This window comes from Pinus tabuliformis, chromosome 6, assembly GCF_031772625.1.
Source record: "Pinus tabuliformis cultivar Carrire ecotype Pingquan chromosome 6, CPIR1, whole genome shotgun sequence".
NCBI lineage: Eukaryota > Viridiplantae > Streptophyta > Pinopsida > Pinales > Pinaceae > Pinus > Pinus tabuliformis.
In genome coordinates, this window is record NC_142292.1 from 1045222216 (window position 1) to 1045294304 (window position 72089).

A 72089-nucleotide genomic window follows, 5' to 3' on the forward strand; every position below is an offset into this window, starting at 1 on the left:
ACACCCCCCCACTTGGTGTGAGTCGAGTCCTTCTAAATGGCATCAATAAGCCATAAATTCCCTTGGTAGCGAACTCTAGCCCTCTACCCTACCCTCCCACCTGTCAAGTTTGGTAATAAAATTCCAAGAGACATGGCCTCCCAGAAGTTTATTCACATGGTTGTTTTTCTCGAGGCTTCCTCTTCTTCCTCTGACTCCCACTGCACTTCCTCTAACTTATGACATCTTTCCATAAATCATGACAAAGGTTAGGGGTGACATCCTAATAGAGGTATAGGTCATGGAAATCCCCCCACCACCTTCAATGAAACCTCTATCGCTTCTCTTTTTCACTATGGTGTTCCAATTCACATCAGGTGTAAGGTTCTCTCTCTTCAGGAGGAAGAGACTCACAGAGGTTGACCAATGCTCTGGCCCTCTGTAACCTCCTTTCTTACTATCTCAAGGAGAGTGAGCAGGATAAATTGAAGGCCACATGGTGGATTTTTTATCTCTCTTCCTTTCATTCCACTCTTCCACCTCCCTTAAATGCCTAGCTAGGGATCTAAAAATTGACTTTCCCCCTAACGTTTCATGCCCCTCCTCTCATGTTCTTTCACCCTCTCTCTCCCATCATATTGACTCGTCTCTACCTCCTATCATCAAAGCTCTGATGGCCTCTTCTCCTCCTTCATAGCCCATCCCCTCTAGTTGTTGACACTCCCCCTCTTCACCTCCCCGTCCCAGTCCCTATGGGTGTTACATTCTTGATGAAATTTTGGTGGACCCTGGCAACATGCATTGTCACGACAGTGCTCAGGTGCATGGCATCTCTAACATGGCTTCAATGCAGCTCCAATGTGTCCCCTCCACTAGAAAGCATTAACCTCTTGGGCACCATGGCATGCTATAGGTCAGTAAATATTGGATTGTTTTGGTTTACAGACAATTGGAACAAAGCTGCAATTTTGGTTTGGTTCATAGGCATTATGTACAGAGTCACTAGGATCAAAATTTCATTTTTGTATCACTTTCAAATCTGGTTCATAGGTAAGTGGCATGGAGCCACTAAGCTCACCGACTTAAATTAATATCATTTTTAACTCATTTTCAAATGTAAATTGTCTCAAAGACTTGGGCTCTGGTTTCCCCTTCTCGGGGTAGATATTTTTTGGTTTTTCTCTTTGGTTTCCTCACACAGAGGTAGAGGCTACTATCAAGGTTGTAAACTATGTATTCTTGTCATGTTAATATAATGTAAATATGATTGCTGACAACAACAAAAAATGATCGCACTAATGCATTAAAATAATAACCACACCAGTTTCGGTGATTTAAAAATATATATATATAGATATATATATATATATATATATATATATATATATATATATATATAGAGAGAGAGAGAGAGAGAGAGAGAGAGAGAGAGAGAGATATCGGTGCGTTAAAAAAAATAGTTGTAACACCCTCCTCCCACATTTACCCAACTTAACCAGTCCACTGGGGTAAACATGTGATGATAGTCTACTATGATCTAATTCAACTACCCATTTACATTTAAGGAAGTGGAACCGACAAAACACAACCAATTTGACTTTCTACACATGTTACAGAACATTCAGGAGCCAACCAACCCTTTCAGGTGACCAACCCCTGAGGTAACTTGAAATTTTTAATGACATAGAGCCTCATTCACTCCCATGAAATGGGCATGCATGTGACTAGAACCCTCCAGTCGCTACCACAGCAAGGGCATGACAGCGCCTGGGGGCTTTTTCAACTAGTTCTAAGCCTGCGACCCCAGATTCTGTGCCACTTTTTCAGGGTCGTGACTTAGGTCACTGCCCAGAACTTCATGAAACTTCCAGAAATTAAAAATAACATCAAAATAATGATACTAATGCAAATAATTGACTAGAACCCTACTATCCATGACAAATATTTCGTCAAAGATGTCACAAATACACATTCTACAAGTCATAACAACATATATGAGCATAGGGGTCTCATACTTATCTAAGAATCACTAAGAAGCATTGATGCCTTATCAAATTAGTTGAATTATCATCTATTAGGTCATATATTCATTGTTCATTCATTTACAAATCAAAACATGATGAGAGCCATACATCATCATTGTCATAAAACATACTCATAACCATCATATAAGCAACAGAAATAACAAGTATACAATAGCCATAAAGTCCACATATAAACCAGTGCATTTACTCATGAAATACTAAGGAGAAGGAACTCTTATTAATTAATGCATAAGCCAACTAGGTATGGTACTTCCACGAACCACCTAACCGTAGAATGGTTGAACCAAATATTTCTTTCAACCAATCACCCTCGTGCCATATTCCAAGCATGAATATGGGACTCATAACCCAAATCAACCAATATTTCCTGAGTCTAAACCACCTCACCCTCATCAATAGAACCAGGATTTACCAAAATCCCCATCAGAATACTAGGCCCTAAACAAGCATGGATGCCACCATATTTCTACACCTACATTGTGAGGAATTTTCATGTCTCCTAATCTCTAGGATTTACCGCAATCCCCACCAAATCACTAGGCCCTAATTGAGACTCCACCCTCTAGGATTTACTTTATATCCTTCCATTCACTGGACAAGGATTCCTAGGCCTAATTGAGGGCACCCACCTCTAGGCTTTACCATATATCCCATAATTCACCAGTCGAGGAGTTCTATGCCCACCAAGGTAACACAAATCTATATTTACCACAACCCGCAGTCTGGTTCAGGGGCTACTAGGCAAAGGATTTACTGTACTTCATTGTCTGATTCAAGGATCACTAGGCCATGTGTTCTTTCTTTCAGAGACCACATCACTCAGTTTCGAATCCATCCGACAATCCAGCTCAACCGAAACATGAGAACCCCATCACACCATCACACCATCGTTATCTAAAGAACATTGTCACACTTGGGAAAACCCATGCCAATGACAACAAGAGAACCAAGAACAAAAATCCATTCCAAAACTAGCAAGGAAATCATACATGCAACTCAATACCTGCAAATAATCTCATTGTAGCCACTTTATATTTCTCTTCCTTACTTGATCTTCGCTTCCTCTTACCTTCTTTGATTTTCTTGATCCAATGTTGAAGTTCCCCAAGAAAACTCTAAGTGTCCAAGAGTGAGAGAGAGAGAGAATAGAGAGAGAGGTCAAAAATTCAACTAACTAAAGGTACCAACTGATCCTCATAAGCATTTTTATTAATGAGGTCTCTATTTTCTTCAATTTTCCATTATTTTCCTTCATTTTCCTCCTTACATGCAACCTGTGACCTTTCACCTTTGTTTTCTCCTAATTTCCTTTATTTTCATAAATAAATTGCCAAAAAACTATTTTGTCTTTCCCAAGCCCTTTCCATTACCTTTGCCAATTTCCTTAGCCATAATAAACCAAATGAAAACCCACACTAGGATGTTTTTGCCCAACATTCAGCTTGGAATAAGTGTCTCATAATTGTGGTTATTATTTTGCTTTTATTAACTTTATTACATCGAATTTTCCCCAGGATTGTTACATTAGCACATCGATAAGTTGTCTTAATCTGTGTGCATTACTCGTAAATGAACCGGTGTAGTTTGGGAATTTCTTTCAAATCATAATACCTATGCATAAAATGATGGATTTTTTTGTTCCTTAGCCTATCATTGACAAAAACCTCTTTTACTTTTGTAAAATTCTTGTCCATTTGGTCAGAAACATATTTTTAAGAAAAATGTCCCTATGACGAATAATGAGATGAGGTAGTGTACTGCAGAAATGTCTTATTTGAAATAAAACATTACTTTTACCTTTATTTTTCTTTCCCTAAGCCGCTAACTCCCTTTACCCACTGAGTTACATGATGGACATGTTTTTTTTTACATATGGTATCATGACGACACATGGAGGGAAACCCTAGACCATGACCTAAAATGAGGAATTTAACCATTTCATGACCCAAGACACTTAAATGAAGATATGATACCTCGAAGAAGGCAATGACCATGATGAGTGATGAAGACCATGAGTAAGTGAAGGGAGTAGCAATGACCTAGACATAACAACCAATGACCAAATTTCTATTTGAAGATTCACTGAAATGACAAAAATTTGACTTGACACCCTAACAACACCTTGTAAGAGCATATTTGATCACTAGTGACAAGCTGAACTAGCTGACACTAACATTGGCTCCATCTGGGGATGGCAGCTCCTTGGAGGTGTCAAGAACACCGTAGACCTAGTAGCCTTGTTCATTGGGCATGGAGTCAAAATGTAAAAGAACAAACTCAAACTGAAAACTAACTAACTAACTAAACTGACTTGGCTATAAAAAACATATTGATTGAACTTACGTATGGCAGCAAACCATCGAGATTTGAGGGCTTCATATCTTCATTTAAGTGTCTTGGGTCATGAAATGGTTAAATTCCTCATTTTAGGTCATGGTCTAGGGTTTTGCTCCATGTGTCGTCATGATACCATATGTCAAAAAAAAACATGTCCATCATGTAATTAAGTGGGTAAAGGTAGTTAGCAGCTTAGGGAAAGAAAAATAAAGGTAAAGGTAATGTTTTATTTCAAATAAGACAATGTTGTAGTACACTACATCATCTCAGCATTCCTAATAGGGACATGTTTTCTTAAAAATATGTTTCTGACCAAATGGAAAAGAATTTTACAAAAGTGAAAGAGGGTTTTGTCAATGATAGGCCAAGGAAGAAAAAACTCCTTTATTTTATGCACAGGTATTATGATTTGAAATAAATGTGCAAACTACACTTGTTGCGGGAGAATTGCTACACTTATGGACAACTTGACTTCAAAGCAGTTTTTCAGGCATTTGGAGTAGGTGTTGGTAGTGCTTAAGGACTCTATTGTGTATCCGACATCCTAAGATTTCCAATGGTACCTTCAGATCATGATTTGGATTAGTGGAAGGCATCCAAAATCGCTCTACAAGTTGGTGCTATGCTTTTGTCAGAGACAACCTGGGTTTTTGGAGTGACCTTGGGACAATCAATTTTTCTCCCTGATGGAGTCTCCAAATTACATGCTTGAGGTGTCCATCTTATAGTAGAATTCAAGAGCCTTCTAATGAGATATCAAGTTCTCAATTTGGAGCATTCTAAGGCCTCCAAAAGTGGTTTGTAATATGGCATTGCGCTCAAAGACACTACGTTGTGCTTGGGAGGCCAGCGTTGCACTGAGGAACACTGCGTTGTGCTCAGGAACACTACGCTGCGCTTGGGCCAGAGTATCTCAAATTTGCCCAAAACTCGCCCAAATTGAATTTTTAAGATTTCTCACATGTTTTCTTGCAATCCTAAGCTCATCCACAAGTAAGTGCACCATCTTACTCACATTTTTTATTTTGCAAGATGAATTCAAGCCAAAGATTTCTTCATTTAGGGTTTTTAGTGATTTGCCATGAAATGATGATAGGTTGATTATGGCTAGTCTAGTTTTCATATGTTAAACATGTAAAGTCTCCTCCTACACCTCTAAACATGTTTAATACGATATATGAACCACTAAACCAACCTCAAAACATTAGGTTACTTCACTAAAAGTGAAACCCTAGCTCATTACTAAAGAATTTGGACAGTTTTCCTAAAAACTTTGTTTTTTATTTTTAACAAATACTCCTTTCCTTCATTCCACCTCATTTCATTTTCATAAGTTTCTCACTGTCCATATCCACCTCTTAGAATTTCCCTTGCCATTTTTTCCACTCCACCTACCCATCATTTCATTTTTCACTCATCCCTCATTGTTTTTCCCCTTTCCTATCATCTAGGGTTTCAAAAATAAAATGAGATTACTTCACCAAGCCATCACCAAGACACATCAGCATAGCCTATGGAAGTAGGGTTATCAAAAAAATCAGAGGAGGTTCCTAAAGCACCTAAACCTGAGGTGACCAAGATGTACAAGAGAGGAAAGAGGCTTGTGTTTTCTTCTCATGGTGAGAAAGGGGCCAAGCCTTCTACATCAGCAAAACAGGGACCATCAGTGCAGGATAAGGACATGGTTGAGCATGATTTTGAGTTGGTTGACTTGGAGGCAGAGAATGAGACTTCAAGCATGTAGTAGATGATTAGAGACAAAGATTATCAGATCAAGGAACTCACAGTCAACATGGTAAGAGCAAGGTTCATCATCTCATTCCTAAAACAAGAAAATAGTCAACTGAAGGAAAAATAATTGATCATGGGGAAAGAGCAAACCAAACTATTGCAGCAAGCCAGCAAGGGAAAATCATTCATGGAGACAAATGAGCTTGAATTAACACAAGGAAAAGATAAGATAAAAAGGCCAAGAACTAAAGGGCTTAAGAAGGCATTACAAGAAGAAGTAAAACACATCTTACTAAATGAGGAGCTAGACCTAGAGGACAGAATTGCTTTGGAGGTCAGTCAAGACAAAGAGTACTGGCTAAATAGGTTCCATGACCACTTGGAGAAGCTTCTAGAGAAAGGAAATATAGACAATCAACTGCTAAGGCACATCGCACACCATTAACAAGACAATAACATGATTTGTAATGTCAAGGTCAAGCAGTTGGAGAACAAGCTCAAAGAAGCCCAAAAGGACCAAAAAGATGAAGGAAACTTGGAGATGCTTGCTGAAGCATCTACGAGGGCTTAACATGCATCATTTTATAGCTCTTGGCCAATTTTTAGGAAATTCTTATCAGTTTTGGTTTTTTGCAAATTTTGAGGCCTAATTCAAAAAATCAGCAATTCCAGGAGCGCAGCGCTGCACTTTTTCCTTAGGCACCCATTTCAAGAAAAACTTTGCATTTTTGGAAAGCCCTTAGCATCCTATAAAAACCCATTTCTTTAGATTTTCCAGAGGAGGCTTAGATTTTGAGAAAAATGGAAAAAAAGTAGCCAAAAATCAGCTTTCTGGACCCTTTTTGACAGGCACTGCGTTCCGGGAGCGACCTTGGAAGAATGGACTTTTGAAGGCTTTGCCATGGGTCATTTTCAAAAATTCAAGGTGTTATGGAAACTATACTTGAACATATAGTTGACCATTCTCTTAGATATTCATTTGGGCCTCAGGAAGGCAACTAAACGTGGGCGCAAATTCGGCGTTGTGCTTCTGCAATTTCCTGTGTTTTTTTAGTAAATTTCACTATGTAAATTTTCTAGCTTTAAGTTTGACTTGGTCAAAGTCAAAAATCTTAATGTATGGCACTTTTTTCAAGTCTAGGTGATGTATGCATGAATAAATGTACATGATAGGTTGTTTTTTATGTTTAACAGACCTCATTAATGAAGCAAACTCCTAAACAAACTCTCCAAGAAGTGTTTGAGTTTCACCTTCTCACTCTCACCTGTTGGTTGAGAGAATCTTGGAGTCAGTTCCACCACCTAGGAATTCAACTCCTGAAGGTGAGAAAGTGGTTTAACTGAGTCTATATGTATCATTTGTCTTTAAGAAATAAGGGTTGGGCATTTGTGGAGGAGGCTTGCATGTAATGATATTCTCAGCTAATACAAAGACAGTTGCAGCTATTTTTAAGGAACTCTAGTCCAGTGAGTTCATGGTGTTTGTTCTTCTCTCTATCTATTTTCTAATGGTTAAATCATCTTTATCCACATTTTTTGTCTTCTTTCTATGGATACCTTGTAGTTAAATAGACAGGATCCTTGATTTCAAGCTCTGTTTATATGGTTTTCATAGTTTTGTTTATGTCTTCTAAAAGCTAATGAACTCATATTTTATTATGCTCATTAGTATCTTATAAAATTTATATTCTATACTACATTGATAATATTCCACGTACACCATGGCCTCCTATTACCTAGCTCCTTTCTATATTTTCTTTTGCACTCCTAAAGCCTAGACCTAATCATTATCTCCAAACCCTAGTCCAGCAAACCCTAAAATCTAAAATTCACCAACACACAAACAATCATACATATCTAACCTAAAAATTATTTTTTTAAAGTCATTTCTCTGATAAAAAACTTTAAGAGATCCCTCTCTTGCTCAGTAGGGCTAGTTACTGAGCTGAAATGGTTTGAGGTTACCCTTCTCGATCTCCTCCTCAACCTAGGAAATTGTAAGGGACTAACATTTTGGCACCATTGTCGGGGAACAAAAGATCATTTCTTCCCTTGGAAACAACGACAAGGATCAGATTTTATTGCTGATGGTGAACAGTGATCAGACACAAGAAAGGTTGTGCATATTTCACCTGACGACTCCAGTGTCGAAGAATCCAAAGGTTCAGAAATTTCATGGTGACTCCACTGATCAAAAACCAGTAGTTTGAATAACTTCTTGGTGTCTTAATTGTTTTCAAGATGGATTCAACTACTTGAAGGTATGCTCCTATGAATCAAGCTCATATTCCTAGTTTTCCGAATTGAATTCCTTGTATAGATTGGCAAACAAGGCTGCCAAAGTTTAAAGGTCGGGATGGAGAAAATGCTAGTGTTCATTTGGTAAAATTTTATTTTCATATTCACATATTAAGGGCTAAGTTTCCTGAAGATTTTCTGATGAATATTTTCATGGCTACCTTGGAGGAAATGGTATGAGAGTCTACCATCTTCTAGTTTATATTCTCTAAAGGATTTTCATTCAGTTTTCTTTCAACATTATCAAAGCTGCAATTTTTCCTTATCAATGATGGATAGATGTTGTGAGATTTCTAAAAAATTTATTCAATTTCTTGAAAATTCGTATGGGGATGAAGAATGTATGGAAGACAATATACTAGAATCCCTTTATGATTTTTCCTCCCAATAAGAATCAGCAATTTCCTCCTTGGATGAAACAGACTGGGATCAAAATAGAGAAAGGCCTACTCCTGATCTTGAAAATGAAAATCACCAAGACAATGTTGATCTCTATAAAAATCAATGTTCTCCTCTATCTAAAGATGAAATAGATCAGCTCTTGAAAAACCATGTTACAGCCCAAGTTAAGGTAGGTTTGCAGGGCTCACAAAGTATAGATTATGTGAGTGAAATTTCTTCCATTATTGAAAATCAAAATCTATGTTTAAATGATGACACTCATGAGATTGATGAAACTATACATTAAATTGTTTTGAGAAAGCAAATTTGTGATGTACATTTCCTGCAAGGAGATCAACTAACAAAGATTGTTTTCTTTCATGAAAAGGGTAGGGTTGACCTATTTAATAATCTTGAAGAATGTGTTTTGTTCAAGGATGATTTAGACTATGAAATAGAAGAGTATGGGTCTGAGATAGACAGTATGCCAGAGATAGAATCAGAGTTTCTCATTCTTGAGAAATTTACAACCAACACTTAGGTGGCAGAAAGTTATATTTCCCTATGCCTTCATGTGGATCAACAACCAAGTATTCTTTCAGATGAAAATGAAAGGAGTACTTCTATTTTTGTTGGATTTCAAGACAAGGTAACATTTCAGATTTTCAAGGATTCTTGCACTGATTTGTTGCAGCCATCTGGAAAGATGAATTTTCTTGTATTTATGAGTCATGAGTACATATTCAGTGGACACTCGAAGTTGCCTAGCTTTTATTTTTTCTGCTTGCTCGAGGAAAGTACAAGCAAAATTCAAGTAGGTAGCCATCTGCTGGATTGGTTACACTAGAGGGATCATTGCACATGATTGTATATACATCTTCAGCAGGTGGGCGGTTATCATCACGATTTGAAGCCCTCAAATCTCGATGGTTTGCTTCCATAAGTAGTTCCAATGAGTTCATGGTGTTTGTTCTTCTTTCTATCTATTTTCTAATGGTTGAATCATCTTTATCCACATGTTTTGTCTTCTTTCTATGGGTACCTTGCAGTTAAATAGACAGGATTCTTGATTTCAAGCTCTGTTTATATGGTTTTCATAGTTGTGTTTATGTCTTTTAAAAGCTAATGAACTCATATTTGCTTATCCTCATTAGTCTCTTCTAAAATTTCTATTCTATACTACATTGACAATAGTCGAAGCACACCATGGCCTTCTGTTACCTAGCTCTTTTCTATATTTTCTTTTGCACTCCTAAAGCCTAGACCTAATCACTGGCTCCAAACCCTAGTCCAGCGATACCTAAAATCCCAAATTCATCAACACATAAACAAATATGTATATCTAGCCTAACAACTTGGTTCTTTAAAGCTATTCATTGACAAAAAACTTTGAGAGATCCCTCTCTCACTCAATAGGGCTGGCTACTAAGCTAAAAGTGGTTTGAGGTTACCCTTCTCAATCTCCTCCTCAGCCTAGGAAATTGTAAGGGACTAACAAGACAGATTTGAAAAAGAGACATATTGGGAACACTGTGGAGTAGTAGAGTACTTTGGAATAGCAGAACTATTCAGAAGATCGTAACTTGAAAGGTGTGATGATTCACTCAAAACACTGCATAATAAAAATTTTAAATTGTACTATTGATTTTACCAATAAAAAATTTTACAACTTCTTTTAGATTTAATTAAAAGAGATATTTTCCGAGAGACATACTAGGAGAACTTTGGAGCAACATAATACTTTGTAACAATAGAACTATTAAAAAGATCAGAATTTGAAAGGTATGGTGATTCACTCAAAACCCTGCATAGTTAAAATTTTAAATTTCACTGTTGATTTCACTAATAAAATGTTTTACAATTTCTAATAGATTTATTTAAAATTTAGAAAAAAAATAAAAACCATGCATAGTAAAAAATTTACTATTGATTTCACTAATAAAAAATTTTACAATCTATTATCACTGGGCTAGAATGGGTTGGGCTTTGTCAACCTCAAACCAAGTGTAACTTCTTAAAACCAACTTTTGATTGGAAGTTAGCCCTTCAACTATGAGACATATCTCTCAAAACATTATATCAAATTTCACTTTAATCAGCTCAAAACTACATATAGATAACTCTATTTTTTCTTGTATTTTATGCAAGTGAAAGGGAGTGAGTATTACAAGTCTACAACCATTGGGCATGCAGTTAATTACAAGAAACTCAATTACTTACATAACTATTTTCTGAGGAAACTGAGGCATCCTTTGGCTTAGAAATGAAGGGAATAAAACCCTTTAACATTAGATAAAACATATGAAGTAAGTTGAAGCAGAGCTTAATACTGAATTCCAAGTGATCATAATGCTTTAAAAACTGATATCAATGTAAAAGAAAGAACAAGTAAACATATAAATGAAAATCTGTATCTCAGGTAATGAAAACAGAGTATGCCAATAAATGTATATTAACTGAGAAAATTTACATATGGTAGCTTCTTCACATCCTCGATCAACCTTTCCCAAAGTCAAAAAACTATCTATTGATAGAGAAAAGATCTATTTACATCAACCTGCCACCTAGGCCATATTCGATCCACTATATAAGAGGATTATTCCTATTTTTCTTCTAACTAACAGAGTTCTCGTAGGGATTTTCTATTTTACATGGTTTGAATTCAACTAGGACTCTACTAGCTTTTAAGACTTTAACTATTTTATGTTGATAAAGATAACCGAGCCCAACTATTTGATGAATGTACTGGAGCTGATGATGTGTCTCATGCCACGTGGATGTGGACTTGGTTTACTTGCTAACCTGGATCTCCACCAAGTCGAATTTCAAAATTTTTGGCTAGGAAAAATTCTGTAAAATAAGCCTCAAAGTTAAGTGCATATCTTCCAAACCCTGATGTCTGTGTAAAAACTAAGAGAGGCTTTTGTAGAAACACTCATGCTGAAAAAAAATTCCTTCAGATTTCCAAAATTCCTTTTCATTTCTTCAGAAAGTGAGCCCAAAGTTGACTACTAAAATAGACATTTCCATTATTTCGGTAGCAAATTTTGGCAGAAAATTTCAAAAAACACCTATTTTCTAGCTATTTTCCCTTTCTAACGGTGCTGAAGTATTCATTTATGTTTATTAGCTAAAAACATTCCATTAGAACTCCCTTGGTTGAGATTTTTACTTGCATTCTCCCCCATGAAAAGCTATAGTAGTTTCGTAGCAAATTTCCTACTTCATTATGGGGAGTTGCTACAAAATTTCTAAGTTTTCTGTGTATTGACTTATTCCTCATTTTGATGTTTTCTTATCACCTCTAGAATTCTACTCCATCATGTATAATGCTGAAAAATGTTAGTTAAGAGATATAATAGGAAAAAATGTGGATTTGATCAGCTTTGACCATTTTCAATGAGTGTCCTCCTCTACAACTATAATCTTGAGGTTCTTCCTTAAAAGCTCAGCTTTGATCTTCTCAATCAGTTCTTCCAATAATTTGACCCTATTCTGCAACTTTCTCCTATCTTCTTGCAGCCAAGTATTCCTCCTGTAGGTGTGCTTTAGCATCCTGTGCAGAGGTAAAGATCTCTTCACCATTTTCCTAGACTTTTCTGTCACTTCATCATAAAAGTCTATTTGTTGTGCCATCTCTTTCTTGAAGTCTTCAACTTGTAGTTTGTTCTCAATGAGTTCTTCCCTTGCCTCTCTTAGTTGTTCTTGTAAGACTTCTTCTTAACTTTTCTTCTGAATGGGCTCATAACGCACCACAACACCTCCTTTATACTGTTTTCTGGATGTCATGCTAGCAACACGTCAGGAGTTACTTGTGAGTTGCTTCCTCTTCACCTGCAAATCAACTTAAGAACACCTAGACCACACTTAGACCACAGCTAGACTCATTTTGACAGCGTAAAACCCTATTACAATGACAGCACTTGTGAACTTTGGTAGCAGCAAATGGTATAAAGTGGAAAAAGGAAAGGTAAGAATGAATGGAAAGAATTGGATGGCATGGGGATAAAGGTGTTTATGACTCAGCACAACTCTGACTCACTAATGTTGTGTAAAATAATACCATTACATAGAAACAGAATTTCATAGCGAGACAAGTGTTAGGATGGATCGTTTTGCTACGGAACTGTTAGAAATTTTCATAGCAAACTCTCGGTTTGCTGAACTAGAGTTGTTGTGAAAGTTTGTAAAACTGTCAAATGACTCAATTATGAAATGATGACCTCTATACAGATGGAATTATGACCTTTACCCTTTTATTATGACCCTACCAAACACTAAATGTTCCATATGACAAATTCTACATGAACCTAAACATAAAAACACTATCTAAAATGACTAACCAAACTGAAAATTATTTCTAGGGGTTATCATGGATAACACAATCTATGTTCCTATTTAGATTTAATTAAAAAAAAAAAACAAAAAAAACAATACTTACCTTAAACCCTTGCTTCTTCTTTCTTATGTGATTGCAAAATTTCATCTTAGGGTTTAACTCCCTCTACCACTTCAAATTAGGGTTTTTCATTTCAGATATTTTATATTTAATGGGTTTTTGTTACTATATATAAGGCGTTTGACCTGTAAATCATGGGGACCAGTTGTTGAATCGAATCTGAACCCTATCGGCCCTGTCTATTTTTTCTTGAGACAACTTATGTTTATCAGTGCACCTATGACAAATAACATCATTAAGTCAAAAAAATTGTGCAAATTAATTTTTTATGTTTTCATTTTTTACTGTGATGGTGGTGCTTTTATCATTACATATCACACCGTCATATTTTAAAGTTATTTAAAAATAATAATTTTCATTGTCGGTGCTCAACAATTAAATGCCCAGTGTGTTTATGCACATAAGTGCACCAGTTACCACACCTCTTTTTGGCTGAAAATTATGTGATTTATTTATAAAAGATATTTAATGGATTTTGTATTGAGTGGCAAAGTTGTATATTGATAAAAAAATTGTTTGAGAAGTGGTCAAGTAGCAAAAATATTGATCGACACAATGATAGCACATCCAAAAAATTAGAAAATGAAAGTTCTTTGTAAATTCTTTAAAAAATTAATATGTTTGAACAATATGTAAGTTTAACTAATATGTATTGGTTAGTGTGTGTCATGTAAAGCCACAAAATGAGGAAGCTTGATAAGATTATTTTTTATCTAAGTGCAGAAGAGCGTAAAAGCCTATTGGAAAAATTGTAGAAGGATGAACGAGGTGAATGAAAAAATACTATTCAATATGAGTTTTTTCTATTGAAATTTCATTGATAATATATCTAAGAATATTAGATAACATGTTTCAAACAACCTATTAATTCACATATGGTTGATATTATACATGAACCAACAACGAAGGACAAGAATGTAGTTCTAAGAAAAACAAATTATAGAACATCTAAATGACGTTGAATTGGTCCTTAGCTCATCTAGAGTGTTGTTGGAGGTTAATGGAAGTGGAGGGGGAGGTTTACAAAATTATGAGGGATATAGTGGAATGAACGTATAGACATACTTTTCGCTTACAATACATAAATCAATCCAATGATTTTAATAACAAAGTTATATTAAAACTATAGGAAGTGATTCCATGGCAATGGTCAATGAGACCTGTTAGACTTGGAATAGAAAAAACATACAACAACAAAAAAGAATCATTCAAAAAGTAATATTCCTAATTAAAATGCTTTTCTAGGATTATATGTATATATTACTACAAATCATTCATTTATTAATATCAATTTTTTTATATTTAGTTTTCATATATCAATATAAAAATTGATTATCTCTTATACGAAGATAACCTTTTCCTCCCCTCGGGCAGTGCCTCTCAACAAGATTGATCCATTTGGATCTTAGTTCATGATGGTATTTTCATTGATTTCGACGATTGGATTTCCCCATAAATGGAAGAAGGTTGCTTCAAATCGGAGTAACCACCAATGATAAGGAAACAATATTGGGGTTGTTAAAGAAAATGTAACTAGGTTCGGTATTTACAAATGTAATTTTGATCTTTGTACTTGTCAAGAAAAAAATATTATTTTTGAATTATAAGAATGAGTTTCTTTCTCATTTAATAGGTCTAGGAAAGTCAAAGAGTCAAAGAGCTCTTCTTGAGCATATATGTAATGTATATAATTATACCTAGTTACTAGAGTAGCCCTCCAAGACCAACACAATCCTCATGAAGAAGGCAGCAAGCAAAATGATGAGTACAATCATGTCGGCCTCAAACAAAAAAAAAAAAGATATATATATATATATATATATATATATATATATATATATATATATATATATATATATATATATATATATATATATATATATATATAACTATCATGTTGGTTCAACAAACACACACAATGTTTCACATTGTATGTTGACTCATTTATGGAGACGTGACAACTATAAATACCCCGCTTGGGTCACAACAGGAAACACAAAACTTAACATAAGCCTCTCAAACTTCAGATATCTCTGATAATTTCAGATAAGTTACAGGAAGTACAGTAGCTCAAGAATTTCAGATAAGTGCAAAAGTTCAGGTTTTTGGATGGAAGTATCTCTATGGTTTTCGGTGATGCCTCGGCCTCCTTACAGTCTCAATAAAGTATTGTCCATGCATGCTGAAACATTGTCCCAGTCATAACATATGTGTGGTGAAATAAATTCTCGGCATACCTATGTCTCAAGCATATTATCTCGGCATTTTTGTGAAGAAGAGGATCACCCTCAGTCTCGGCATACACTTAAGATGCAATTATATCTTGATCATAGAAGTAATCCTAAAGACACAATCACAAGCATGATGAAGATCTTGGTATATATATCTTAGCATAAATATCTCTATGTTATCTAAATGAAGGAGAAACAATGATCTCATTGAAGCAGCAACGATGATCTAGTTGTTATGAAGAAGACCTTGGTGAGGGTGCAGCAATGATGATGATATCAGTAGTGTCAAAGAAGAGGATTGGTGTCTTGGTCTTGGAGTGGCCTAGTAGGTCAAGGGTGAAGGTCTTGGTATTCGTCAAATGGAATCTCTATAAGAAGAATTGTGTGCGGGTTTTCCTCTCCAAGAGGGAGAGGTTTTGGCCCTGGCAGAAAGCCAAGCATCTTGTGTTCTTGTCTCTTTGTTTTTGGTATCTATTTGATGAAATAAGAAACACACACTCTAATAATGTCAAAGAGAAGATTGTGCTAATAAGAAAATTAAAATGCCTCACAAATAGTTATCAAGTTAAGAAGAATCACATTAATCCTACTTGCCCTAGATTCTTCAACATGGTATCAGAGCTAAGGTGTTAAAGTCAAAGGAAGGGCACCAAAAGAGACATACAAGGACCAGTCTTCAAGAAGGTCATCAAAGCAAGAGATTTGTCAAGATTAAATGATTAGTCCACAACAGCAGTCTACAACACCAAAGGCTTTTGTCAAAGAATTAATTTTCAATCACAAGTACTCAAAACTCAGGTTCATGGCAGCAGTTTCGATGCCTCTCACAGTATTAGTCCATTTCATACCACAAGGATCTCAATATAGAATGAAGTTGTTCGTTGATGGATCCCAATACCATAAAATGATCATCATGGCAAGCAACATCAAGACTCTATGGTTCTACACAATGTTTCATACTACAAGGTTTCATAATCCACTTATGTGATAGCAAGACAATGATATCTCAAGTTCATCAACAGTTTTCTAATCATAAGAATCAGATGTATAAGTCAAAGAAACAAGAAGACGAGAAGGCAAGCTTCATACAATTACATCAAGGATCTCACCCGGAGGAAGCATCAATGCATCTACTTCAACCATCATCAAAGCAATCAAGGTGAATATTTCATCTTCACATGAAAAGTAAGTATCTTTTCAATATATATATTTGGTTAAATGACTTCATGATTGCAAGGGCATCTATAGTTTAGATGGGTCATCAAGATTCCTTGCATGAAGAAGGAGGATAAACATAGTCCTTTAAGTATCTGAAGTCATTAAACATATCAATAGGTCTCCTCTGAATTTATGGAAAGGGATGCTTATGAAAGATCCCCTCACATAGAAATATTGGAGACATCAAAGTGTTGTAGGTGATAAACTCATTCTCTAAATATGCAATGAAGATGGTCACATGGAATCTATTCTTCATGAGAGTAAAAATGGTATCAAGGGATGTAGGATATCTTCATAAGATCACATCTACAAGATCTAGGAAGGAAGATAATCATCATCATTCAAACTGATAGGAAAGGTAAAAAATGTCCATGAACAAGAAGGTTACCTCATTCAACAACTTGTGGTCTCTATGATAGATAGAGAAAGACAAGTTGATGGCAAAAATATTAAAGGTTAAAAGAACTCAACCATGTGCAGAAAGGAAATGCAAGGTTGGTCCTCAAGTAAGACGAAATAAGTATAGTTAAGATTCAATGTTATAGAAATATTTTGGAAGCTCATATAACTAAAAGATGGAGGAAGCTGAAGAAAATGGCCAAGGAAAGAGGGAGTAAAAAATCTCTCCTATGAGTAGGATAGTATCCCTCACAAAAGGGTCTTATCATAATCTCCTAAATCTTGTGTTATAAGATATGACAATGATAATAAGGTGCATCATGGCATCATTTAAGCATTAGAAATAAGAGCTCATAACATCACCATAGGGATCATGAAGGACAAAATCCATGGCAGACAACATGTAGGATATATAGATCTTGGGAACCTCAGTGGACACTGAAGGAAAGAAAGGAGTCATCAGAGGCTCATCATACATCAAGTCAAAAAGGAAACATTTTCCAGTTGGGGATTTACAAGATCCTCAAAATTCTTTGATGGAATCCTCATCGCAGGGTTCACTAATCTAGAGAGGAAGCAAGTGTTTCAACAAGAAATCCAACTTATGGAAACCATGAGATGATGATATGATGACATGAATCAAATCAAGGGATTGAAGATCGTTTCAATCAAAGAAGTTGTTGGAAGAAAAATCAATGACCTGAAGGTAAAATAAGGTATGTATGATTGTGTTTAATATTATAATGTCATGTCATATGGTTGCAAGTAACATGGATCATTGATTTTATCTTAAGAAGCATGATCAAGATAAAAAGGATCTCCTCCTCTGAAAGGGTGCAGGAAAGCATAAGTCACACTATATGAAATCAACATAATATGAGGTGATTGACTACAATGAAGAAACTCTGATTAAAAGATATTGGGAATGGAATGTGTGAGGAAGGAATAGATCATGAGATATGAAACCATGATGAAGGCAATCAACATCCAAAAGACCAAGAAATTTTGAATAGAAAATCTCCCGGAAATATATGAAGACTCTGATGAAAGTCTAAAAAAGATGAAGACCCTTGACAATGGATATCTTTGGTAGATATGCCAATAAGTGTGCAGGATGTTGATACCTTCAAAAATATGTCATGATGAAGAGACACCTAGTAACGTACGATTTGATTTAATGATATATTTGATTTCTTGAATAATATATGGGTAAGTTCATGCAGGGCTACTTACAAGTACAACTAGCATTCATGTGATGAATGGAAGAAGCATGATGAGAAAGAAGTAGTCATATGACAAAGGTTCCAAATATGAAAAAGGCCACTTTCCATGAAGAAAGGAATGACATGATGAAATAATGAGTAAAGTGATCGATGATTGTTTCCCTACAAGAAAGAAGCTCAACTAACTTTCATGACATCAAGGAGAGAGTTTGATCAAGCAGTTGAAGGACCCATGAAGAAGAAATTATTGATGTATAGAAGAGTCCCTAGCTAAGAGGAAACTCTAACAAGTCCCTGATCAAGAGGGAGCTTGAATTAGATCACCCCTAATTACAAAGGAGTGACAGTTGTGTTTTTCTATTTCATATGTCATGCACTAGACCAGGACTGACAATTGTAAGTCTAGGTGAAGGCCATGAATGAAAATGTAGACACATGATAGACACAACATTCTTGTCTTCACCTGCGAAGAAATAATGGAGGATTGGGTAATCATCTGTCATCTGATGCTCTTTGAGGATGTGTAGATCATCCAAGATAAGGGTAGGCAATAGGACTGATATTCTTTGAGGGTTGGGAACCCAAGATTAGAATATTCCTAGAAGATCATACTCAATGAACACTTGAGTGGGTATGTACCTTGACAGACAATGATTAAGGTGTTTATAATCATTAGTCTCACCAACATTTTTCTCTGATATAATGAGAGATAGAGTTGTCAGTCAAGGCCTTGCTGTGGAAACAATGTTGGTTACTATGATGTTATACATATGGGTTACTAATCTGATTCTTCTTATGAGAAATTCTTTAGACTGAGAATGACCAAGTACCATTATAAATACCTCCCTAGTTAGGAGGGAGAATTGAAGTGTAACTAGGTTCGGTATTCACAAATGTAAATTTGATCTTTGTACTTTTCAATAAAAAGAAATATTATTTTTGAATTATAAGAATGAGTTTCTTGCTCATTCCATAGGTCTAGGAAATTCAAAGAGTCAAAGATATCTTCTTGAGCATATATGTAATGTATATAAGTCTACCTAGTGACTAGATTAGCCCTCCAAGACTAGCACAATCCTTATGAAGAAGACAGCAAGAAAAACGATAAGGAGTCCAGTCATGTTGGCCTCAAAATATATATATAACTATCATGTTGGTTCAAAAAATAGACACAACGTTTCACACTGTATGTCGGCTCATTTATGGAGACATGACAACTATAAATACCTCGTTGGGGTCACCACAGGAAACATAGAACTTCGCATAAGCCTCTGCAACTTCGGATATCTCTAATAATTTTGGATAAGTTATAGGAAGTACAGTAGCTCAAGAATTTCGGATAAGTGCAGAAGTTCAGGTTTTTGGATGGAAGGATCTCTGTGGTTTTTGGTGATGCCTCAGCCTCCTTACAGTCTCAATAAATCACTATCCAGGCATGCTGAAACATTGTCCCAATCATAGCATATGTGTGGTGAAATACACTCTCAGCATACCTCTATCTCAAGCATATTGTCTCAGCATTTTTGTGAAGAAGAGGATCACCCTCAGTCTCAGCATACACTTAAGATGCAATTATATCTTGATCATAGAAGTAATCCTAAAGACACAGTCACAAGCATGATGAAGATCTCGGTATATATATCTTAGCATAAATATCTCTGTGTTATCTGAATGAAGGAGCAACAATGATCTCATTGAAGCAGCAATGATGATCTCATTGTTATGAAGAAGACCTCGGTGAGGGTGCAGCAATAATGTTGCAGCAGTAATGAAGATTTCGATGATGCAATAGTGATGGCCTCAATGGTGTAGCAATGACGATGATCTCAGTAGTGTCAAAGAAGAGGATTGATGTCTTGGTCTTAGAGTGGCCTAGTAGGTCAAGGGTCAAGGTCTTGTTATTCATCAAATGGAATCTCTATAAGAAGAATTGTGTGCGGGTTTTCCTCTCCAAGAGGGAGAGGTTTCCGCCCTAGAGAAAAGCCAAACATCTTGCGTTCTTGTCTCTTTGCTTTTGGTATCTATTTGATGAAATAAGAAACACACACTCTAATCATGTCAAAGAGAATATTGTGCTAATAATAAAAATAAAATTCCTCACAAATAGTTATCAAGTTAAGAAGAATCACATTAATCCTACTTGCCCTAGATTCTTCAACAGGGGTCAGCTACACGGGAATAATGGCACGTCGGAATGAAAAAGGAAGAAGTAAAAGTATCATTTTTGGATTAGTTGTATTGATATTTATTGATATCCTTTGCAAGCGACATGGTGGGTACGAAATTTAAAAAGAACCTTTACTACTAGATATTGCCTTACTTAGACTTACAACATCGAACATATGAAAAGGAATGAAGGAAGGGCTTCACATAGAGCATAGGTAGATGGGTGGGATAGACATATAGACAATATTCACTGGCCTCGAGTCACACTTTCTTGAATATGGATGCTTCTTTTAACTGTGGATGATGGAATAAATCCTTAAGCCCTAGTTCCTCAGAAACAAGCCTAAAAAGAGACAAGCTTATTAGTCCAATTAGTCTCACCTAGATATCAACACTTGCTTTAGTATTAAACAGTAGTTGTAGAGCTCCCTATTGGATTGAAAACCTGGTTCCCCCTATGGATGGATAGAACGCTTTTAGCGCAAGAGTTCAGGGATTATTTTTTCAGAAACATTATGAAAATCTCAAAGGATCAACAACATGGTATCCAAAACATGCCAGTAGGAATGTCCAAGAAAGTGTACAAGGAGGTGGTTAAAGAAATAGACATAATTGCATCACAAGAGGAGCCATCTCAACAACAAAATGCTTCAAATGTATGCAATCATTGGATTTTTCTATTAGGTACATATAAACAAATAATTTAGCTTTAAATAATAATTTTCAAGTATTTTTTTGAAGAAGAGAAAACAAAACGGAACCCATTCAGCACATAAAACAGGACGACAATGAAGAAAATGGTTGATATCAATGTTTGTGAGTAAGTGTTAATATTTCCTTATAACAACTTAAGATTTCATGTTTGTATATTTTAATTTGTTTTATAGCAACCATCCTTTAACATCTTCAAATAGGTGTTAACATACAAAGAAGAGCCATCAGAAGAATTGATTGGAATTGTGTTAAATATGGTTTGTGAGTATATTTTGGCATATCAATAATTAATTGTGGAATTTGTAAGTATGTATGTTGTTTTACTTATCTGATTTTATATTTTTTAGAAAAAAAATCATTTATACTAAATCTATGATTTATTATGTTGTATAAAAATTGTAGGAAACAAAGTATGGAACTGCACCAATGGAAGAGTTGTTGAAACAAGGCATGGGATGTGGTTTTGAAGGAATGTGTACAATTCAGGACTCAGTTATTGTTATGGTATATTTCTATTTGATTTACATTTATATATATTATTTAATTTAATTTTCATTATTCTCGCCAATGTGGATACACTCTTTACACTTTATTTTTATGATTGCAAATGGAACTTGAAGAAGACAAAAACGATCGATGCAATCAAAAAAACATTCATCCAAATAACCCAAGTGATGGAAGTAGCTCAAGCACTGACAGTAGTTCCAGCAAAGAATGATGATCTATTTGGATATTAATGCAAGTTGTATTTTTTGAAATAATTGTCTGTGAAAATCAGACATTTTGTTTAATATAATGGACATAATGTCCCAATTGAAAGACAAGGTATTACCAATAACTATCCCATTTTGTATGACAAAGAGCCCCTTATTCATATATAGTAAAAAAAACATTTTAATTTATTATATCGTGTTTTCCAATGTCGCAATGAAATGTTACACCACTGATTAAATATATGGATGATTAAATATTATAATGAAGAGATGTGAAATCTGATGATATAACAAATTAATCCAAACATCATATACAAATGCACTAATCAAAATTTAATTTATATGAATATTGTTATAAGATATATGTCGATTTTTCGATGAATAACAGATTTTAAAAATCACAATAATTTCACTTTCACAGGTTGATGTTTCTAAAAAAGAGAAAATGGATATCAGAACATCGTATATTAATGTGCACCGCTCTAAATATGAGTTTTTCAACAATGATATTTATAATAATAACAAATGGTATCCCATACAAAATCCTGGTGTGTCTATAAAATAAATACGCATCATTTTGTTATAGTACTTAAAACCACTAGTACGACAAGATTGTTTTGCATGGCCTAGTGCTTTTACTGAAAAGTACAACACCAATGCGTTATACTTTTCAATCACTTGTATTTTTTTCATTTAAGGCCCTGGTGCATGGTATCATAGATTGTATGTCCTAGTGCATTGTAATTCTTAAAGCATCATTGCTTTCATAGAACCAATGCCCCGGTGCATTATTCAAATTAACAACACCGATTCTTTTATATTAGTAGTGCAACGAAGATTTTGTACAACTCATAAGCATTAGTGTTGTAAGTTTAAATAAAAGCGCCAGGTATGAAAGATTTTTTTGCCTACCCTAGTGTCGTTCCTGAAAAGTACAGCTTGGGTGTTTGTCGAAGGCATAAGCATTGGGACGGTATACTTTTCAAGCACCAATGTTGTGTGCATTCAATGCCTTGGTATATGGTATCGTAGATTTTTAAGCCGGTACATTTTTATTATTAAAGCATCGGTGCTTTTATAAGTATAACAAACCAATGCTTTAAAAGTATATTTTCATTCCCAGTGCTTTTATTTAAATCTACAACATCAGTGATTTTATAGTTATAGCACACTAGTGCTATTTTTCCATTAAGCGCATCACTAAAAAAATAACCACTAAAACCTCCGGCCACCCAAATTTTTTTACTTATGACAAAGTTCTATTATCATCTCTACTAAAACATCTTCTACTGTAAACAAATGTTGTAGCGGAGGTTTTTTAAACAATTTTTGCAAATTTTATAACACTAAAAACCTTTGTTATAACCTTTGCTAGAAGGTATTTTCCTTGTAGTGACATATGTTGAATATCAACTTCAAACACATAGAAAAATAAAATGACTACAATCTACTAATAGTAGCCTAACAAAGAACATAATATCAATGACTCCTAACTTTGTTGACCAACCTCATAATTGGGAAAGTGAAGTCTTCTTATTAGTCTTAAGTAGCTCCTCATTCATCATCATCTTGATTCTCATCTAGTTCGACTGTTCTCCATGTCAACTAACAGCCTAGATATTTTTTGACATCCCTTTTCCAGCTGTCCCATGCTCTCCAAATGATGGATGGTTCTGGCTAGAATATCTTCTAAAAAGTATTCCCCCACTCTGCAAACCTATCTCCTTCTGCAAATATCTCCTGATTATTTCACCATGGTGACCTCCCTCACCTTCGCTATATGTCTCCAAATCCTAACCGCCAAGATTTTCTTTGCATGCATCCTTGTCTACTTGGCACTATGACAATCTACACGCGGTACCTTGATGTGTCCCATATCTCTGTCCCATGCCATCATCTCCACTCTGCATTGGTTCTCTCCTTTTGAGCCATTCTCCTATTCGTGCAGTCTCCCACACTTACCAAAAAAGAAACGGCCTCCAACAGGCCCCCAACACAAAATTGTGGCTCGTCTTGAGCCAATCAATGCTTCTCCTATCTCCATGGGTTCATGAATAATAATCTTCAATGAGGTTAACCTCATCTGCTTGCTAGAACAGATTTGAGAGGCAATCAGATGTGGTTACCACAAACTCCCTCTCCACCTAAGAGGGGAGTGCCACGCTCCTCTTCCTACAATTCATCATGAGGAATAAAGAGTGTGATCTTCCATTGTTGCTCTCAAATGGAATTGGACAACTACCACATTTGCCTTCTTCAAGTTTCTCCTACTTCTCTTTCCTCGGCAATCTTTGTAATAGATTGGAAAAAACGCAACTTTATATGTAGCCAATTAATACCTAGAGGGTGTGTACGTGGTTTTCCAACTGGGTTTTCTTCGCTTAGTACACAACTCCTCTGGGTGGTCTCAATCTATGCCATTTCTTGTCTAACTTCCAAGGCAAGGGTTCTTTCTCAAGACTTCTCATGCCACCCCCGTATGCCTGAGGAAGCCTCATTTTGACGTTTTAGCCCCCATTACAGGGACCATCCAAACATGATTCTGTCGAATATGTTTATAGTTCCCTCCCATAAATAGTGTTGGGATAACTAAACTGGTGTATTTTTTATCTACATTTTTTAAAAAACTCTTTGAGTGGAAGGGTCCCTCCCTTTTCTGGGCCACCTAGTGCAATTGGGGTGTCACCCATAGACTAATTTCTCTATCTTCTCTCTTCCATATTTTTTCCTCAATGTTTCCTAAAATTCCATCAATGTTTGGCATTATATCGACACGAGATGCGATCTCTTGCTTGTAGTGTCCCCTTGGCCTCTTATCTTCACTCTCCCATACTAGCGTAGTTCCATTTTTCCCCTATTCCATTCTCACTCTACACGTCCTCTCACAATCTCTAACCTCTCCAAATCTCTACACAATTGCATATCCTTAGACTTCCTCTATCTCTCTACTGCTACCACCGCTCCCCTAGCTAGTGTTTTATAACCATCTTGTTGGTTAGCTGCTCTCTCGCGCCATCATATCACTAACCACTTTTATCACTATCTACATATCTAAATCACTCCACCCCTAAGCTAAAATCGTGTGATATCTCAACGCTCCAGATTGAAGGGATAACAAGCACATGCCCATTCTTAGGATAACACCAATTCATTTAAAATCTATCTGATCCACCTCATCGTTAACCCCTTCAAACTTGTCATCCTAATACCCAAGGACTTGAAAGGACAATTCTTTTGTTCTCCTTCTGTTGTTGTGGCTAAAACCACCCTCTAAAATTTTTCCTTAGCCTCGTTTTGTAGCCTCACTTCCAACCTTCACAACATCTTTCCTTGCTTCATCAAGTTCACAAGCTTCAGTTTCTTTCTTGCACAAAGGCAGCCTGTCGGTCACAGTTGATCCATATCCCTCACAATCTACTCACCCGAACTTGGTCCAGCTACAAGCTGAGCAGCTTCCCCTTGAAAATTGCGCATTTCTGGAGGGCAAATAGCCTTCCCTCCAAGAATTGAGTGATGCCTACATCGAATCAATCGCTTTGTCATGGTAGAGAGAAAAAATAGTGCACAACAATCCTCTCTGACAGCCTGCTGGGCTCCAAGATTGTGCAATCCTACCAGCCAACCCTCCCAGCAGGATTTGTCCAAATTTTCCCAGCAGCAGGCTATTCAGCCTAATATTTGCACAAATCTGGGCAGCATTCAGCTGCTCTACCCAGAAATTATGCCAATCTCCTGGGAAGCCAACCCATCTCCAAGCCATCAATGTGCATTTTTCTCCAGTAGTCGAGCAATCTCTTGCATGTGCAGCTGAGTTGATTTGTTCCCTTTAGGACTGAGAAAAACAAACTTGCATGGATGGGTTGCTTCTCCCAAGATAGCATGCAAAGGCATCCCTTGTTTTAGGGATCTATGTTTAGAAGTTGGAGGTTACATGCAAGGAGCAATTCTGAAACCTCCCACCAAGTGTCGCTTCCCCTAGATTCGTGGCATGGACGTCACATCCTCGATGTTATCAAATCTCATCAACCGAATGATACACAGCTCATTCCCCACATCAACGTTGTAGCTCTGACATCCCACATCACATATAGGAGCAGTCGACACATTTAGCTCATTTGTTTTGGGGTGACGTCACTTCCCATGCCTTGTGCTACATTTATGTCACTTTTTGTGTTTTCACTTGTAGGAGTATTGTTTGCTTGATTTGTTTGAATGCTTGTTGTCGTTTACATATATACTAGCTTGTCCTAGCTCTGTTTCAGTTTCCATTGCTATCTCACTCTTGTCACATGCATGAAACTGTTTTGCATGGACGTTCGCCCAACCGGCGAACTTCCTCGCCCACATGCATGTTGATCTGTTTGTTGAATCTTCCATTCATGTTTTGCATGCACTGTCAAACACTTCTACTATCACTTAGTGTTGCCATTCACTCATTGACTTGCTTTTAGTCACCCGTTGGCAAGTCAGGCCAACCTTGGCCCGAGCTCTGCCTTCACCAAGGTTACATTGTGCAATCTAGGAAAGGAAGGCTCACCTTCCTCTTTAGATTTCTGCATTCCTACCCGGCACTGGCCTCCAGGATTGTTTTGCACATTTCTCGAAGACAGTGGCTACTTGGCCCAAGAAATTGCGCAGATCTGCCCCTATGCCAACAGTCTTTCCCAACTGGAATTGTGCCTTGCACAATCCCAGTAGTCAACAGCCAAACTAAACTGTGCATTACGTAGTTCCAGCAGTCAGCCAGTCTCCCAGCAGCCCAAATTGTGCCTTGAGCAGTCTTGGCAATCAGTCTCCCAACCTCTCGGTCGAAATTCTGCAACCTTCATGATCATTCACCCAAGTATGTTGCAAGTCACTTCTCATGTTCATTTTGGTTTTCGACTGACAGATTGATTGCTATGAGGGTTTCCATGTCTCCAAGTATCGCAGGTGTTCATTTGCTTCTCAACAGTACATGTACAATGGTTTCAAGGAGATCAGAGACGAGGACATCGTTCAGAGCACACTTGGGGATGCAGTCGATCAAGTGTCTATGATCTTGCCTACTCATGAAGACATCAAGTTGTTCATAGAAAAGGACATCAAGCAGAAGCATCACAGCGAGCAGCATCATGAACAAAAACTGAAGATAGCATACCAACTGTAATGAATGCAAGAGGAGGGTTGTTGAAAACACGGAGGCAGAACAAGGTTGCAAGCTCAAGCAGGTCCATTGATGGTGAAAGTAACTTTGGAGACTCTAGCTATGGAGTGATAGCGCAACATGAAGATCGCGTGAAGGCAGAAGATGTAACAAAGAAGGATTTGTATGTGCTGAAGTAGCAACTTAGGAATAAATTGAAGCTGCGCAGACAGATGAATGAGTTGCAGCAAGATCAAGAACAGTAGTGGGTGCAACGTGCACTCACGGATGAAACTGTTCCCGAACAAGTTAAAGATCCATCCCAATACCTAACACGGAGCAGACATGGTGAGCAGTGTGGTTTATCACATGTAAGGGATTCGGTATCATGCATGTCATTGTGTGCACGTATGCAATCCAACCCATTCAGCACACTCACCAAGGCAAAGACAAGAAGCAAGTCCAATTGCAGCCAAACAAGTACTTCGGCAAGTTGATGCACATGACCACCAGCACACACTTGAAGATCAGCATGGACACTATGCCTTAGTGTGATTTTGATTCAGCTAGACCCAAGAAATCCATACACATGTTAGCAGATGAGTTAGATGAAGGGGTCGAACCAATGTACCGATTGCAACGAAAGCAAGAGTTTGCTTCAACAAGATGTCACCATGAGGTGCATACACACCATCACGGACGACCAAACTTGGCATCAAAGTGGCGGAATAACTATTAGAAGATATTCTAGCCAGAACCATCCATCATTTGGAGAGAAAACCTATCTCCTTCTATAGATATATCCTGATATTTCACCATGGTGACCTCCCTCACCTTTGCCATATGTCTCAAAATCCTAACCGCCAAGATTTTCTTTGCATGCATCCTTATCTACTTGGCACTATGACAATCTACACGTGGTACCTTCATGCGTCGAACCTCTCTATCCTATGGCAGCATCTCTACTATGCATTGGTTTCTCTCCTCATGATCCATTCTCTAATTCATGCGGTCTCCCACACTTACCAAAAAAACGCCCTCCAACAGGCCCCCAACACAAAATTGTGGCTCGTCCTGAGCCAATCAATGCTTCTCCTATCTCCATGGGTTCAGGAATAATAATCTTTAATGAGGTTAACCTCATCTACTTGTTGGAAAAGATTTGAGAGGCAATCAGATGTTCTGGTTACCACAAACTCCCTCTCCATGTTAGAGGGGAGTGCCACGCTCCTGTTCCTACAGTTCATCATGAGGAATAAAGAGTGTGATCTTCCAATGTTTCTCTCAGATGGAGTTGGACGGCTACCTCTAACCTTTTCCTTCTTCATGTTTCTCCTACTTCTCTTTCCTCGACAATCTTTCTAATAGATTGGCAGAAACTACAACTTTATATGTAGCCAATTAATACCTAGGGGGTGTGTACGTGGTTGTCCAACTGGGTTTTCTTCGCTTAGTACACAACTCCAATGGGCGGTCTCAATCTATGTCATTGCTTGTCTAACTTCCAAGGCAAGGATTATTTCTCGAGACTTCTCATGCCACTCTCGTATGCATGAGGAAGCCCCATTTTGTTGTTGTATCCCCCATTACAGGGACCGTCCAGACACGATTTTTTCGAATATGTTTACAGTGCCCTCCCATAAACAATGTTGGGTTAACTAAACTTGTGTTTTATCTACATTTTAAAAAATCTCTTTGAGTGGAAGGGTCCCTCCCTTTTCTAGGCCACCTGGTGCAATTGGGGTCTCACCCATATACTAATTTCTCTATCTTTTGTCTTCCATCTCTTTTTTCCTTGATGTTTCCTAAACTTCCACCAATGTTTGGCATTGTATCAACACGGGATGCGAGCGCTTGCTTATTGCGTCCCCTTGGACTCTTATCTTCACTATCCCATACTAGCGTAGTTCCATTTTTCCCCTATTCCATTTTCAATCTACAATTCCTCTCACAATCTCCAATCTCTCCAAATATCTACACAATTGCATATCCTCACACTTCCTCTATTTTTTTACTACTACCATCGCTCCCCTAGCTAGTGTTTTATAACCATATTGTCGATTAGCTTCTCTCTCGTGCCATCATATCACTAACCACTTTTATCACTGTCTACATATCTGAATCACTCCATCCCTGAGCTAAACTCGTGTGATATCTCAATGCTCCAGATTGAAGGGATAACAAGCACATGCCCATTCTTAGGATAACACTAATTCATTTCAAATTTATCTGATCCACCTCATCGTCAAACCCTTCAATCTTGTCATCCTAATACCCAAGGACTTGAAAGGACAATTCTTGTGTTCTCCTTCTGTTGTAGCGGCTAAAACCACCCTCCAAAATTTTACCTTAGCCTGGTTTTGGAGCCTCCCTTCCAACCTTCATAGTAGCTTGCCTTGCTTCGTCAAGTTCACAAGATTTGGTGTCTTTCTTGTACAAAGGCAACCTGTCGGTAAAAGTTGATCCATTCCCCTCAGAGGCTACTCACCCGGACTTTGTCCAGCTGTAGGCTGAGCAGCTTCCCCTTGAAAATTGTGCATTTCTGGAGGGCAACCAGCATTCCCTCCAAGAATTGTGCAATCCTCTCTGACAGCCTGTTGGGCTCCAGGATTGCCCAATCCTGCCAGCCAACCCTCCCAGCAGGATTTGTGCAAATTTTCCCAACAACAAGCTATTCAGCCCAAGATTTGCACAAATCTGGGCAGCATTTAGTTGCTTTGCCCAGAAATTGCACAAATCTCCTGGGTAGCCAGCCCAACTCCAAGCCAGAAATGTGCATTTTTTTCCAGTAGTCGAGCAGTCTCTTGCATGTGCAGCTGAGTTGACCGGTTCCCTTCGGGACTGAGCAAAATGGACTTGCATGGATGGGCTCCTTCTCCCAAGATAGCATGCAAAGGCATCCCTTGTTTCAGGGATGTATGTTTAGAAATTGGAGGTTACATGCAAGGAGCAATTTCGAAACCTGCCACCAAGTGTCGCTTCCCCTAGATTCATGGCATGGGCGTCACAACCTTGATGTTATCAAAACTCATCAACTGGACGCTGCACAACTCATTCCTCACATCAACCTTGCAGCTCTGACACCCCACATCACATCTAGGAGCATTCGACACATTTAGCTCAGTTGTTTTGGGCTGAGCCCGCTTCCCATGCCTTGTGCTTCATTTCTGTCGCTTTTTGTGTTTTTGCTTATAGGAGTAATGTTTGTTTGATTTCTTTGAACGCTCGCTGTCGTTTACATATATACTAGATTTTTCTAGCTTTGTTTCAGTTTTCATTGCTATCTCACTATTGTCGCATGCATGAAACTTTTTTGCACAGATGTTCGCCCAACTGACGAACTGCCTCACCTACATGCATGTTGATTTGTTTGTTGAATCTTTCATTCATGTTTTTCATGCACTATCAATCACTTATGCTATCACTTAGTATCGCCATTCATTCACTGACTTAATTGCTTTCAGTCACCCATTAGCGAGTCGAACCAACCTTGGTCTGGGCTCTGCCTTCACCAAGGCTGCATTGCGCAATCTAGGAAAGGAAGGAGTGACTGCTTGGCCCAAGAAATTGTGCAGATCTGTCCCTAGGCCAGTAGTCCTTCCTAGTAGTCAACGGCCAGACTAAATTGTGCATTGCGTAGTTCCAGCAGCCAGCCAGTCTCCCAATAGCCCAGACTTTGCCTTGAGTAGTCTTGGGAGTCAGTCTCCCGACCTCTCGCCGAAATTGCACAACCTTCATGATCATTCACCCAAGTATGCTTAAAGTCAGTTCTCATGTTCATTTTGGTTTTCAACTAACAGATTGCTTCCTATGAGTGTTGCCACGTCTCCAGGTATCGTAGTTGTTCATCTACCTCTCAGCAGTACAGGTACAATGGTTTGTAGGAGAGAAGAGACGAGGAAACCCTTCAGAGCATGCTTGCGGATGCAGTTGATCAAGTGTCTATGAGCTTGCCTACTCATGAAGACATCAAGTTGTTCATAGACAAGGACATCAAGTGGCAGCATCATGAACAGTAGTTGAAGACATCATACCAAATGCAACGAATGCAAGAGGAGGGTTGTTGACAACACGTAGGCGAAACAAGGTTGCAAGCTCAAGCAGGTTCATAAAGCAACTTTGGAGACTCCGGCTATGGAGTGACAGCGCGACATGAAGATCACGCGAAGGCAAAATATGTAACAAAGAAGGAGTTGCATGTGTTGAAGCAGCAACTCCGGAAGAATATGAAGCTGTGCAGACAAATGAATGGGTTGCAGCAGGATCAAGAATAGTAGTGGGCGCAACGTGCACTCACAGATGAAATTGTGCCCATACAAGTTAAAGATCCATCCCAGCAGATAACACGGAGCAGACATGGTGAGCAGTGTGGTTGATCACATGTAGGGGATTTAGCAGCATGCATGTCATTGTGTACATGCATGCAATCCAACCCATTCAACACACTCACCAAGGCAAAGACAAGAAGCAAGTCCAACTAGAGCCGAATGGGTACTTTGGCAAGTTGATGTGCATGACCACAAACACACACTTGAAGATCAACATGGACACTATGCATCAGTGGGTTGCCGGTTCAGCCACACCCAAGAAGACCATGCACATGTTAGCAGATGAGTTGCATGAACGGGTCAAACCAATGCACCGGTTGCAACGAAATCAAGAGTTCGCTTTAGCAAGATGTCACCATGAGGTGCATGCACACCATCGCGGACGACCAAGTTTGGCATCAGCTCAACAGCTTCACCATCACAAGCATGTCAAAGAGTTGGTCTAAACCCAGCGGACCGAGTGTCAGTGATGTCTTGGAAGGCTTGCTTCAGGCATATTGTCTCACATAAGTACATGTGAATTGTAATGATGAGTCATTTCAAGTGTAATTCAAGTGTCAACAGTTGGATGTAATAGTCATAGAGTAGGTGAAGAGTCATGAGGGTAGTTGAATTGTCACAAAGGGGAATGTCAAGGGTCACCCCACCCTTTGCTATAAATAGTCCCTCATAACTCATTGTATAGGATTTTGGCCATCCAAGCTTCTACTAAGACTATCTTGAAGAAGGCTTGGACAGTATTGCAACACGCCTTGGCTTCTCCACTACGCGGAGCTAGTACATCTCTTTGGAGGAGCAGGCAGATGTGGCTGTAACATTCCACTGTTAGGGCTAGCAGGTTTAGATGGATGTATTGTATGATTGTGACTTACACTTCTTTATATAATAAGAGCCAGCACATTTTCATGCATATGTTGTTATTGTAGTTGGACTGCTCTGGTTGCCTTAATGGTATATGTTTTTTAACCTACATACTTGTGTATGAACTGATTCACATGCAATTATATGAATTTGTTATTAATGTGTTGATATGTTGTTAATGATATCACCATCCATGTCGACTACTCTTCCGGACATTAGACAAACCTTTCACGTGAACCTTGTTGTAACAACCGTTGCACTCATCTCGAACTAATCCATGAGTGATGTACGTGTTATGTTAACTTGTATGATGTGACTGCGACATTCGAGTGGGCTACTCCGCCGGAAGTTGTGCATGTCCTTTTGTGTTGTGTGTTCCTAGCCGAGTTGGGACTAATCCCTTTCAACCTGGAACTCACCTTCACCTCCTTCCCCTTTCAAAGTTTTAGAACCTCTCATACACCTTCCTTGACTCACTGCATCAGTCACACCCTTGCTACTGACAAATTTATTCTACTTGCCTCTGTGAAACACCGCGGTCAAGGCATTACCTTACAACCCACTGTTGGGACTCCTACACCAAATGGTCTGAGGTCTAATTGGGACTTCTTACCAGGGAGATCCCCTTGACATGTTGGCAGGTCCAACACCGTCAACATTTATGGTGCTAGAAGGAGGGCCTGATGACAAGCTATGTCCTCTCATCCAGTTTTGAACCTTTGCATATCTTTCATGGAGTCTTGCACTCTTCTTCCCCCGAGGTGTTTTTCAAATCGTGAATATGTATCCATCTCGAGGAAGATTTTTGATCTCTTGTCCACTCACACGTATGATGGTGAAGGCGAAGTGGCCTGGCCTGAGAACTTATATAACTTTCTTTTCATGATTTATGAGGAAGATGAGTTTTCTGATGAACAGGTTAGTTTGTTGCTTGCATATAAACTTCACGAATCTCCATTTTTTTGGGTGCTCAGCCTACAGGCTGACATCGTGCACTCATTTGAGCACTTATGTGATCTCATTGGAAGACACATTCTCTCATTTTGATCTAGACAATCTCGACCGGAAACTGTTACAAAAATGGAGGGCTCTGCATGAAACTGTTATTGATTTTTGGCAGTGCTTCTGTGACTTGCAGTTTCAAGCTCCGAAGAGCTAGATGAAATTTGCTTATCTTTGGGACCGGTTTGAGTATTTCCTTAAGAAATCGGCCCATCCCAAGAGGAAGCTTGATATCAAACCTCGCTCAACATTCTTCATTGATGGAACTACGCAATCTCATGTGGGAGCGAGCACTGTCTCAACTGACTGTCTGCCTCCCTCTCATTCAACAGCTTCACCATTGCCTAGTGATGTTGAGGATCATGCTCACACACATGTTCATCCTTCACACTCTCCCAACATCACTCCACTCAATTTTCGCATAGATTTGGTTGTGATTCCTTCAAGTTCTCATATGCATTCTTTTCTTCAACCTCTGTCTTTGCACTCAGGTGTTCCTCTAGATGATGTTGTCTTGTGTTCGTCCATTCCGGACTCTCCACTTATTGTGAATGAGGAACAACCCACTGACAGAGTCGGTGTTGCACAACCAACATGTGTTGTCATTCATGAAAAGTATGAGTGGGAGCTTGAACATCAACCCTCAGCAAAGGATGACTCCCTTCTGTTTGAGTCCCCTCTGTTCTCTCCTAACCTCTTTGGTGAACCTGCCATTCATGATTTTGCATGTGTATCTTCATCCATGGATGCACCCATTGTTGATCACTCGCAGGACTCACTGGATGTTGTTCCATCATTCGACAATGGAGAGGATAAGTTACTCATTGAAAATCCACTTAATCCTTCATCTGTCTTTTCCAGAAACACAGAGGATGAGTTTGTTCACTTTTCATCTACCCCTCTGTGTGATTCATCTAACCATGAGGATGCCAACCAACATCCTGAAATTTTCTGATCTTGGTTGTCATGATCTCTTCACCTCATCATCTGATCTCGATTTTGATTCACTCATTGTTAATCAGTCTAATCCACTGGTCTACGAATATCCATCTATCAATGAAGTCGAAACCCCACAAACCGTCGAGGCACTTCAACCCAAGCTAATTGTTATGTCAAACCCTCGCTATCTTGAGGTTGGTTTTTCTTCCGATCAGGGAAATTGTTCAAACACTCAAGGCTCCTCATCACTCATGTGTATGCACTCAAGATCAATCCAACACTCAGATTTTACTTCCTCCACTCGAATTACACGATCCCATTGCTCATGCATTGGAGGAGTCTTACATTGCAAGCACTCGTGCGTGATGCAACTTATATTTGTTTCTTTCACTTGCTTGCATGTCACAGCAATAGTGTGCTTATGCTTCAAAGTTGCACGTAGTGTCACATAGAACCATGATAAGTCTGCGGACTTCCCTTCATGCACATGCACTCACTTATGTCTTGTGGGCACTTTGAATCACGAAGTGTGGTTGTCTTCATTGTTATATCTTTCTTTCTTGCTAGTTTGCATAACTGGGTTGCTCGCAGAACAAGCCTTCACCAACATGGGTCTACCAATGCGCTGGTGGATGCATTGGAAGTATCACTTCACGTGATCAAGACCATGTAGGTTAGTGTAGGAGTAGGAGTAGTGTTTGCTTTCAGTGGTTTTCTTTCATGCTTGTTTGCTTACGTGCTTTGTTTGCTTGCTCGTTTTTTTACTTGTTTCGCTTTCATTTCTGCTTCTGCTCTTGCTTTGCTTTGTTGATTGTTAATTCGTTCGCTTGTTTTGTTCATAGGTTAGTTTTGCATGAAACCATGTATGACTCTTGAAGCGAGCTGGGTAAAGTAAAAGAGGGCTTGTATAGTTATCACTACTTGGTTATCTATCATCTTGCCTCTGTATGATGAGCTTGTTACTTTTAATCCATGATACATCGAAGGAAAATACGTACTATTCAAAGTGAACCTTGGTGTAAACACAATTCTTGTGTGCTAACTAGTGTCACCTTCTCTAGTCGATTGTTTTTGGGTTAACCCTTGTCAGCTCAGTCAAGTAGAGTAAGGTGAGGGGGAAAACCTTAATAGGCACATCAGAGATATAATAAACTACTTCTCTGCTGGAACAACCTCTTCTGCTCCCAATAATTTAGGATCCCTCTTCCACCTCTGAAATGAATAAGTGCTATGAAAAGTCAAAAAAAAAAAATCAAAATGAAAAATGAATAAGGCAAAAGAAGAGAAAGGCTTCGTGCGCAGGGAGGTGATGCAAGTAACTCCGCTAGGGTACTAACCAGGCTCGCTGGCAACGGAGACATGCTTGTGTTCCTATGTGAGTCCATCGGGGTACTGTCCAGGCCTGCTAGCAGTGGAGCAATGCCTAAGATGAAACTAAGACTCTGACAACTATACTTCTTGTGCACCTATATACCCCTCAACCCCAATCGAAACAACTGTGTTGCCTTGGCTTGGAATGTGTGTCAATCAACCAAGAGTCTGGCAGATGCTACATCTTACAATCAAACTAGTGTGAAGCCAAGATGAGCTAAGAGCTGAACAATACTTCCGGAGGTGTTAGACTTGATTTTCACGAACAAGGTCCATTCATAGAGCTGGAGTTCTACCAGTGTGTCGCCAAGTGTTGTAGCAGCTACAACCACCCTCCAAAATTTTTCCTTAGCCTCGTTTTGGAGCCTCCCTTCCAAACTTCACAGTAGCTTGCCTTGCTTTGTCAAGTTCACAAGCTTCAGTGTCTTTCTTGCACAAAGGCAGCCTGTCGGTCATAGTTGATCCGTTCCCTTCACAGGCTGCTCACCCGGACTTAGTCCAGTTGTAGGCTAAGTAGATTCCCCTTGAAAATTGTGCATTTCTAGAGGGCAACCAGCCTTCCCTCTAAGAATTGCGCAATCCTCTCTAACAGCCTGTTGGGCTCCAGGATTGAGCAATCCTGCCAGCCAACCCTCCCAGCAGGATTTGCCCAAATTTTCCCAGCAGGAGGCTGTTCAACCCAAGATTTGCGAAAATCTGGGTAGTAGTCAGCTACTCTACCTAGAAATTATGCAAATCTCCTGGGTAGCTAGCCCAACTCCCAGCTAGAAATGTGAATTTTTCTCCAGCAGTCGAGCAGTCACTTACATGCGCAGCCGAGTTGACCGGTTCCCTCCCGAACTGCGCAAAACAAACTTGCATGCATGTGCTGCTTCTCCCAAGATAGCATGCAAAGGCATCCCTTGTTTTAGGGATCTATGTTTAGCAGTTGTAGGTTACATGCAAGGAGAAATTCTGAAATTCTCCCACCAAGTGTCGCTTCCCCTAGATTCGCGGCATGCGCATCGCAACCTCGATGTTATCAAAACTCATCAACCGAACATTGTAGAGCTCATTCCTCACATCAACCTTGTAACTCTGACATCCCACATCACATCTAGGAGTAGTTAGCACATTCAGCTCAGCTGTTTTGGGGTGAATCTGCTTCCCATGCCTTGTGCTACATTTCTATCACTTTTTGTGTTTTCGCTTGTAGGAGTATTGTTTGCTTGATTTCTTTGAACGCTTCCTATCATTTACATATATACTATCTTTTCCAAACTCTGTTTCATTTTTCATTGCTATCTCACTATTGTCGCATGCATCAAACTATTTTGCACAGACATTCGCCCAACCAGCGAATGGCCTCACCCACATACATGTTGATCTATTTTTTGAATCTTTCATTCATGTTTTGCATGCACTGTCAATCACTTCTGCTATCACTTACTATCGCCATTCATTCATTGACTTACTTGCTTTGAGTCGCCCGTTAGTGAGTCGGGCCAACCTTGACCTAGGCTTTGCCTTCACCAAGGTTGTATTGCGCAATCTGGGAAAGGAAGGCTCACATTCCTAACCAGATTTGCGCATTCCTACCCGAAACTGGCCTCCAAGACTGTTTTTCACATTTCTGGAGGACAGTGGCTACTTGGCCCAAGAAATTGTGCAGATCTGTCCCTAGGCTAACAGTCCTTCCGAGCTGCAATTATGCATTACGCAATCCCAGAAATCAGCAGCCAGACTGAACTATGCATTGCGTAGTTCAGTAGTCAGCCAGTCTCCCAGTAGCCCAGACTATGCCTTGAGCAGTCTTGGCAGTCAGTCTCCCGACCTCTCGGTCGAAATTGCGCAACCTTCATGATCATTCACCCAGGTATGTTGCAAGTCACTTCTCATGTTCATTTTGGTTTTCGACTGACAGATTGCTTATTATGAGTGTTTCCATGTCTCCAGGCATCGCAGGTGTTCATCCAACTCTCATCAGTACATGTACAATGGTTTCCAGGGGAGCATAGATGAGGAAATCTTTCAGAGCACGCTTGGGGATGCAGTCGATCAAGTGTCTATGAGATTGCCTACTCATGAAGACATCAAGTTGTTCGTAGACAAGGACATCAAGCGGTAGCATCACAGCGATCAGCATCATAAAAAAAAGCTAAATACAACATACCAAATGCAACGAACGCAAGAGGAGGGTTGTTGACAACACAGAGGCAGAACAAGGTTGCAAACTAAGCAGGTCCATTGATGATGAAAGTAACTTTGGAGACTCTGGCTATGGAGTGGCAGCGCGACATGAAGATCGCGTGAAGGCAGAAGATGTAACAAAGAAGGAGTTGCATGTGCTAAAGCAACAACTCAAGAAGAACATGAAGCTGCACAGACAGATGAATGAGTTGGAGCAGGATCAAGAATAGCAGTGGGCGCAACATGCACTCGTGGATGAAACTGCACCCAGACAAGTTAAAGATCCATCCCTGTAGCTAACACAGAGCAAACATGGTGAGCAGTGTGGTTTATCACATGCAAGGGATTCAACAGCATGCATGTCATTGTGCGCATGCATGCAATCCAACCCGTTCAACACACTAACCAAGGCGAAAACAAGAAGCAAGTCCAACTGGAGCTGAATGGGTAGTTCGGCAAGTTGATGTGCATGACCACCAGCACACACTTGAAGATTAGCATGGACACTATGCATCATTGTGCTGCCAGTTCAGCTGAATCCAAGAAGACCATGCGCACGTTAGCAGACGAGTTGGATGAAGGGGCCAAACCAATGCACCGGTTGCAACGAAAGCAAGAGTTCGCTTTAGTAAGATGTCACCATGAGGTTCATGCACACCATCACGGACAAACAAGCTTGGCATCAGCTCACTGGCTTCACCATCACAAGCATGTCAAAGAGTTGGTCTCACCACAGTGGACCAAGTGTCAATGATTTCTTACAAGGCTTTCTCAAGCCATGTTGTCTCACATGAGTACATGTGCATTGTAATGTTGAGTCATGTCAAGTGTAAGTCAAGTGTCAGGAGTTGGATGTCATAGAGTAAGTGAAGATTCATGAGAGTAGTTGAACTGTCACAAAGGGGAATGCAAAGGGTCACCCCGCCCTTTGCTATAAATAGTCCCTCATAACTCATTGTATTTGGTCAGCCAAGCTTCTACTAAGACTATCTTGAAGAAGGCTTGGACAGTATTGTAATGCGCCTTGGCTTCTCCTTTGCACGGAGCTAGTACATCTCTTTGGAGGAGCAAGCGGATGTGGCTATAAAGTTCCACTGTTAGGGCTAGCAGGTTTACATGGATGTATTGTATGATTGTGACTTACACTTCTTTATATAATAAGAGCCTGCACATTTTCATGCATATGTTGTTATTGTAGTTGGACTACTCCAGTTACCTTAATGATATATGTTGTTTAACTTACGTACTTGTGTATGAACTTATTCACATGCAATTAAATGGATCTTGTTGTTAATGTGTTGATATGTTGTTAATGTTGTCACCTTCTGTGTCGAATTCTCTGCCATACATTAGACATACCTTCACATGAACATTGTTGTAACAACCATTGCACTCGTCTTGGACTGATCCGTGACTATTGTACACGTTATCTTACCTTGTATGGTGTGACTACCGCATCCGAGTGACTGCTTGATGCAGGACCATTCAACCCAAGAGAAAATCATTGTAATTAAGTAGGCATAGGGGGTCATGTATTTTTAGGAAGTTGGATTCATAAGTGATGAATTAATGTAATATTAGGCTTTTGAGTGCATAGAATAGGAATTAATTAGATAATGAGAGGAAGTTGTAAATGCTCTCGAATTAAAGGAGAACATGAGTGTTGAATAATGACAAGAGTCAGAAGTCAATTAGGACTCTTAAAACAATTCCATGATTCGAGGAACGAAAGAGAGCTCTTAGGAATTAAATGGAGATTAGAAGTGGACATAGAGGATAGAGAACATCTAGGAGTTAGTTCAGTAGATTTAGGAATCAAACCAGAATTAGTTCAAACAACCTTTCTGATATAAATGTAAGCTACGGGCAGAGCTGAAAGAGAGGCCACTGATAGTTGAAGATCAGGCCTGTGCTAGACACATAGATCTCATTTTGTAATCATCGTTTATATTTATTAATATAATCGACAAATCAATTCTGATTTGGAATGTGTGTTTCGAGTGTTGATTTATATGTGAATTCTTAGGTTCTATAACAAGGGGTTGCAGGCAGAGTTCTGCAGAACGCGCAGAGGGAGAAAATGATACAGAGGATCACGATGGATCATTGAATCCATTAGAAGCCAAGTTAGAGCTCTGCAAAAATAGAGATCAAAGGAGAGTGAAGAGTTTAAGCTTAGAAGAGATAATGCACAGTGGAATAGCGAAGGTCCATAACCTTTTGAAGAAACCTGGGAACCATCGCAACCATTGAAAACAGCGTAAAATCTAAGTAAACAAGTCGAACGGAGAAGTGAAGTATGGTTTCACAGCAACCGTTGGATCTTTAAGATCAACAGCAAGGATTAAGTTGCATCGGTGAAACATTATTGCATCACATCATTTCAGTGGAGACGAACGAGGTCTATTGAACTGTCGAAATCCGATATTGCGACATAACCGGATCTGAAATTTTATAAAGGCGGATTTATAATCCTATCAGGTTTGAGAGCCTGATCACATTGGAGCTTTTAAGTGTTTTAGCATCGAGCCTTGAAAACCTCCAACTTGAGATATTGCGATGAAGAAATGTGCCAATAGTTGATAAGCGGAGATCGGAGGTGTCGGCGATTGGAGGTAAAAGGTATCAGCGATCGGAGAAGGTGGAGATCGGAGTAGCACAACAGAAGGCTTGGAAGGAGCGGACCCGACGATATTTGTGAACGCAGGCTTATAACTTTTGAAGTCCGGCTCAAGGGTTCGAAGCGGGTTTTCCTTTGTTTTCCGGTGTATTCTGGAAAATGATATAATCGCATATCAAGGAAGCAGAAGGAGTATGTTGTGTGTCGAGGAGAAGCGATACCCCAATTGCGATAAAGTTAATCTCGGAAAGTGTGCAGAGACCGTACAAAGGCAAAAGGTATGTTTGTGGGGTTTTTCCTTTGTAAATGGTTTGTAAAGGAAAAAGAGTGCCGATAGAAGCTTTTATACGATAATTATATTGTTGGCATTATGATGCATGTGTTGTACTTGATGGCAACCCTCTCATAGAAGATCATCTCACTTGTATACATTCAGATGAATCCACAGAAGAGATATCAGATATGACAGAATACATGGATGTAGGACAGTTCAAAGGGATCAGATGACAATTCACAAGTAAGCTTTGCCATCAAGTCCAAAGGGGGAGATTGTTTGCATTATGGCTAAAGTGTTGTCCTTGATGGCAACTCATACAGGTGATGGATCACTGTATAACAGGTCAGTAGCAGAGATTGATGATTAGCTCACAAATAATGAAGAAAACAAGAGGTACGCAGGTACACCGTACAAAAGCTGCGGACCCACAGGCATGTCATAGATAAAGTGCGTCGTACCCGAAGGTACACCATGTAAAAGGTGCGGACCCCAGTTCACTCACTTCAAGGCAGAGAAGCGTGCTCACGTGGGGTTTCTTATGTTTGGCCCGTGGTATTTAGCCCGTCGTTCTTGACTCTATGGTTTTGGCCTGTGGTATAGGATCTAATTTAGCCCCGGTTTGGATCCCTTGTATTGGTTATCTATGGTATTGATCCATGATTTTAGGAAGAGCCTGCCTATATAAAGCAAAGGAGATCATTTGGCTAGACACTTGTGAAAGAAGAAGATCTTAAGAGAAGCTAGATCTGAAATTCTAGTGATGGGTTTGTGAGAGATAGCTGAATCTAAATCAAGGAGAAACATGAGGGTTACAAGTCGGATCTACTAATGGGTTGAGATCCCTTCGGCGCATGATCAGATCTATAGATCTGATAGTCTGGGTTATCCTTGAAGTCTGAAAATTGTCTATACCCGCAGGAACGCAAGTGCAGTGAAAGAAAAGTGCGGAGATACGCAGGCGCAGAAGCGTTGTAGGTGCGCAGATACGCAGGTGAAAAAGCTCTGCAGGTGTGCAGATACGCAGGCCCAGAAGCGCTGCAGATGCGGAGGTACGCAAGAATTCCGTGAGGCACAGTGCGAAGGTGCGCAGGAAAGCAGTTGGAAATAGTGCGGATGTACGCAGGTGTTCCATGGGTGAAGCTGCGGACTTTTCATGAAATCTATTTAGCTGCCCCTGTTTATTATTGTTGTGTTCTGGGTTTTGAAGTGATGTCTGGTATTATGTTCTGATAACAGCAGTGATTGATTGAATGATTATGATTAGCTTCAGTATTGATAGATGAATGGAACAAGTTCATAATGACTTATCCTTATAAGATCTGGTGGACTAGATCTGGTTGATAACTCTCATTGTATATGTATTGATCTGGTGATTGGGTGATTCAGAAGGTTGTTTGATTAGGAGCTTCAATTTTGTTGTTGGGTCCAGTATGAAAATTGGATGAAATGTGGCCTTTCAGATTATGTGTTGTGCTTCAGTGTATCCAGTCTGAAAATTGATGAAACGTGGTACCTGGAGGAGAGAAGATTGTAGGCCAGCACCTACGTACTAGTATCTAAGCTAGTACAAGAGCTAAAGGAAATCTTTGGAGCATTGTAGCAGGTAGCAGCCTGCGTACTAGTAAATGGATCGGCTAGTACAAGAGCAAAGGGGGTTGTAGCTCCCGTACTAGTATAAGACTGCACCAGTACAAAATATTGTAAAAGGATTTTCTTGTTAAGAAGAAGATTGAGATGACTTGCAGCAAGTGGTTTTCTCCCGCATTGGGTTTCCACCTTATATCATGGTGTTCATGTGTGTGCCTTATGTGTGATGATCTATTCTATGTTACTGCATCTGTTAACTGATAATATGGTTGATAATGTTCTAATGCACTCATTGAAGATCAATTAACTTAATCATAAGAAGTTGTGGAAGTAGAATATATGAATCAGAGTTTGGAAATGAAAAAGTTTTATTGACTTGATAATACTGATTCACCCCCCCCCCCCTCTCAGTATTATTTCCAACATATATATCAACCAAGGTTAGTAAGGGAAAAGGTTATATAGATATATATATATATATATATATATATATATATATATATATATATATATATATATATATATATATATACGCGGGCTTAAAGGGTTGTATAAAGGTTACGAAGGGTTTTAACATTCCCGATAGGAGGTTTAAGCAGGGTGATTGAGTTCTGATATAAAGGAACTGATAAAAGAGGACCTTAACCATTTGTGGTTGATTATTTGACTCCTTTGAGAGTTAAATACCTGGGACTAATGAGTGGATGCAGTTATATGCATACTGTGGGTGTAAGCGGGGGTAACTTGCCATCACTCCTCCACTGGAAACTGTGCATGTCCTTTTGTGTTGTGTGTTCCTAGCCAAGTTGGCACTGATCCCTTTCAACCTGGAACTCACCTTCACTTCCTTCCCCTTTCAAAGTGTTAGAACCTCTCATACACCTTCCTTGACTCACTACATCAGTCACACCCTTGATACTAACAGAGTTATTCTACTTGCCTCTGTGCGACACCGCGATCAAGGCATTACCTTATGACCCACTGCTGGGACTCCTACACCAAACGGTATGAGGTCTAATTGGAACTTCTTACCGAGTTGATCCCCTTGACATGTTGGTGGGTCCAACACCGTCAACACCTTCACTACAAAAATATTATTTGGGATATAATCTGCCACTTTCTTTTGTTTTAGCAGCCATTACTAAGTTGTGTTGGAATTATGTTATAAGTGTTGTCCTTGATGGCAACTCATAAAAGATTCAGTGATGTATGATAGTGCAATAGGTCAATTTAGAGGTAACAACAAAATATTACAGATTAGACTCCAAAGATTGAAGAAAGATAATGTTTTAAGAAGTATACATTGGTTAACCTTGTCCAAGTAGCATATACACGCAGGTTCTCAGAACAATAGCGTATATGTATGCACACACTTTCACTGAAGGAAAAGCGTGCATGGGTTGGAAAATTAAGGATAATGAATACCAGGGGTTCCTACCATGGTATTGACCCATGGTAATGAGCACGACAAAGAATATTGATACCATCAAAGAATACCAACAACATAACTATGGTTTTGGTCCGAGGTATTGACAAAGGATCTAAGTATATAAGGAGGAGAAGATCAAAGGGCCAAGGGTGCAAGTGAAAGGTTTTTTCATGAATACTTCTATCTGAAGTATATTTTATGTTGTAAGGGCTATGGTAATGATATGATCTGAAATATCACGTGCACCTTTGGATACAATGTTAGACCAGGATCATGAGACCTAAAATGACTTATCATTGTATGATCTGATAATGGATGGGCTAGATTTGAATGTTAACACGTGTTTTATTATGTAAATGTTATGATCTAGGTATGACTGAAGTCTGGAATAGTTGTGAGTTTTTAAGTTTGTATTTGCAGACCTATACGTTGGTTCACCTTGTTGAAGGCGCATATACATGCTAGTTCGGTATCTCGAAGTAGCGTATATATTATGAAATATGATGTTTGAAGTTGCAGTTGGTTCTGGTTGTTGATGCAGAGTTCTGGGTTCAACTCTGTGTTTTCGTGACAGTGATCTGATTGTTCAGATTGATTGATTGTGATTTTCTTGAGTTTTTATGGGTTTCAGTGATTGGTTGTATTACAGTGGTGATTGATTTTGAGCTCCAATGTTACTGATGGGTCCAGTATGAAAATTGGATGAAAAGTGGCCTTTATATTGTGTTTTTGTATACCAGGAGTATCCAGTCTGAAAAAATATGAAATGTGGTCCTTGGAAGAAGAGACAAGGTTGTAGCGTTCTCTAGACCGACGCCTACGTACTGGTAAAAATATTGGCTAGTACAAGACCCAAGGGGTTGGAGCTCCCTTCTAGTAGCAGCTAGAGAATGATTGAAGTTTGGAGCCTTTTGTAGGTCAGCGCATACGTACTGGTAAACATATTGGCTAGTACAAGAGCTAGGGGGTTGTAGCTCCCTTCCAGTAGAAGCTGGACAACAAGAGAAGGTTGTAGCCTTTTGTAGGTGGGTGCCTACGTACTGGTATGAATCTGCACCAGTACAAGATTGTAAATAGCTTTTCCTTATATTAAAAGAAGACAGAGACAATAGCATCAAGTGGTTTTTCTCCCGCATTGGGTTTCCACTTTAAATCTTGGTGTTCATGTGTGTTGCTTATGTGTGATTGTTTATTCTGTTATTACTGCACGTTGTTACTGTTTAATGGTTAATTAAGTACTGATGTACTGATTAAAGATCAACATATGATGAATTAACTGAATCATAAGTTCACTGGATATACATTGGTTGCCTTAAGAACAGTTGTGTGCACACGCGAGTTCCCTTCATTGAAGTAGCGTATATAAATCTGATTATGAAAATAAAAAGTTATTGATTTGATAATACTGATTCACCCCCCCCCCCAGTATTATTTCCAACGATTGGAATCAGAGAAGGTCCTTCAGAAGAAGCTTGATCGCTTGAAGGAACATCTCTCAAGATGAGAAATCATGAAGAAATGGGATCTATCAAACCACCAATCTTCAACTGAGATAAATTAGTATATTGGAAGACAATAACTAGAGCCTATCTTCAATCACTTGGAGTTGAGGTTTGGGCAATTGTGGAAAGAGGATACCAATATCCAGCAACAGTCCCCACGGATCCAGCAGAAAGGAAATCATATGAAATCAATGCCAAAGTTGTCAATGCTTTATTGGGAAGTCTATCAGAATTAGAATTCGTCAAAGTCATGTAGTTCAACACAGCCAAGGAAATATGGGACAGAATCATTCAGAGCTACGAAGGAGACTCCCAGGTAAAATGTGCTAAACTCCAAACTCTCAGAATCTAGTATGAAACTCTCAAGATGCATAGTGATGAAAGTATTTCTAGTTATTTCTTACGAGTAGATGAGATTGTAAATCATATGAGAAATTTGGGTGAAGAAATAAAGGAGGCTACTATAGTTGAGAAAATTTTGAGATCTCTATCTTCTAAATTTGAGTCAAAAGTATCTGCCATTGAAGAAAATCAAGATCTACAATCTGTTACTATTGTTCAACTTCATGGAATTTTAACTGCCTTTGAAATGAGGAAAGGAGGTCCATCAGAAATCAGAGAAGCTACTTTCAAAGCTTCTGCAAAAGGAAAAGAAAAGGAAGATCTCAAAGAATCAGGATATATATCAGAAGAAGATGAGGTAAACTTTGTGAAGAAACTTCAGCGGGGTTCCGAAAGATTCAGAGGTAAGCTTCCCTTCAAATGTTTTGCTTGTGGAAGAGTTGGTCATTATGCTACTAAATTTCCTCATGACAAAGGAAATATTTTTGCAGAAGGTAATAGAAGAAGTTATTATACTCATGAAGATAGTGATGGCCTGTCTAATAGTGATGAAGATGATCAATATGTTAAACTACTCATGGCATATGAAAATGATACCTTAGAAAAGGAAGATTTCCTTAAAGAAATCACTCAACTCAAAATCTGTTTGGCAGAAAAGGATATAGTCATAGACACAGTGACACATCAACTCATTGAAAAGGACAAGCACAATGAAAAATTAGAGTGTGAAGTAGTAAGTATAAGAAAAGAACTTGAGAAGACAAAAACTTTGAATCTTAGATTTGCTAAAGGATTGGAAATGTTAGATGAAATCATCAAAGTTCAACGTTCTCCTCTTATAAAGACTGGTCTTGGTTTTCATGAAACTGTTGAAGGTGAATCTAGCTCACAAGATGAGGCAAGGAACTCTAATGAAAAATCTGAAATGCTTAACAAGGAGATAAGAGGTCAAGCCCATCAACAACCAAGGAAAGAAAGACTTCAAATACAATCATTTACTCCTAACTATGGAAGTGATAATCGGTTCTTTCCTCTGATGAAAAATATTGAATGTTTTATATGTCATAATTTTGGACATTTCGTAGCCATATGCAGAAGTAGAATGGTTCAAGCTAATAACTGTCACACAGAAAGATCATCAATTTCTAGGTACTTTAAGGGATATTTTTTTTCTTGCAATATGTTTGGTCACAAAGCTATTGATTGCGATAGAAGGAATATGAAACACATAATATGTTATGCTTGTAACAAGTTTGGGCATATAGCAAAGGAATGTAGGAGCAAATTTTGGCCAACATACCAAAAGGAGCAAACATCATCACAATCCAAGGTACTGAAGAAGAAGGAATTGCTATCAGAAAGATGTGGCATAGCTCAGTACACAAACATAACAGACTTAGGGGGAACAGAAAGTGTGAAACTTCAGTATTCCAATTCTCATATACAATTATTATGAAGACAAGTCGCATATATAGGCGAGTTAGAAGCTGCATAGTCGCGTATATGTTGTTTTAATGAAGAAGCAATGGGACAAACTCAGGAAAAGGGGTCTGATATGGTTCAGTCAATTATCAATTATCTTTTCTGTTCTGATTGATGATGATTACAGTCTGCTAATGATATGTAGAAGTACTTTTGGCCCTCATAAATTGTTAATGACTTGATGGATAACTCGTTGATGATGATGCCTTGATGATTCTTACTAACAAATGCAATGATCAGATCTGACAATGAACAGTTGGCACAGGTTCAAGGGGAGCATATGCTTCTAATAATGCATTGTTGGCATTATATTAGAAGACCTTGGTACATAATGATGCTTATGTTGCTGAAGATAGAGGTGGCCTATGATGAAATCTCAGATGATACTTATATTGCTTGATCCACATAGTTGTTTTGATTCAGTTGACTCTTTTGATGAAGGACATATACAGGTTGTTGATCTTGATGCTGCTGACAGATGATTATGGTGTAGAACTTATATGGTGTATTATATTTTCTGATGACTATCATGGTCTTGTTTAGATCGTTAGTCCTTGTTATAAATGTCATGTATATCATTTGATGTAAAGGTCATGTAAAGACCTATGATGGAATTTGTAACCCCACTATGCATGGGAAGGATGATGTAATAATTTTTCAGTCATGTATGAACATTTGGTATATCCCCACTTGGTTGGGTTATTGATGTATGTATGAGTCATTGGTGATCGGCAAGTCATACTCACATAGTTGAGTTATATAGTCATGTCATTCTATTGAAAATTGTATTTGCAAACTCTGCATGTGCTCAGGGGGAGCATGGACAACATAATGCATCTCTAAGGGGGAGAATATCTTGGTCCGCCCTTTGCCCTTGATGTCAAAGGGGGAGATTATCTTGGTGTTATTTGATATATGGTTGCCATCAAGTCCAAAGGGGGAGATTGTTGGCATTATGGTACAGGTGTTTTCCTTGATGGAAACTCACAAAAGCTTCAGTGATTTATGACAGTGCAACAAGTCAATTCAGAGGTAACAGCAAAGGATTATAGATCAGACTCCATAGATTGAAGAAAGAGAATGTTTTAAGAAGTATACACTGGTTAACCTTGTCCAAATAGTGTATACACGCGGATTCACAGAACAAAAGTAGCGTATACGTATGCACGCACTTTCACAGAAGGAAAAGCACGTATGGGTTGGAAAATTAAGGATAATGAATACTAGGGGTTCCTACCATGGTATTGACCCATGGTAATGAGTGCGGAAAATAATATTGATACCATCAAAGAATACCAGCCACATAATTATGGTTTTGGTCTGAGGTATTTCCAGAGCATCTAAGTATATAAGGAGGATAAGATCAAAGGACAAAGAGTGAAAGTGAAAGGGTTTTTCATGAATACTTCTATCTGAAGTATATTTTATGTTGTAAGGGCTATGGTAATGATATGATCTTAAATATCACATGCACCTTTTGTTCCATGTGGATCAGGATCATGAGACCTGAAATGACTTATCATTGTATGATCTGATAATGGATGGGCTAGATATGAATTTTAACGCATGTTTTATTCTATAAATGTTATGATTTGGGTATGACTGAAGTCTGGAATAGTTGTGAAGTTTTAAGTTAGTATTTGCAGATCTATATGATGGTTCACCTTGGTGAAGGCGCGTATACACGCTATTTTAGCACTTCAAAGTAGCGTATACATTATGAAATATGATGTTTGAAGTTGTAGTTGGTTCTGGTTGTTGATGCAGAGTTCTAGGTTCAACTCTGTGTTCTGGTGACAATGATCTAATTGTTCAGATTGATTGATTGTGATTTTCTTCAGTGTTGATGGGTTTCAGTGATTGGTTGTATTGCAGTGGTGATTGATTTTGAGCTTCAATGTTACTGATGGGTCCAGTATGAAAATTGGATGAAATGTGGCCTTCATATTGTGTTTTTGTGTACCAAGAATATCCAATCTAAAAATTTATGAAACGTGGTCCCTGGAGGAAGAGAGAAGGTCATAGCATTCTATAGGTCGGCACCTACGTACTGGTACACATATCGGCTAGTACAAGAGCCAGGGGGTTGAAGCTCCCTTCCAGTATCAGCTGGAGAATGAGTGAAGGTTGGAGCCTTCTGTAGGCTAGCGCCTACGTACTGGTAAACATATTGGCTAGCACAAGAGCTAGGGGGTTGTAGCTCCCTTCCAGTAGAAGATGGGGAACAAGAGAAGGTTGTAGCCTTCTGCAGATGGGCACTTGCGTACTGGTATGAGTCTGTGCCAGTATAAGATTGTAAACAGGTTTTTCTTATATTAAAAGAAGACAGAGACAACAGCATCAAGTGGTTTCTCCCACATTGGGTTTCCACATTAAATCTTGGTGTTCATGTGTGTTGCTTAAGTGTGATTGTTTATTATGTTATTACTTCACATGGTTACTATTTAATGGTTAATTAAGTACTGTTTCACTGATTAAAGATCAACATATGATGAATTAACTAAACCATAAGTTCACTGGATATAAGTTGGTTGCCTTAAGAACAGTTGTGTGCACAAGCGAGTTCCCTTCAATGAAGTAGCGTATATGAATCTGATTATGAAAAGAAAAAGTTATTGATTTGATAATAAATATTCACCCCCCCCCCCCCATTATTATTCTTGACAAGTTGGGGATGATCGTTTATCTACCTCCACACATGACTCCCATCACATTATCCATTTTCATTATGTTTCCTACTTGAGGCTTTAGTTGAATTAATTTGTTGTATGCTGCTAGTATTGCACAAAATATTAAAATAGAGTTTTTTGTCTGAAACTATGGTATGATTGCCTAATCCCTATGTCATGCGGAAAGAGTCAATTTTGCGGACAAAACCGACCTCCCTAGAAAACAAGGCTTTTCTAGTGACAAACAAAACAATCAAGCACTATCTTTCCCTAAATATGCATTTAAAATAAAAGCAACCAGGTGTTTAAGGCTTACCTTTAGTCCAACGCTGTTTGTAGCGGCCAAGTCTCTTCGATCCAGATGAGCTCCTCTCCTTGAAGCCTGCATACACAAACAACCAAACGATCACATAGCACCTGAATAACTCATATAATAAAACATATTCATCATAAAGACCAAGGAGTTTATGAAACAAATTATATATAACAACTTGTTGAGAAAAATGAACTTAATTTTATTAATTGGAAACAAAAGAAACCTTACAACCAGTGCCTTGGTGTTGTGCAGGTCCCTCCCAGGGTCCAGCAAGAGTTCTCCTCTACTTTGATCAGCTCACCCACTTCCAAATGAAGCTAAGAAAGGAATGTGATCTCTCCTCTCAAGCTCTATAAGGGAGTCCTAATTTCAGCAGCATCTACCCTTAGGAATGTTCAGCTTTCAACCTCCCTTGCCTCTGGCCCAATGCCTGTATTTATAATGCTTTGGAGGAAGTTAAACAGGTCCACCATCAATGGGATAAGCCCCTCTTTCAAAGGGATAGCTCCCCTCTTCATGGGATAAGTTCCTCTTTCATTGGGATGCATGAACCATCTCGAGGCGCTCAATCCACGTCAAACCATCTTCTAGAATGCTCTAGAATCGACCGCAAGTAAGTTTTTTGAAGTAAAACTTGCGCCTTTTGACTTTTACAAGGGTACGCACCCACCCCTTTACAAACAGAGCGTACAAGTACGCAGGTATTATGTACTTGAGGTGTGTGCACGCAGGTAAGAGTAAGAGAAAGTGCGGAACCAGAGTTATATTGATTTTTTAAAGGCTTTCTCTCTTTTTTGGAGTTTGCAATGAGGAGCAGAGGTATAAGACTTGCCAAGGAGGACAGTATGGTTATTGATGGAGCCATACTGACTGCAAATAGTCATGGTGACAAATTTTAGTGTAACACCCTATGTGCAGGTTTTCTTTAACTAGGATTTCCCTAACACCACTCGCTACACACTACTATTAAAGTTGTAACTAGTGTCGGTCTTCATAATGTAATCATTAATGTATTTATTACATTCATTATCATTTCATTTTTGGTCAAAGCATGTTGTTCATCCTTATATAGTCAAACAACTCAAAAAGAATTTATTATGGGTCAAAAATAAAATGTACTTGATTCTAGTCCCATTTGGACTTTTGTAAGTGTTGACATGACAAATGTTCGCTATACCAACAAGAGGAACTAACCCGATCGCAAGCCCCAATTATACCTACTTTCATTTGGAATGGCTAGTTCCGACAGGTTTTAAGGGACCTCGTAAACTGTTAAATGCATTGATAGATTGCTTCTGAGAGGAAGAATTCAATTAAATCAACAAAATAAAATAGCTAACCTCTATGTATTAAATCCTATCTACACTACTTCTAACTACTCTAATCTAGTTCTAGCTATCCTAATCTATCCTGCAGGAGCATGACGAAAGAGATTAAACACCATAAATAAATTCCAAGTCCAAAAGAATCAATTACTGAGTTCATAGATGAACAAGGTTGTATTAGAGCTTGATTGCAATCAGATTACTCATACAGGAATACACATTCCTTTCCGTACAAATAAACTAGCAACATGTGTTTAATACGATTTTGAATCAGAGATCGCTCATGAGTTAACCATGTAATTGAATCATATTCAAATAAACAAGACTAATCATGAACAGTATGCCATCAATATACATAAACATAAATCACATTTATATTCATGCCAGCAGCAACACCCTGCTTCAAAACACCTCAAAGCAAAGGAAAATAAATCAGAAACTACAGGCTCCTTCTTTGACCAAACAATCTTCCTTATTCACAATAAATCAAAACTATTCTTATCAAAACAAAAGCCCCTTTTTCCTCTTCAGAGGTAATACTTATGCAAAAGCCCTTAACTCTAGGTCTACCCTACCTCTTCATCTTCCCCACTGTTTTCGATATGAAAATCGAGTATACAGAGATAGGATCGTCAGCGTAACCACTGACACGTAGAAAGCATATCTGCTGGAGTGATTCATTTCCTGAGGAGGTGAACAAATGTTGGTAAAAAGGGTGACTGTGTGTCACCTTCCCATGATGAAAACCGGGATAGCTTTGCTTTCGGAATGTACAGGCAATGCATGGGGTTCCAACCCAGAACGCTTGAGGTCAGACCTTTAAACACAATGCTTCTACATACATGACTCTTCGAATCCACTCCTGCATCCTTTATTTCTCGCCTGCAGAGATAGTTATCATTAGCTTCATGATTGTGAACAATATAACAGAAATGTTCAAACCAACATAAATGTTGCCTTCATTAACTTTAAAAATCTACGGGAACAAGTGTGAAAAAGGATTTACGCATAAAACACAGGCAACACACAATTTCCCACTCAATCCATAGGCTTGGCATGGTTTTCAACGGCTTCACTTAATCGCAATCGGGTATCGGCCCCTCTGCGAGTCGCAGTACCCATGCCTTCCACTTCCCCGATGTGCGATTACACTATTGGGACTCCATAGGCCCGCCTTTTACACTAAAAACCCGCTCCGTTTGTTATATCGGGAAATTTGGAAAACACGGGAAAACAAAGAAAATCCTGCCCCGATCACTCAGGCCAGACCTCAAATTTTATGTATCGGAGCCTACAAATATCGTCGGGTCCGACATATCGCATATCACAATATGCACAAGCCGGGGGCTCCGCCGATTGCAATATGCGACGGGGCTTCGGACCCGAAAATATATATATCATATTTGATAGCTCGGCGGGTCCGCCATATCGCTATGCACATTGTGTATAAGGCCTGGGCTCCGCCGATATGCAATATGCGATATGGAGCCGGACCCGATAATGTATACAATGCGGTTAGTAATGTCGTCGGGTCTGGAGGCCAGTGGCACACCATATATATATATATATATATATATATATATATAGATATATATATATATATATATATATATATATATATATATAGATATAAACCTTGGACCTTGGCCAATTGCAATATGTGACGGGGCTTTGGACCCGACACATATATGAAGTATGGTTAATAGTGCCATCGGGTCTGGTGCCTTATGGTATGCGTCATGTTCCAAGGTTATGTGCAATAAGCAAAAAGGGAGGATATATGCATGCTTTGAGCATTTCCGCTATAAAAATCCATGATGGGAATAATGATGCGATGGGGGTTATGTGAGTTAAACAAATCCTGATGAGCATAGGAATGAAGGGCTTAAACGAGGTTGTATGCGAGGGATTTGTTAAGGGGCTCTAACCATTTGTGAGTGGAAGCTTTGGCTCTTCATAGAGTTAAAATCATTGAAAAGAAACATATCATTCGGAGAGATGGAAGATCAAACTTCTAGGGGACCCATTCAAAATTGCCACTAGGGCAAGTTTTAATAGGGTGGTAGTTGTGGCCACAACAAATGGTGAACCGTTGGGCGAACCAGTTATCTCTATTTCCAAATAATCCTCAGATTAATAAAACATCAAGTTGTTAAGATAAACTTGAAATGAAAACTGTACAGATGGACAGGCATGGGTTCCACTTCAACATTAATTGCTTCAGGTGAGATAAAGACAAATAGCTTCTACTGACTGATAGAGTTTTGAAAGGAATTCTCCAATGGTAGTATTATGGGATTTATTGACCTTCCTTTACCTGTTTCCAACTTTCAAAATCTTTTTAGGGCCATCATTGGTCTGCCAATACCTGTTTTAGGTGTGTATCTCAGCTCTTTATGTAGATGTATTTATCTACACTTTGTATAAGAATTTCAGTGCTATATTTTCATGTGATTGAATGGGGTGCAGTCATGGATCATGCCATATTTTTAAACCACTTAAGCAAGGTTGGGTTTTTTGTGTCAACCGATACCCCGAGCCTAGCAACAGTCCTTACTCAAACCGGCTTCCCAAACAACCTGTCCTTCCAGATTGGCACAAGGACTTGACATTTCATTTTCTTTTTTTCTTTTTTCTTTTTTTAGATAAGTCCTTCCAATTTCAGGCACAAGGACTAGAGCATAGTTGGATTTTCCACAAGGTATATGACAATGAGCTTAGCCCATGAAAGGAGGTTTACTTGTGGATAACAGGTATTGGACAATTTAGTGTGGTGTATGGGACCAATGGAGAATGACTGTAAACCTCATAGGCAAGTATATGCTATGTCTGAGTGGGATTTATTCAAAATGCAGTGTCCCTCCATGCCAATCCAGCTATAGTTACACATTCTTGTTTTATAAAGATGCCCCTACATGCTCCAGATATCCAAGTTATCAACAGATCTTACCCAATTCTCAACAGATGACAATTAGTGGCTTGATTTGAATTCTACAGTTGATTTTCAAATTCTCATGGGCTGATAGAACGTTCATTTGATTTGCAGGGTAATGATGGATTATGGAACAACATAATCATCAGCAGGTTAATGAGGAAGGGAAAGGCTGAAAGTGGTGAATGAGAATCTGAAAGGCAGAACGAGACTGGAGAACCGAAATCAGCTGGCTGAAAAGGACTGCAATTCAACAGAAGGAAAATAAAATTTGCAAGAAACAAAAGAAAAAGACATAAATGCAACTAAACTAACAACAAAATAAGATGAATTCTAACCTAATCAGGAAGTAACCACCATGTGGTGGCTACTGGAAGTATCTTTTAGGATGATGGCCATTAACAAGGAGTTTCTCAGTATCTCCCTGTAGAATTTTCAATTTGTAAGTTCCCTGGCCAATTTTTTCCTCAAATTGGAGCGGGCCTAGCCATAAATGTTGGAATTTCGTGTGCCCACCCTTTGGGGTGATGCTATCGGACCAGGGGGCATTTATTAGAGCATTGTGCCAATTCCCCTGGTTGTTGGTGACAAATGCGCGGATCACGCAGGTGAAGTTTTATTTGAGGGTTCTGCGACTCTATTTCCCTAGGGGTAATAGCTTGATGCATATCTTATGCAAATTGATTTATCGATAGTGAATTCAGTTAGCTTTAGTGATGAAAAATAGGAAGTGTTATTAAACATGAGAGCGTTAAGGATGCCAAACCTGTTGACAATAGACTTCCCAATGAAAGATATTACCTCGCTTTTACTCTCACTCATAAGCCTGTCATGCTCCTTTTTAACGACGAGTTCATTTCTGAATGTCTTCCTGCAATGCAGGAGCTCAAGGATCTACTTGTCACCTTTGAATGCCTGCCAATTTGAGATGTTATCAGGTATGAATGGCCTGAAAATCAATTCAACATAATATATATTCTTGTTTAAGCTAAGATCAGGCAAAGGTTTTGCAGCTAAACCAGTCATCAGATCTGCATCTTGGTTTTTTCATTGAGGTATGCGTATGATATTAGAAGAATCAAAACTGTTAATTAAAATACATACCTCATGTTGGTATCTTTCCAAGTATGGTGAATTGTGATGTATCCTTTCCCTCACTTGGTCCACGATTATTTGTGAGTCACCAGAAGCTTTGAGATTTCTCACCTTCATATCAAGGGCCCTTTTCAACCCCTATAGCAAGCCTCTGTATTTTTCCATGTCATTGGTGCATGTGGACTCCAATTAGTTGGCCATCGAATGTTGGTTCCCTTGTGGGTCCATAAGAATTCTCCCAGCACCTGCGCCTTCAAGGCAGTTAGAACCATTAAAATAGAGTGTCCAAAAATTAGAGTCTAACGTTACATTAACTAAATTGCTTCCCACGAGAATAGTTTTATCATCTACTATATTACAGGGTGGTTTGTCAGTCAGACTATGGGGAAGAGCTTCCAACCATGTGTTTATTACAGTTCCTTCACTTGTTTCAGCATGGAATTTCCCAAAATAGGTTTTTGTGCCACAAACATTGAAACTGTAATTCCCACGGATAGAGTTGGTAAACATTATAGGTTCATTGGGACCATTTAGCTCTGTCACCACATACTTCATGTATCTTTCACGATCAACTCTCAGCATATCACCTTTTCCCCTTTGAGGCAACAAGAGATGGGACCAATCAGTTGGGAAATATCCATTCAGATTTGATGACCAGACCCTACTGAACAACATTCCATAAGCCTTTGGTATTTCGACTACCACTATGTCAACGACTTGTGTGTATTGTGGTTTAGCAGCCATCCAAATCAACACATGTTTTAACTATCCAATTACTTTCACATGTTTCCTGTCCAGTTGCATAATTCGAGTCCCCATTTTCTCAGGTATAACATGCAGTATTTTGGCAACAGCGTGAGGCATAATAGTGGATGAGGCACCGGAATCTACCAAGCAATTGTGCACGTTCATGTTGAGGATTTCAAATGTGATAAGGAAGGGTGGAGTCATGGATTTCGATTTCCTCCCTACCATGGCTACGTTGACATCTTGGGAGTTTCGATTCATTTTTGATAGGGTGGCTTCCATGGCTGCTAGCTTTTGGGTGGAACTGGGAGTATTAACAGGTCTGGAGACCAACTTCTTGGGTTGGCTACTCAGAATGGTGGGAGATTTATAATTCTGATCATTCATAGCTTTCAGGAGCAGATCCCTTTGCTATGTTAATTTTAGCAAATCGAAGTGTGTTATATTAGCCCTAGATTTCTTAAGATCATCTACAATGTTGTAATCAATGTTATAAACAGGATAGGGCAGAGTAAACATACCAGTTTTGATGTTCTTAGGTGGGAGTTTACCATTCGGAGTCGCCTTCGTTGCAGTGGGAGCTGTGTTCTCTTTCTCTGGATGGTTTTCCACTGGGGTATTCTTGGACTGACCACTTGGTCTACTCTTCTCAACAGGAACTTTGGGAGCGGGTGCCTTCAAAGGGTGGACATCTTTCTTTGTTTGGTCAACAGGCTTCATCACCCCTGGAAGTGGCCCTTTACTTCGTGTGTGGATTTCATTGGTGTGGATTTCTACCATACAATCTTCTTCGTCATCATCATTCTCATTTGTATAGAAATCCCACAGTGCATTGATGTGAGATTCTTCGTCCACGAGCTCTTCTACTTGGTATTCTTCCTCATTTTCTTGTTCTGGTTCCAGCTCCACTATAGGTTCTTCTTTGTTAAGGAGCGACCCAATAAGAGCTAGCGCTTCCATATTCAAATCCCCTTCATTGGGTGGAGAAAGCAGCGCAAGTTGACCATGAACACCTTTTGATTTCTTAAGATAGAAAGGCTTGAAGGGCTTTCTGTTGTTATAGTCTCCTCCACCACCACTAGTACTCTCTCCATGATTCCTTTTCATATCGATGACAATGTTTGTTAGTTTCTTAATGATCTTATGTAAACCTTCCACATCCGTGATGTCCTTTTTTTTAGTTTCAGCCCCTTTGTTATCACTCCCATTATTCTTCTTGGATGCTTGAGAGGCTTTCTTTTCTCCGGTTGTAGGGTGGCATGTTGTGAGACTGAGCATTTCATTCTCGACATTTACTGCTTTATTGATAGCACCTTGTAAGGTTTGTGCTTTACTCCTTTTGACCCACATCGTAGTAGGGACAGGGAGAGCAATGATGTAGAATTCCATGAGCACCTCCTCAGTAGGTCTAGCAGTGGCTGGGATTCTATTGAACAAGGTGTTGAACCAGATGTTAAAATCCTTGACCTTTTCTTTGGTTTCCATTTTCAAACGGGATAGTGATCTGAAAATCACTCGTATGTGACCTCAGTTAAATAATTATTATATGAAGGTATTACAGACTCATGTGTTGGTGTGTCTCTATGTTATTTTAGGCAACGGATCGATCAGACTGCAAAATACACAAACACTAGAAAATGGAAAATAGTAAGGAAAACACAGTAAGAAAATGCAGGAACACAACAATTAATAAGGATTTCACCCTATTCTCCAGGGCTACATCTCCGGTCCAACTTTCAGTGGTGGCCTTATTTTATTGTGTCTTTAAAGCAAATAATTACAATGAGGAGCTCAATTTGAGTCTCCTGAAATAGAGAATGTTTGGTAGGGTGGTTCTTGGATCCCCCAAGCCACTAGAGTGCACAGACTCTTCTCCTTACCAGAACTTGACCTCTCTGGTCTTTAATGGGAGGAGCCCAATGTGGTACTCAATTCTCGACAGATCTTCACAGGGATTACTTGTTTGCTCGATGCTGCCTTGCACTACAGGTCAGCTCGGCTCTCTGTTTTTCCGCTTCTTACTTCGCTATTCTTTCGCCTCCTCTCTCTATCCTCGTTCTCTGTGTTGTGTCTATTCATGGCTTAAATCCAGTCTGTCTCATGACTACTTGACTCCTCTTCTGCCCCTTCACTTCGCCTGCTGCTGTTCGCTTGGAATTCCCTGCCTCTACGTCTTCGCCAATGTCTCACAGGGAGTGGCCACTTGTCCTCTCACGAACTGCACCAGCTCTTCCTCAACGGTTTGGTTTTTCAGTTGCACTGTGGAATGACTCATTTGCCAACTCAGCAATCAAATCAGACTTCAAACTTCTCTACGTCGCGGCTTAATCCCCTGTCAAATCTGGTTCCTCCATCGGGCGCAATCTCCACCGTTAGATCTGGAGCCCCCAGATCCTACAACATTCGCTCATTTCGCGCGGTTGACCTGCTCGAATGTTAGTGCACGATGAGAACGGTTTTCTCTCTCATCCACCGGACACGTGTCACGCAATGTATGAAATCGCTCATTTTTCACCAAATCCACTTACCGTCCGAGGATGCCTCCAATATACTGCTGGTTTTGGAGTGTGGGACCCGCCTTTCACCTTAACGCCTACCTCACAATTTCCTGGCTTCCCATGCGACCGAGCGCTTGAGGCTTTTCCTTCTTAAGGGGTTTTTCACATCAGAAATGCCCTCCGTTTCTCGATCTGGGCTTCCCAAGTGCCAATTTTGCCTCTTGCATAGTCTCCATGGGCCTCGGTCAGCGTGCTTTGACCAAGGTCCTCGTCGTTCCTTGCTGGCTGCAAACTGCCACTGTCCAGAGGTTTTCTTGATCACTCTTTATCCATAAATTTGAAGTCTATCCTAATTTGATATAGTCATGGAACTTTGATTATTTTTCATGGATCCAATCTGGATCACGGCCTTCCCACTGAAAAAGCTTTTGGACCACCAAAATTTGGTTTTCAAGCATCAACTAAGTGAGGGTACAATTTTCTCACTTGTCCAATCTCTATCACTTTGCACTGCTTGGCTTTGAACCCTTGAGCCCAACTCTGAGGTAATCAACATCTCCCCTACGCGTCGTCCTCACCTTCCTATCCAGCACTGTGTCTTCCTACAATTCATTAAGATGTTCAGGTAGCAGGTCATCAATAGAAGGCAATTGACTCTACTCTTCGGGATCCTCAATTAATGAAGGTTCAAACAATCTCAAGCAATTTGCATTTACGATTGAGTAGAAGTGCATGTAAGCTTGTAGATCAAGGCGAAAAGCATTCTCACCAATCTTCTCAAGTATCCTGAAAGGTCCATACCTTATAGGCTTTAACTTTTTACCTTCACCTTGCATCCTGTCTTTGCTGATGTATAGCCAGACTTGGTCACCAACTTAGAAACTATGCTCCATTCGATGCTTGTCATGCCTTGCCTTGTATTTGACTTGGCTCTTTTCCAACTGTTCCTGTACTGCCTGGTGGATCTGTTCAATGAACCTAGTTGCCCTGTCCACATCACTGTGTCCATCAACTATGGTGTCTTTACCAAAGACAAAATCCAAAGGATACCTTGGTGTGAAACCAAAACAGGTCTCAAAAGGAGATCTCTGTGTAGAAGAATGTTTTGCTCTGTTGTAAGCATGCTTCACATAACTCAAATGTTCATCCCAAAGCTTAGGATGCTTGCTGCAATATCCCCTGAGTAACTAGATCACTGTCCTGTTAACTACTTTTGTATGGCCATCGGTTTGTGAATGAAAAGTTGTGCTTTTCTTCAGTTTGGTGTCCATCAGTTCCCACAGACTTGACCAAAAATTCCCCACAAATCGGGTGTCTCGATCAGATACAATGGAAGTGGGTAAACCAAATGAACCCATACATGTTGAAAGAACAGTTTTGTAGTTTGTTCAGCTGTAATCTGTTTATTACAAGGTATCAAAATACACATTTTGCTGAACCTATCCACAACAACATGTAGGTAATCATGACCTTTCCTAGATTTAGGTATTCCTCCAACAAAATCCATGGAAACACTTTCCCAAGGGTGAGAAGGAACTGGTAATGGAGTGTACAAGCCTATTTTTCTGTTGTTGGGCTTGCTTTTAGCACACATAGTACACCCTCTCACATATCTAGAAACGGTCTCATTCATTTTTGGCCAATAACAAAATCTTTGCAGTTGTCCAACTGTTTTACTTACCCCAAAGTGACCTGATATTAGAGAAGTGTGTGCTTCTCGAATTATCTTTACTCTTTCAATTTGTAGAATGCATAACTTCCCACAATGGTATAAGAGTCGGTCCTTTACATGGTAGTCCAATTCTTCTACTCTTTTGCCTTGACTTAAAGTTGCATATACATCTTTGAAATCTATATCTTGAGCATATTGTTCAATGTAGCTCTCATATAACACAGAATTATGCTTAAGTATAGTAGATGCATTTATAATGGGTCTAGATAACACGTCTGCAACTTTATTATGTATGCCCTTTTTATATCTGATGACTAAATGAAACTGTTGTAGAAAACCCATCCATCTATAGTGTCTCGATTGCTGCAATTTAGTTTGGGAGTGTAGATATTGAAGTGGTTGATGATCAGTATGTATTATTGTCTCTTTGCCCCATTAAGTAATGTTTCCACTTTTTCACACTCTGTACTAATGCATACAATTCTTTATCATATGTAGGATAGTTAACTACTACAGAATTAAATGTCTCATAATGATATCATATGGGTTTACTGTGTTGTGTCAACACTGCTCCCATGGCATAGTCACTGGCATCTGTTTGGATCTCCAATGGTCTTTGAAGATCAGGCAGTGCTAGTACAGGTGTTGTACTACTCTTTTCTTTCAAGGTGTCGAAGGCTTTTTGCTATTTGCCTCCCTACTGAAACACCTTGTTCAACAGGGAAAATTTTAAGAACCCCCCCTAAATTTATAAATATAATAAATGGGCGAATCTCCATGGCATATAGGAAAAATGGAAGGCGATTTTATCAATAATATAATATGTATATATAATTTTTTGGCGAATCTCTCACCAGGCATGGCGAATATTTTACTCAATTATAAAATCTTGTAAGATCTTGGCGAGTCTTTCACTAAATAATAAAACTTTGTAAAGTCCTAGTGAATCTTAGCATAGGCTACATGCTGGTTTAATTCCCCCATTTAAATAGGCTACATTCCAGGTGAATACCATGGGTCAATACCATGTGCCATTTTGGTGAATACCATGGGTCAATACCATGTGCCATTTTGGTGAATACCATGGGTCAATACCATGTGCCATTTTTATTTTTATTAATTCTAATATTAGGGTTAATAATGGTTTTTTGCATGGTATTAATAACAATCTAGTCCATGGTATTTGTCCCATAGTATTTTGGCCATAGGTTTCACCTAAATATAACCCATTTTTTGAGTGTTCGTAAATATAAGGTGACTTGGAGTAAATATAAAAAAATGTTTTATTTGTTTACCAAACCTCTCGTTTATTTATATTTTTATTAATTTACCATACCTCTTTTACAAATATGGTATTTGGCCCATAGGATTCACTTAAATAAAACCTCTTTCTTGAGCCTTCATAAATAGAACGAGGGTTATGGACTAAATATAAAAAGAGGTTTTATTTATTTATGATACGTCTAGTTTATTTTTATTTTTATTTATTTACCATACCTTTTGAGTAAGTATAAAAAGACGTTTTATTTATTTACCATACCTCCACTTTACTTATATTTTTATTTGTTTACACCCTTACATGTATATAAGGTGACTTATGGAGTAAATATAAAAAATGTTTTATTTATTTACCATACCTCTTATTTATTTATATTTTTATTAATTTACCATACCTCTTTTATAAATATGGTATTTTGCCCATAGGATTCACTTAAATAAAACCTATTCTTGAAAATGGGCGAATGGAAGGTTGTAAGTCCTAATTTCAAGGGCTAAATTTACCTTTTTTACCCTCTCCCTTAAAATAAGGTGGGCTATTTGAGCTGATTTGTAAAAATGTACTATGATACAAAATATTCGCCCACTAAAAATTTAAAACCCCTTAATTTCGCCAAAGGGCGAACATTCGCCCCTAAAATTATCCTTGTTGTTCAATCCTGTTAAAGCATGTAAGGGAGCTGCAATTGAGGAAAAGTTAGAAATGAACTTCCTCCAATATTGTGCTACTCCTAAGAAGCTTCTAACTTCTGTAGCAGATTTTGGTTTAGGCCAGTTTACAATGACTGCCACTTTAGAGGGATCTATCTTCAATTCACCACCCCCCACTAGATGACCCAAATAATTTAGAGATGTTTTTCCAAATTCACATTTTAAGAGTTTAACATGAAGTTTTTCTCTTTTCAAAACATCTAATGTTTGCTTAACATGCTTTAAGTTTTCTTCCCATGTTTTGCTAAAAATCAGAATGTCATCTAGATACACAATAACAAAATCATCAAGAAAAGGTTTGAGTACATCATTCATTAATCTCATGAAAGTAGCATGAGCATTAGTTAAGCCAAAAGGCATAACCAGCCACTCATACAATCCCTACTTTGTTTTGAAAGCAGTCTTCCATGCATCTTGTTCTACAACTTTGACCTGATGGTATCTACTGTGCAAGTCCAATTTGGAAAAATAAACAGCTTTCTTCAATTGATCTAAAAGATCATCTATGCGAGGAAGGGGATAATGATTTTTTATTGTTATCTTATTCAATGCTTAGTAATCAATGCACATTCTCTACGAGCCATCTTTCTTTCTCACCAAAACGATTGGTGACCCACATGATGATGTGTTAGGTCTGATGAACCCTTTCTCAAGCAACTCCTGCACCTGCTTCTTGATTTCAGCATTCTCTAAAGCAGACAACCTGTACATTCCAATGTTAGGCAATGGAGCATCTTGCTGCAAAATAATATCATGCACTATTCCCTTTTTGGGTGGCAGACCTTTAGGTTCTTGAAACAAGATATCATACTCTGAAACAACCTTTTCTAAATCAACTTGTTGTTCAGCATTACAGCCTTCAAATACATTGGTTTTATCAGGTTTCTTTTCCTTTACAACCATCAGTAAGAATTGTTTACATGAATTTATCATTCGTTTCATATGTCCTGAGTTTATGAGAGTATAATTATTCTTGAGCTTATGAGATCTTACAAAGTATTCGATTCCATCTTTAACAAGTAGATACTTGTTCTCAGCTCTATAGAAGATAGCTTTTCTATCATACAATTAAGGACTTCCTAAAACAATTCCACATATATCCAAAGGAATTATGTCTAACTCAACCTCATCTACAAATGCTGACCCAAAAGAAAACTTGAGTTTGCACTGTCTAGTCACTTGTAGTTGTGCTTTATCATTCAACCATCCTAATGGGTATGGTTTCTTGTGAGGTGTAGTTACTAATCCCAACTTCTTTACAATTGCTTCAGAAATTAAATTTACTTGTGAGCCACTATCAAACAAAATATCAATCTTTCGATGTTTGGAAATAACTCGAATATGGAAAAGCTCATGTCTTTTTCTCTCATTTTCTTCATCAATAATAGATTGTGCAGAATTACTAGTAGATGCTTCAGAATTCTTACCTTTTATACCTGTGGCTGCAATAGTTGTTTCATCTCCTGAGTCTGACCCCAAATATTTCTGAATAGTTGCAGCAGTCTTCTTCTTCTTGCCCTTGAACTTCTTAGGTCTCAGCTTTGGATGCAGAATCCAACAGTGCTCATCATCATGCCCATACTTTTTACAGTGAGTGCATGAAGCTTTTCTCTTTAGTGCAGTGTTAGCCTTCCTTGCTTTCAATTTCTGCTTTCTTTTCTCCTTACTCTTGCTTGTAGTGGGTTGGGATGATCCCCCAACTTCTGGATTTCCATTCTTTCCTCTAGCTTCTAGATGAGTAGCTTGTACAGATACCTCATCTATACTAGTGGGATTAAACATGAGGATAGTGTGCCTCATGTAGCTGCGTAGACCACCAATGTACTTCAACAGAGTCTCAGGTGAGTCTAATGAGATTCCTAGAATCAATGCTCTCTTTCTAAATTCTTGAGTGTACCCCTGCACACTTTTCCCTTTCAATTGTCGAAGAGTTTGCCAACACATCATGGCTTGCTACATGTAGGCCAATGGATAGAACTGTTTTTTATTGCAAAAACAAATTCACTCCAGACAGAGATAGTCTTACCATGTCTCTTTAGGTCAGCTTGGGTCCTGCCTTCCCACCAAACCAAGGCAGTGCCTCCAAGGCGTAGGCTTTCCAGCTGAATCTTGCTCTTGTCTGATTCAATACTCTGCACTCTGTAATAAACATCAATTTGTCTAATCCAATTGTCCAACTTTTCTGCATTCAACTCTCCATCATATATAGGCAAATCAAATATAGCATCTAGTTTGATCAAAGATGCTTTCTTTTTATGTTTAGGGCTATTAGGAGGTGTGAGAAAGTGTTCTTCTTTCCCTTTTCCTTTTGAGTGGTCATGGAAGAAGGACTCATCTTCTCCTTTGTCTTGTTTGGAGCCTGATGCATCTTCATCCTTGTGTTTTCTAAAGTCCTTCTACATTTCTTCTAATATGGACCTTATGGCTAGGAAAATATCTATGAATTGAGGGTTTGGCCCTACAGAACCTTCTTCTGACATTGTCTTCCGAGAATAGACTCTCCCAATTTCAGGATTAGTTTCGACCAACTCTCCTTCTCCTAATTTGAGCTTTGATCTAGTTAGCATTCAACAGCTAAACCAACACAAGCTTGTCTAACCTTAACAGCCTTTAGCTCTGATACCACTTGATCTAAAAATCACTCGTATGTGACCTCAGTTAAATAATTATTATATGAAGGTATTACAGACTCATGTGCTGGTGTGTGTCTATGTTATTTTAGGCAACGGATCGATCAGATTGCAAAATACATAGACACTGGAAAATGGAAAACAGTAAGGAAAACACAGTAAGAAAATGCAAGAACACAACAATTAATAAGGAGTTCACCCTATTCTCCAGGGCTACATCTCCAGTCCAGCTTTCAGTGGTGGCCTTCTTTTATTGTGTCTTTAAAGCAGAGAATTACAATGAGGAGCTCAATTTGAGTCTCCTGAAACAGAGAATGTTTGGTAGGGTGGTTCTTGGATCCCCCAAGCCACTAGAGTGCACAGACTCTTCTCCTTACCAGATCTTGACCTCTTTGGTCTTTAATGGGAGGAGCCCAATGTGGTACTCAATTCCCAATAGATCCTCACAGAGATTACTTGTATGCTCAATGCTGCCTTGCACTGTAGGTCAGCTCAGCTCTCTGTTTATCCGCTTCTTGCTTCACTGTTCTTTCGCCTCCTCTCTTTGTCCTCGTTCTCTGTGTTGTGTCTGTTCATGGCTTAAAGCTAGTCTATCTCATGACTGCTCACCTCCTCTTCTACCCCTTTGGTTCGCCTACTGTTGTTCACTTGGAATTCCCTGCCTCTGCATCTTCGCCAACGTCTCACAGGGAGTGGCCACTTATCCTCTCACGAACTACACTAGCTCTTCCTCAACGATTCGGTTTTTTAGTTGCACTGTGGAATGACTCATCTGCCAACTCAGCGGTCAAATCAGACTTCAAAATTCTCTATGTCGCGGCTTAATCCCCTATCAAATCTGATTCCTCCATTGAGCGCAATCTCCACTGTCAGATCTGGAGCCCCCAGATCCTACGACATTCGCTCATTTCGTGTGGTTGACTTGCTCGACCGTTAGCGCGCGATGAGAGGTAGTTTTCTCTCTCATCCGCCAAACACGCATCGCGCAACGTATGGAATCACTCATTTTTCGCCAAATCCACTTACCGCCCGAGGATGCCTCCGATATACTGCCGGTTTTGGAGCGCGGGGCCCGCCTTTTGCCTTAGCGCCTACCTCACGGTTTCCCGACTTCCCGTGCAACCGAACACTCAGGACCTTTCCTTCTTGAGGGGTTTTGCCCAGCGATGCTAATCATGCATCAGAAATTCCCTATGTTTCCTGATCCGGCCTTCCCAAGTGCCAATTTTGCCTCCTGCGCAGTCTCCATGGGCCTCGGTTAGCGTGCCTTGACCGAGGTCCTCGTCGTTCCTTGCTAGCTGCAAACTGCCACCATCCAAAGGTTTTCTTGATCGATCTTTATCCATAAATTCAAAGTCTGTCCTGATTTGATACAGTCATGGCACTTTGATTATTTTTCATGTGTCCAATTCGGATCAAATAGTTCTAGGACTAAGATAGCAGGGGTTTTTTCATCGCCATACTTGTCTAAAAAGGCTTGTTGAAAGGTAGCCCACGAGGTGATCGATCTAGTTGTCAAGCTAAAGTACCATGTGGAAGCTGCACCAGTCAGGGTAAAAGGGAATAGGCAAAAGACTATATCTTCATCAGCTACCCCCAGCATGCCCACAGCCAAGAAGAACGAATTGATATGGTTTTCAGTGGTGTCTCCCCGCTCAGGGTCGAATTTAGGCAGTACCTTTTCTACATTCTTGGGTAAGGGATGTTGTTGCCCAGGTATAGCCACGGCATCCTGAGTGAGCCAGGGAGGCAGTGCTCCTGAAGGAGGTGGGGGTTGGTTTCCACCCGATTGAGGAATATTGGCCATATCAAGGATAGGGATATATTGGTGGAGGTTTTCTCTGTTAGGATTTTCCAAATCAGGCTAGGGATTGCTTTTAGAAGGGAAATCCTCAGGAATTTCCTCCCAAGGAGAGTCGATGCTCTGTAAAGAATCAAGCACACTATCTTCAAGAGAAGGGGCTACAAATGTCTCTTCATTTATGTGATAGACCCTTGGATTTCTTTTTGCTATCGGGGGAAATGACTGAAAGATTGGGAATTGTGATAGGGAACGAGTGTAAGCTCGAGTAAGTCTTCTGACCGGTTGTTCCTGAGTGATAGGATACTCCCACAATGTCTCTTCTTCGAAATGAGGCCTTTCTAAATAAGAAGAGGGGTCTTTTCGACCTTCACAATCCATGTATTAATCTTCTTGAATCCATGCATGGCACTTATAGATGAAATCTTGAAAAGCTGTGAACGGCAGTTCGAACCCTCCTTCTAGCGCTAATTTGTTGACATAGAAAATGTTCGCTATACCAACAATGGGAACTAACCCGATCGCAAGCCCCAATTAGACCTACTTTCGTTTGGAATGGCTAGTTCCGACGGGTTTTAAGGGACCCCGTAAACTGTTAAATGCATTGATAGATTGCTTCTGGGAGGAAGACTTCAATTAAATCAACAAAATAAAACAGCTAACCTCTATGTATTAAATCCTATCTACACTACTTCTAACTACTCTATTCTAGTTCTAGCTATCCTAATCTATCCTACAGGAGCATGACGAAAAATATTTAACACCATAAATAAATTCCAAGTCCAAAAGAATCAATTACTGAGTTCATAGATGAACAAGGTTGTATTAGAGCTTGATTACAATTAGATTACTCATACAGGAATACAAATTCATGTCCGTACAAATAAACTAGCAATTGGTGTTTAATACGGTTTTGAATCAGAGATCGCTCATGAGTTAACCATGTAATTAAATCATATTCAAATAAACAAGACTAATCATGAACAGTATGCCATCAATATACATAAACACAAATCACATTTATATTCATGCCAGTAGCAACACCCTGCTTCAAAACACCTCAAAGCAAAGGAAAATAAATCAGAAACTACAAGCTCCTTCTTCGACCAAACAGTCTTCTTTATTCACAATAAATCAAAACTATTATTATCAAAACAAAAGCCCCTTTTCCTCTTCAGACGTAATACTTATGCAAAATCCCTTGACTCTAGGCCTACCCTGCCTCTTCATCTTACCCACTTTTTTCAATATGCAAATCGAGTATACAGAGATAGGATCATCAGCGTAACCGCTGACACATAGAAATCATATCTGCTGGAGTGATTCATTTCCTGAGGAGGTGAATAGATGTTGGTAAAAAGGGTGACTGTGTGTCACCTTCCCATGATGAAAACCGGGACAGCTTTGCTTTCGGAATGTACAGGCAACGCGTGGGGTTCCGACCTGGAACGCTTGAGGCCGGACCTTTAAATACAATGCTTCTGCATACATGACTCTTCGAATCCACTCCTGCGTCCTTTATTTCTCGCTTGCAGAGATAGTTATCATTAGCTTCATGATTGTGAACAATATAACAGAAATGTTCAAACCAACATAAACACTGCCTTCATTAACTTTTATAAAACTACGGGAACAAGTGTGAAAAAGGATTTATGCATCAAACACAAGCAACACACAATTTCCCGCTCAATCCATAGGCTTGGCATGGTTTTCAAGGGCTTCACTTAATCGCAATTGGGGTTTCGTCCCCTCCGCGGGTCGCAGTATCCATGCCTTCCACTTCCCCGATGTGTGATTACACTATTGGGACTCCACAGGCCTGCCTTTACACTAAAAACCCGCTCCCTTTGTTATATCAGGAAATTTGGAAAAAAAAGGGAAAACAAAGAAAATCCCGCCCCAATCACTCAGGCCAAACCTCAAATTTTATGTATCGGAGCCTACAAATATCGCCAGATCCGGCATATCGCATATCGCAATATGCAAAAGCTGGGGGCTCCGCCGATGCGATATGCGATGTGGGCTTCAGACCAAAAATATATATATCATATTTTATAGCTCGGCAGGTCCACCATATCGCCGCACACATTGTGAATAAGGCTCGGGCTCCGCCGATATGCGATATGGAGCCGGACCCAATAATGTATACAATGCGGTTAGTAATGCCGTCGGGTCTGGAGGCCAGTGGCACGCCATATATATATATATATATATAGATATATATATATATATATATATATATATATATATATATATATATATATATATATATATATATATATATATATATATATTATATATATATATATATATATATATAGATATATATATAGATATATATATCTATATATATATATATATATATAGATATAACCTTGGACCTTGGCCAATTGCGATATGCGAGGGCTTCGGACTCGACACATATATGAAGTATGGTTAATAGTGTCGTCGGGTCCGATGCCTTATGGTATGCGTTATGTGCCAAGGTTATGTGCAATGAGCGAAAAGGGAGGATATGTGCATGCTTTGAGCATTTCCGCTATTAAAAGCCATGATGGGAATAATGATGCGATGGGGGCTATGTGAGTTAAACAAATCCCGATGAGCATAAGAATTAAGGGCTTAAATGAGGTTGTATGTGAGGGATTTGTTAAGGGGCTCTAACCATATGTGAGTGGAAGATTTGGCTCTTCGTAGAGTTAAAATCACTGAGATTAAACATATCATTCGGAGAGATGGAAGATCAAACTTCTAGGGGACCCATTCAAAATTGCCACCATGGCAAGTTTTAATAGGGTGGTGGTTGTGCCGCAACAGTAAGAAAAGAAATTTGATTTTTATGTTGAATCAAAGAGTCTACAAATTTTCAATTAGTCCCTCCTTGGGACAAGTTGGCTTGGGCCTCCAACAACAATCTATTTGACCTCCTGGAAAGTTATATATAGGAGGATAGTTTGACTTACTTGGGACATCAATTCAATTACACAACAATATCAGCATCTAAACCATGCGAGGAAGAAAGAGTAGAAGTCAAAGGAGAGAGAAAGTCAAGAAGAATATCCAAATTTATGACGTGGGCAGCTCGTACGTGTTTGGATAGAACTTCGTTTTCTCTATGCTACTACAAGCCTATAATTTCAGGGGCCAAAATTTTAGGGAGTGAATAGTTTAACCATCGTTGACTTTGATTTTGGAGGTGACTTGGAGGAGGGTTGGACTTTACATTTTCGTATCACTTTTTGGTCTTGGTCTTAGTCTTGGAAATCTCATTTTGATTTGATAATATAAGAGAAAGATTGTTGGGTTTCCTCCTCGTGGATTTTTTCCCTGGCTTGGAGCCTAATTTTTGTGTCTCTTGTCTCTTTATTTTCCTGGAAGATCAAACATTTTGTATAATTTCTTATTGAAGAAGACAACAAATAATAAATAAGAAATCCTAACAATCACAAGTAATCATCAAGTAGGTAAATCAAGCTTAATTCCACTACACTTGGTTTCTCAAAATGGTATCAGAGTTATGGTGAAGACATGAGCATTGTTAAAGAAGCCCTAAGTAAGGCTAAGTCTGAAGGAAAAAAAAAAAAAAGAGAAAAAATCCAGTTTCCAAAAGGACCTAAGAAGCCAAGATTATATTCTTATTTTTTATGGAAAGTATCAATCATATTCTTATAAAGAACCAAGACTTCTCACCTCTAAGGAATGAAGAATCCCTGTGGAATGAAGGTAACAAGTCCAACTAAAAAGTGCAATATATTTGTGATTGATCCAAGGTAGGCACTTGAACTACTGTAGATAAGTCAAGACAACACATTTTTTGAAGTTGAACATAGAATACTAAAATAATCACTCATTGAAGAAGACAAGGCTAGAAGGATATGAAGAAACAAAAAGACAGTGACTCAATATATCTCTTTGAAATCAATATATCTTTGTGAAATACGAAATGTCTGAAACTATATACTTTTGAGGAACGCAAAAAAAAATTGAGGAACGTGACATCTAAATTATAGGGCCATGTAGAGAAGTATTTATTGTGGTTAGAGCATATCAACACACATACATATGATGCTACGCACTCAAGAAAATTATAAGAGACAAAAAAACTAAAGCTATATGAAATATCTGAGGCATAGAACAATACGTGCTACATATCTGAGCTATGTAATAATGCATCTATGAGGCATAACAAAACGTGCAAGGTATTTCTGTAGCACAGAAACATAGATTTGTCTCCCTATAAGAAGGATTGTAATTCTAGGAATCCAAAGATATGGAGTCTGTGGAAACACAAAAATGTCGACCCTCATCTATGTGATATAATAGTAACAATTGAATTTGTAACTAGTATGAGAAAGGAAGAAAATATTGAGATATCTCTATGATAGACCCAAGGCATCTATAATAATTCCAAGTCATAATCCAAGTCCAAGCAATGACCAAACTATGAAATAATAAAGAAAATAAAATCTTTGTGGTGGAATATAGACATTTTTAAGACTTTTAACAAATCCTAGAAATCGATGCTCAAAAGGCCAAAAGTTCTATGAGATATTAAGATTGTGTTGTAAATGCATCCAAGTTTCCTTCATGGAACATAGCATCCAAACTAAAATTTCATCTCTATAGTAATTTAATTGAAGAATACAATGTTACGATATGAAGACAAGTCTAGAATTCATCTAGAATCCTTAAAATTCATACAAGCCTTGTTGCCTAAATCTTTGTAGCATCGCAAGGATAATTTCTTCAAGCAGCCCAAAGTTTTTGAAGGACAAATATCTAAGGTATCTCTATTGAAGGAAGATGTTACATGCCAACTAAAATAAAGGATCGGATCTCTATAAACATGGATAGGTAAGGTGAAAAAGATATATTGTAAGAGGTCGTTTTCCCTCTCTTGGAGATAATAACATAATAGTTATGATAGTACTCAAATCCTATTCTTTCATATGAAAATCTAGATATCTATGATCAAGGTTAGAAAACTAGTGATCAAAAAAATCAATAAACTATATCTCTTAAGGAATCGTCGATATCATTTCTAGGGTTTATGGATAACATACTGGTATACATGTAGATGTTGCAATTTCAAAGATAACAGGTCCTAAAAGCTTTGGATATTGAAGCATCTAGGGTTTGTAAACCCTATCAAAGGTCTAAATTAGAAAAACCTAGGAACAAGAACCCTAAATAATTGTTTTCGCTATAAAGAAAAAAATCTAGCCCTTGGAAATGACAAAAATGACATCATGCTAGTGAAAATATCCAATATTAAGATGGAGTTAATTTTTCTCAAAAAGATAAGTACTTCACGTCTCCTTTCTTTTATTACTACTGCCATTTTTCCTTTTGTTATTTCATAGTCTCCTAATAAAGTTTGTAGGTCAAAACAATAACTATCTAAGCTATATTAGCAGATGGAAGAATTGGAAGAACATAGAAAAGTATGAAGATTTTTATGAATCTTAATAAGCATAATTGAAGAAG